A 72,089-nucleotide genomic window follows, 5' to 3' on the forward strand; every position below is an offset into this window, starting at 1 on the left:
TCCTCTACCCCTTCCTCTTTAAGACATAGAAGCAGATCGATCCAACTGTGCATGCTCTTCTGTCCCCCAATGGACAATCTCTCATGAAATATCCTGTTTCCCCGCATAGGAAACAAGATCCAGATTTAACTCTATACGTCCCACCGTGATATCTTCCACAAGTCTGACAATGTCTCTGTTGTGCTCTTCCATCACCAGGCCCTACTGATTGGGTCTGTCTAGTTCTTGTCTGATTTGATTCTCTAAAGGAGGATACCACCGATCCAGTCCTTGCCTGAGACTGAAAACTAGAATCTCTACCTCTCTTGGGTAGTACAGAACTCGATGAAGCCCCTGTTCTTTTAGAGGGTTAGATTCTTTGGTCCCCAAACCTTTCATTCTGAGCTTTCTCTAGAGCTTTAGCATGATTTACTATTTCTTGAAACAAAGACAAGTTCAACACTATTAACATTTCTTTCAACCTCGGGCGCAAACCCTCTACAAACCACTCACACGCATCCCTCTCTGTTGGGACCAACTCAGTCGCAAAACGACTTAACTTATTAAACTCGCACTCGTACTGATACACTGTGCGATTCATCTATTTCAAATTCAAGAATTCTTGCTTCATTTTTCGAATAAACTGGTCTCCTATATACTTGTACTTAAATTCTTCTAAGAATAAAGACCAGGTCACTTGATCACTTGTCAATCTCAGAGTAACATTCGTCCACCAAATTCTAGCTTGCCCACGAAGCAAGGAGTCACTCCATCTAATTTCTCCACATTAGAACAGTGAAGTCCTTCTAACATAACCTTTACATCATTAAGCCAAAGGTCTACGGTAACATAACCTTCTTCGGCTTCACCCCTAAACATTGGAGCTCCTAAACCCTTCAACTCCTTTACAATATTCATTCTTGGAGTTGAAGTAGCAGGAGGTTGGAAACGCGTCAATACAACATCTAATGTTCTAAAGAAAACATCTTGATCAGCTATAGGCACTCCAGAAGGTGCATGTTCTTCACCTTGCTGGGCCAGGGCAGGTGAATTACTACTTTCAGCGGGCCGATCATCTCCCGCTTGACTTTAAGAACTATCATGTCCAGACATCTATAAAAACATACCCATATCATTCTATCAGCAAAACAACACACTTACTATTATATCAGATAAGAAGTTTTCACTCTTTTGTTGGCATGTATACTTTATAAAACACTTTAGACTTCAGTTTATGTCGAGAATCGACTAAACCGTAGCTCTGATACCATTAAATGTAACACCCCTAACCCGTATCCGACCCGGATACAAGTCTGAGGTGTCACATGACTTTTCAAACTTTAACTTTTGACGAAAACCAAGGAAATTTAAAACTTTTATTAAAATACATTTTTACTGTACACGAGTTAACCAAAAGAAGACAAAACTGATCAGAGCATTTGTAACTAACACTTTTCTTACATGCCAAAACTATACAGGACAAAAGACATACTTTATTCGTTACTTCTGATCTGATCTGATCTTCTAGCAGTGTTGTTGTTCTTGCCACTCCTATTTCTGTTCTTCCCGATTCTTGGTACCAACGTGTAAATCACTTACACGCTAAGTCACAGACTTAGTGAGGCAATAAACATATAATGTAACTTTAACTAGCAATCATACATAAACAATTATTACCATTATTTCACACAACTCATATACTTTTACATGTAACAATTACTTACATACATATATATCATTATCATTCATATCTCTTACCTCCTATTCCTATGATCTTTTATATACCTATCATATATCACACATAACATTTCACAAGGAAACAAACATATCATCATATTCAGTTTATTAATATTATCTCTTTATTAGCCCATGGTACACATGTGAGAACTTTAGATACGTGAGTCTATTGAGGTTGTGCACCACTATGTTATCACCACAGCTCGTATAAATGTCCCGAAGGACCTATCCAGAGGTCATAAAGATCATTGGTAACTATCCAGAGGTCATAAAGATCCTCGGTAACTATCCAGAGGTCATAATGATCCTCGGTAAACTGTCCATATATTCCTTAGAACATAGGTAAACCCTCGACTCTTGGCATGCCAACTATACCTCTAGCTCTCAATACACATAACATGGGCATTTTTCATTTATACACTTTCATTGCTCTTATGATCACATATTACTTTTCTTCTGTCACATATCACATGTGCATATAGTCACATGGTTTACTTTCATGTCACTTTTCATGTAAACATATGATTCACTTTCACGTATCACATATACTTTCTCTTTCATATAACTCATGTCTTATGATCATTTAAACACGTATCACATAAAATAACATGTCAAACCTATCATTCCAGTGATACAATATTCTCATAAATTCCTATAGTTCAGTATCATATATTATATGAATAATATAAATCATGTCACATATACTCATGCATACATAGAATTCACAAATCAAATAACATTTGACGAGTTACTTATTATCATAGTAACTCCATCACTAGCTCATCGCAAGCCAATGCTTATTCGATAGCATAAGTACAATAAAATTGCACTCACCTTAGCCTTGCTTGCTTTGGTTTGATTCTAATCCTTCAATTGTTCCGGAACAAGCTTTCATTCTATATCTACATAATAATAACACATTGATAAATATCAATATACTAATTGATATATTCTAAGCTATCACTTCATAGGCTAGAAGAAAGCCATTTTTAACTTTTAATGAAGGCATGCATCGATGCACTACACCATGTATCGATGTATCCCTGGGCAGGTGCATCGATGCACTATCCATGCATCGGTGCATAAATCTTATTTGATGTTTGCATTTTAAGCAGGTGCATCGATGCACTCCTTATGCATCGATGCACTAATTGCATTCGATGTTCATTTATTTGAGAGTGCATCGATGCACATTGAAGATGCATCAATGCACAAAACCCAGAAATAATACTTTGAGCACGAAAATCCCTTCTTTATTCTCTCAACTCTTCATATTTCATCCCTTTTTCTATTCTTAACTCTTATACACCTATTTAAACTAATCTATAATCATGTATTTCATCTTAAACCCCAAAATCTATCCTCCTTATGAGATTCAAGAATTATACCAACTTTGCAACATGATTTAATTCCACTTCTAACACTTCATATGTATTAACTAGATTTATGACAAGTCAAATCCAACTTCCAATTCTAATTATCAACTCTATATCAAAATTTCATTCAAGAACTCCAAATCTTTAATCTTCTCTAACTCTTTTATCTTTTGATTTTAAGATAACTTAAGCTTAGTTATCATCTAACGATCAAAACCCAAACCTTAAATTAACAAATAATTAATAGATCAGAAAGCTTACCTTTGCTTGGCTCTCTTTCACGTATAAAGAAGAAGAAGAAAGAAGAAAGCTCAGGAGAAATCTCTCATTCCCACGTGTATATATCCTTACCATATCCCATTTTTAATTCATTTCTTAGTCAAATAACCCTTTTGCCCTTTAATACCTTTTATAATTTCTAGCATCTTTAACGTAATATTTCCAAATAAATCATTAAACTTTTCAACTATTCCATTTTAATCACCAAATCCTGAAATATTATAATTTGGTCACTAACCCGGTATTAAGGATGTTACATACCTAGATTAGTTTATGGTAGTCTTTTTTGATGACATCCTCGTGTACTCGCGATCTAAGGAAGAGCATGACAAACACCTTCGTATAGTTCTTTAGACCCTCTTAGATCGTCAGTTATTCACTAAGTTTGGAAAGTGTGAATTATGGTTGTCCGAGGTTTCATTTCTATGGCATGTTGTGGAAGCAGATAGTATCTGGGTTGATCCGTAGAAGATTCATATTGTTTTAAAATGGGAACCACCGAAGAACGTGATCAAAGTGTGTAGCTTTTTAGATCTTGCTTGTTACTATCGTTAGTTTGTAAAAGGTTTAACGAAGATAGATGCTCCAATGACTAAAATACTTTATAATGTAGTTCTATTTGAAGACTATCTTAACCCAAGCTCTCATTTTAACACAACCAGATTTAAGAAAAGAATTCATAGTGTTTACCAACGCCTCACAGAATGGTCTTGCGTACATCCTTATGCAAGAATAGAAAGTGGTAGCTTATGCATCCTGTCAACTCAAGTCACACGAGCAAAATTATCCCACCCATGATTGGAGCTTGCAGTGGTAGTATTTGCGCTTAATATCTGGAGACATTAATTGTTTGGCAAGAAGTGTCCTATTTTTACCAAACACAAGAGCCTCAAGTACCTACTTATGTAGAAAGAGTTGAATTTAAGGAAGTATAGATGGGTCGAGTTGTTAAAGGATTATGACAGCGTGATTGACTATCACCTAGGAAAAGTGACTGTGGTTGCTTATGCTTTGAGTAGGAAGTCGATGTTAGAGTTACAAGCCTTGTTAGCACGCTTGAGTTTGTCTTATGATGGCAGGTTATTGGTCGAACTTCATGTTGAACTCCAGTTAATGAGCGAAGTCAAGAGGTTGTAGAGCACCAAAATTCTCCTAAAGGCTTGCTTGGAGCAAGTCCACCAAGGCGAAGCCCTGGGGTTCGAGTTGAGCAAAGTGGGCTCGTTTTACATTAGAGGTCATTTGTGTGTACCCACTGATGAACAGTTGTGTAGTAAGATCCTCTATGAAGCACATTATAGTCCGCTTTCAGTTCATCCTTGTAGTAACAAGATGTATCAAGAGCTTGGACTGCTGTATTAGTGGTCGAATATGAAAAGGGAAGTGTCTAGGTTTATTGTGAAGTGCTTAGTATGTCAGTAGGTTAAGGCGAAAATATCAGGGTCCATCAAGGTCGCTTCAATCGATTCAGATATTACATTGGAAGTAGGATATATTAATGTGGATTTTGTGACCAGATTACAATGACTAGGCAAAGGCACGACATAGTGTGGGTTATAGTAGATCGATTGACTAAATTGATACATTTTCTCCCAGTTCAAATAAATTACACCTTAGAGAGGTTAGCATAACTATACATTCATGAGATAGTGATGTTGCATGGACCTTAAAGGTAGTTAGGAAGATCATATGCCACTAGTGGAGTTCGTGTATAACAATAGCTATCACTCTAGTATTAAGATAGCTCCGTATGAAGCCTTATATGGTCCCAAATATAGGAATCCACTTTGTTGGATGGAACTCAGTGAAGTAAAGTTTGTTAGTCAGGATTTGATTAGAGAAATCAAAGAAAAAGTTTGATTTATTAAAACTTGTTGAAGAAAGCTTCTGACAGGAAAAGATCATATGCAAACTTGAAACACAATGATATCAACTTTTTTGTGGGAGATATGATGTGCTTCAAGGTGTATTTGTGGAAGAAGGTACTTCAGTTTGGATGCAAGGGAAAGTTAACCCCATGCTTCATATAACATACGAGGTACTCGAGAGGGTTGGACCCGTAGCTTATCAATTAGCCTTTCCTTCAGAGTTGGAACACATTCATAACATGTTCCACATGTCCATGCTCAGGAGATATCGTTCGAACCTTTTCAAATCATACCCTTAGAGAATATCAAGGTAAGCCCTAACATTAGCTATAAGGAATAACCGATAAAGGTCCTGGGAATATACATGAAAGAGTTAAGGAGCAAGAGGATTCCCCTAGTAAAGGTTTTATAGAGAAACCAGGAAGCCGAGGAAGTAACCTGTGAAATCGAGAAGAATATACAAATTTAGTATATGTATCTTTTTTATCCAAGTAAATTTCGATGAAAAATTTCTTATTAGAAGGGGAGAGTTTTAACGCCCTGAATTATGGGTTAGTAGTTTTGGGCTAAGCTAAGATCAATAAAACGAGCCCGATAGACTTATATAATACCTTGAACCAAGTTAAGAATGAAAGTGATCTTGTATTAGGCCTAAATGGTAGAAATATATACCATTTTAATATCTAGGTGGAAATTAGAGTACTAAAATGGACATTAAACTGTCTTTTAAACTAAAAGTTGATTGGTTTTAATGATGATGATGTAATATGGCTTACCCACTCTTCTTTCCTCCATTTCTAGCCTCTTTTATCCCCTATATTTGTCTTAGCCATTCTCATAGTTTTTCCTCTTTCAAACATTTTCCAAGGTTGAAGCTTGTAGACTCTCAACCATAATTCTGATTTTCTAAGGTAAGAATCATGATCTCCTCACTTCAAGCTTTTGTTTAACCCTCAATCTCAAAGTTTGGTCATAATAGTCATAGATGGGGGTTTAGGAAACTAGAAATTTCTAGCTCATTTTTAGTTGATTTGAGTTTAAGAAAGTGTTCATATCTTCATTTTAGTCTAATTAACAAGTTAGTAACTCATTTTCCATGTTATATTAGTGAGAGAAGTTTGAGAAGGTTGAAAAACCAAATGAAAAAAAGAAGTTAGCCCTTAGTTGATTTGGTGACTTTTTTCCACAACTGAGCACCAAGGTAACATATTTATAATCTTCCTATGATATTTGTGGGTCATTAAGAGTACTTGCTTAGCTAGCACATGCTTATGAAATATTGAGCATGTTCATGGTAGATTCTAGTTAGAAGTGTCTTTAAGCATGAAAAATGACTCCTTAGAACCTCTATACACTGACATGAGACTTAAACAACAACTAATGGCCTTAAGGGGGTAAATGGGTAAGTTACATTTTCGTGTCCAAAACTGGGCATTTCTAGGCGATTGTATCAGTACTGCAAGAACAATATCGATATTGTTCTTTGTGTAGCTAAAAACAATAAGGTAGACTAGTTAGAAGTATCAATACTTATTAAGGACGTATCAATATTGTCTCGAGGGTATCAATACTTAAAGGGTAGTATCGATACCATTTTAGGATTTAGGATTCCAATAAACTATTTAGGTACCGATACTCAAGGGAGTATCGATACTATGGTGAGATATCCATGCACTAAATATATGTATTTGTACTTAGCTAATTTTTTCAAACATTGAAGCCATTTTTGGTATTGGTACTTGGGGTAATATCAATATTCTTATATAGAAGTATCGATACTCAAAATAAGAGTACTAATATTAAGAAATTTCCCTAAACATCAAAGCTATTTTTAGTATCGATACCATGGAATCGATATCGATAACCCAGAGATCAGTACCAATAATGTAAAGCTAGTAACGATACCCTCATCTTGAGTACGGTAAGGAATCCTTCTCAATTCAAGTATAATAGTTTGAGGATTCAAGGTAATTTAAAACCCATAAATAAGACTCCAAGTGAGAACAACATTATCGACTACAATTACATCTATAAATGTAATTAAATTAGGAACTCATAAAACTAGCCTTGTATGACGCTTGGGTAACAATCAGGACACCCAAGGTATTCTAGTTATAAGATGATCGTTTGTATATTAGAATATCTAGACATGTCTCAGTTAGTGCACAATGTACTTAAATGTTGACTGGGCGTAGATGCCCCAAGTACTCGTACAAAGTTGGTTGGTCAGGTGAATGTTTCCGATATAGAAACTCCATATCTCACCCTAGGTAGGCTAGAGGGTGTGTTTCTCTAAGATGTAGTGAAACCCTTCGATCGTATCATGATTCCTACCTTTGTATGTATGTTAAGCTTAGCATCTTTGTATGCTAATATTTATGTTTACTAGCATGTGGATGAACACATGTAGTATAGTTAGGTTACTAGTTTGGCATTGAGCTTATAAGGTCAGCTTTCGATTTTTTTTTTCTGTGTATAGGTTCTTAGGAGGAGCAATTTGTGGAGCTTATCACGTAGTCTTTTTTCCAGACTGAAAACATCTTTTGAGTAAGTCTTGAGTGTACTGTAAAGGGCATGTATTGTATATGGACCTTTTGTATTTGAGTCGTAACTGTATTTTGAAACATTCCTTTAAATCAGTTTGGATGTATTTTGGGGGCTCCCGATTTGTAAACTTAAACTCTATCATTTCATTTTATTTTGATTGATGTTTTTAAATTGATCTTTATAATTGTTTTAAAAATAAATTTTTTTGGTTAACCACTTTAGTGATCCCGTGTAGCGTACTAATCCTTTATTCTTCATATCATAGTGGATTAGGACGTTACAAGATAAATATTATAAAATAAAATAATAAATTTGAAATATAAAATTAACATTCTTCCATATTCTCTAATACTTGCAAGCTCTCCTCCATCATAGTAAGTTCATGAGAAGAACAAATCCAATCTTGAATACAAATAAGTGCTTCCATTAACCTAAGAGTCTAAGAGGTGTGGAAGGAATCAAGAACACATCCTCCTGTACTAAAAGCGAACTCTGAAGCAATAGTAAAAATTGGAATCACAAGTATATCACATGCCATACTCATAAGAATATGATAGTTATTTGTTTGCACATACCACCAAACTAAGATATCAAAATTATTATTATCATGAACATATTTATCCCCTAAATATCTATATACCTTGATTTTTGTTTCAGAAGTGTCATTTAATTCTATCTCTGTCGCATAATATTTTCTAAAATTTGTACCTTTTAACTTTCTTATTTCTCCCTCACTACCATGATAACTAGAATTAGGACCCAAAGAGCATTATCTCATTTGAGTTGAGGAATGATGCGAAGAAGCATAATAATCAAGCAACGATGTCAAAATATCCTTAATCCCTTGACACAAATATAAAAGTTACTAGGATTATGAGAACGATGAACGATCCACTCAATAAATCTAAACTTATTCCTAGGATCAAGAACTAAAGCAATGGACATCAACACATTCACATTGTTAATATTTGTCCATTATTTAACAAATTTAAACTTCATTTGGTGTGCGATACGCTTAAACCCATCATTCAATTCATAAACATAACCGTTAATTGTATACTCAATATCATATATTTCTTCTACAAAGTATTATCAATTACATAGCTTGATCTAGGGAAGTTTAGTGTAGTCTCATAAAATATTTCAAGATAAGAAAAATGTAACTTTATCCCGATCTTTATCATCAGGAGCACCATCAACCTTTTTTAGCTCCTTTGTGTAAGAAAGGTACTTGTTTTTCATATTTTTGAATATATTTTTAAATATTAAGGTACTTTTAAGCATAGAATATGTGAAATTATATCTTGTTTTAATGTTTAAATAAACAAGAGACTTAAAACTTATATTCTCCTCTTTAAGACAAGCTTTAAACTTCTGAATCCTTATAAGGAAAGATCTTACATATTTCACAGTAGCACGTATCTCACAATAGAAAAATCAACATATTTTAACCATATTTCACAACCAAATTCAAAATATGTGCAGCATATCTCATATGCAAAAATTTAGCATTGAACACACTACTATCCCACAAGTTAAAAGTTTACTTTAAATACTTTATCGCAAGATCATTAGAACTAACATTACCAACTATCATAGTTATGATTCTTTTAGGATCTCATTCTAGTAAACACTTTTCAACAATTCTACCAATAAGCTCCCTAAAATGACCGACAATTGAGTAAAAACTTATGATCGTTTTATGCAATTTCTAATAATCATCTATGAATTGGGCAATAAGACACATATATGACAAGTTTTGACTAGATGTCCATGTATTTGTGGTAAGACATACCTTAGAAGACAAATTCTTGAAATAATTTTTTAAATTCATCCCTTTTCAATAAACAAAACATAACAACCTCTAGTAATAGTAGTACGTGACGAAAGAACAAAATTAGGATTGACAATCTTACATAAATGATGAAATCCTTCACGTTTAACAAAGTTAATGAAAACTCATAAATAATCACCATTTAGCAAGTTCTTTTTAATCTCATTTCAATCAAAATATCATAATTTAAGAACACTAAAATTTCCAATAGTCCCATCAACATTGCACTTTGTTTTAGACTCAAAATTTAAAACTTTTTTTATCTGGGCTTTCTTGAATCAATTAGTGTGGTGATTCATGGCATTAGTTCCATTATTAGATGCATAAGATATATTTTTGAGAACAATGAATTCATTCGACATCAGATTTGTCACCCTCACATATTTTAAAATGATCCCATATAATGGCTTTTTTTCTTTTTAACTTTTTCACTTGTAGTTTCAATATTTTCCTTTTCTTTTGTATTTGTTAGAGTCTCCATCACAATTTCAAGTTCCTTAGATGGCCTAATTGAGGAAGATATCTTCCTTAAATCATCATTTTTCCTATTATCGACATAATCTAAAAAAATGTTCTAATAACATACAAAAGTAAATAGGATGCTGCTAAGATTGTTGTGGTCATGATTCGTGCATAATTTTTATGCTAAAATATGGAGATAGGTTGCTCCTTTGTTTATCCTTCTTTATATCTACTTATATTCATAAATAATAGGTGTAATAGTAAAACATTCTATATGAAACAATTCATGTAAAAAACATTAAAAAAAGTAAATGCCCCATTATAAAACAATATGAAAAAAGACTCCTAAAAAGTAAATGCGTTATAATTTTGATTCTTTTCATTATTAATGAAATCCACAGGTAATTTATCATTAAATAGAACTACAAGTAAATCAACCCACCATTGTTCTCATTTAGGGAAACTTTTTTCATTATATCCTTAATCAATCTAGTAAGAGGTTTAATTAGGTATGTGATTAAACGTAGAATCTACCGAGAATATGTAATATCTTTAAAATTTGTATACAAATAATAATGAATCAAATATTCTATTATATACAAAAATTTTGGGTGACATCTCATAAATTATTTGTTGATATAGAATTTGTAAATAAATTGGACCTACTTTTAGAGTTCATAATCTTAATTATATATCTTTTAGAACGATGCAGTGCTTGAAAGAGTATGCATATTTTTACATAAATTAGGAAAAGGAGAAATGGTTTATCGGCCTATCTCTCGCTAATGTCTGCTTGACGAGTGATGGTGATTGATGAGGGACGATGAAATGGAATCACCGAATGAATGCTTGTCTGATCGGTCTCCTGATTGTCCGACGAGACCATACATGGGTGGTGGCTCTTGAGACTGAGGGTGGAAGGGTTAAGATTGAATTTTTTTAATTTGGAATTGGGAATCGGGGATTCTTTTGCTGTTGTCTAGTGTTTAAATAAAATGTATTAAAACACTAAGGGTCAGTTTAGTGCCGCTTTCAGGAAACGAGTTTTAAAAGTATTATATAAAATTACTGTTTAAAATATAACTTTTTGGAATTGCAATTAAGGGTTTGTTTGTTTAACTGAAAATATTTTTTCGGAAAATATTTTTCGTAAAATAAATTATATTTTTTGAAAAATATTTTCTGGAAAATGTTTTACGATGTTTAAACCCTTTTTCCACTAGTTGATAAATTATTTAAAATTATTTATTACAAATATTAAATACAATAAATAATATTATTTATCATAAAATTTAATATTATTATTTTTAAAATATTAAAATAGTTTATTTATTATTAAAATATTATTTTTATAATTTTATTAATAAAAATTTTAATATTGGTATATTTGATTGAAATAAAAATATTATAAATTATATAAATTATTTATTAAAGTAATAGGTTTATATTATATTTTAAAAATATTAATTATTATATTTTAAATATATTTATTAAAATATTATTATATTATTATATTAATATGAAATATAAAAATAATATAATTCATTATTAATAATTTAATAATATTATTTCTATGAAATTAATAAATAATATAAATTTTATTAATAATTTCTTATATATTATTAAAATAAAAATATAATATATTATATTATTATAATATAATTGATTATTTTATTATAATATTAAAAATATAAAAATATATTATTATAAATATTAATAAATATATTTTAATATTTTAATAATTAATATTTTGATTAAAATGATATTAAAATATCTTATTAATATTAAATTCATAAATTAAATTATTTTGAATATTTATTATTTTAAGTGAAAACTTCGGAAAATGACTTACGGCAAATCAGACCATAAGTCATTTTCCTGAAAACACAAAGGAAATTCTGTTGACCAGGAAAATGTTTTATATTGATCAACCAGTTTTCCTTCAACCAAACATTGGAAAATGAGGAAAATATTTTCTGAAAAACGTTTTACGTGAAACAAACGGACCCTAAAAGTGAATTTAAAAATATATAATATCCATTATAGATATTATATTGTAAATTAAAAATATAACATTTAAATTATATTTACACTTATATATGAATCATATCAATTTAAATTATTATAAATTTTAAAAATATTACTATATATTAATTATATCAATTTAAACTATAGTAAAAATATAATTATAATTATAATGAAAATATATTTTATAATAATTAAAAATTAATATTTTAATATATAAACCATGAATTTTATTTATTTTTAAGTAATTAAAATAAATTATTAAGTAATAAATTATTTCTTAAGATATTAATATTAAATTATTAAAATAAAATGTAAATACATAATTGAGTGAAACGCATGCATTAGTAATAAATTATTAAAATAAATTGCATTTAAAGGTTTGTTTGTTTCACTAAAAACGTTTTTCAGAAAATATTTTCCGTAAAATGAATTACATTTTCTGAAAAACATTTCATGAAAAAAGTTTTACGATGTTTAGAAGATGTTGTTTAAACCATTTTTCCACTAGTTGATAAATTTTTTAAAATTATTTATTACAAATATTAAATAGAATAAATAATATTATTTATCATAAAATTTAATATTATTATTTTTAAAATATTAAAATAGTTTATTTATTATTAAAATATTATTTTTATAATTTTATTAATAAAAATTTTAATATTGGTATATTTGATTGAAATAAAAATATTATAAATTATATAAATTATTTATTAAAGTAATAGGTTTATATTATATTTTAAAAATATTAATTATTATATTTTAAATATATTTATTAAAATATTATTATATTATTATATTAATATGAAATATAAAAATAATATAATTCATTATTAATAATTTAATAATATTATTTCTATGAAATTAATAAATAATATAAATTTTATTAATAATTTCTTATATATTATTAAAATAAAAATATAATATATTATATTATTATAATATAATTGATTATTTTATTATAATATTAAAAATATAAAAATATATTATTATAAATATTAATAAATATATTTTAATATTTTAATAATTAATATTTTGATTAAAATGATATTAAAATATCTTATTAATATTAAATTCATAAATTAAATTATTTTGAATATTTATTATTTTAAGTGAAAACTTCGGAAAATGACTTACGGCAAATCAGACCATAAGTCATTTTCCTGAAAACACAAAGGAAATTCTGTTGACCAGGAAAATGTTTTATATTGATCAACCAGTTTTCCTTCAACCAAACATTGGAAAATGAGGAAAATATTTTCTGAAAAACGTTTTACGTGAAACAAACGGACCCTAAAAGTGAATTTAAAAATATATAATATCCATTATAGATATTATATTGTAAATTAAAAATATAACATTTAAATTATATTTACACTTACATATGAATTATATCAATTTAAATTAACATAAATTTAAAAATATTTACTATATATGAATTATATCAATTTAAACTATAATAAAAATATAAATAAAAAATATAATTATAATAAAAATATATTTTATAATAATTCACTATTAATATTTTAATATATAAACCATGAATTTTATTTATTTTTAAGTAATTAAAATAAATTATTAAGTAATAAATTATTTCTTAAGATATAAATATTAAATTATTAAAATAAAATGTAAATACATAATTGAGTGAAACACATGCATTAGTAAGGTAAAATTATAATTTGTTTTCAAACACAAAGTTAAAAATGAAAAAAAAACTAGAAATCCTAGCTCTAGACACCCATTTTCTTCTGGGGCTTATTTAGTATATATATTAATATAGTACAATTATTGAAAAAATATATAATATATAGTTTTTGAAAACATTTTGAGAACTTATATAATATATAGTTTTTGAAAACATTTTGAGAACACATATATAATATATAGTTTTTGAAAATATTTTGAAAATATATATAATATAGAATTTTTGAAAATATTTTGAATATATATATATAATATAGTTTTTGAAAACATTTATAATATATAGTTTTCGAAAACATTTTGAATATATATATATATAATATATAGTTTTTGAAAATATTTTGAAAATATATATAATATATAGTTTTGAAAACATTATTGAAATGTATATAATATATAGTTTTGAAAATATTTTTGAAAATATATATAATATATAGTTTTAAAACATTTTTTTCGAAAATATTAGTTTTTAAGAAAATAATTTTTAGCACACATTTTATATTATATAGTTTTTATTTACATTATATTTGTTTCTTTTTATTTATTTATTTTGTTTTCTTTTTCAGACCCGAAAAAAGGTCTAAAACCGGGTCCAGCAGAATCCAATCGGGTAAAAGGGCTGAACTAGCCCATACTCGATTAGGGTTTTTAGGTTTAGCAATGGCACCACACATATGGTGCGTGAAAGTTATGCGCGAAGCGTGGAGATCGGAGGCCTAAAATCGATCGAAATCAGACTGAACCGTCCCTAAAATCCTGATCGAACTACGTGCACGAGAAAATCATAACGAGTAACTCAACAAGCAGCCCATGAATCCCGTCCCGTTTGGGACTAAAACGGCCAAAATCGAGGCTATAAAAAGCCCCCAGCGAGGTCAAGCAATAGACACAGTGAACAAATGAAAGGCAACAAACCACCAAAACCACAAGCAAAATACAAAGAAAGGTATAGCAAGCAAAAATCGAAACCAACCATAGTGATACAAACGAAACAACGAAACATTATTCGCAAAATCAAGATACAAGGAGAGAAGATCCGTTTGCGCGAAGGAAAGCACCACCGCGAGGAACGAGAACACCGGAATACATAAGGTTAATAGGTAAAAATGAACCCTTCACCTTAGATCTACATCGTTTAGGGGATTTTTTTTGAGATTTGGGGTTCAGTTTTAACATCAGGATGGTGTAGAGAGCATTTTGGGTAGTGTTTTAAAATTCCGGCCGCCACCACCGGTGGCGAGAGTGGCGGAGCGACGGTGGATTTACGCCGGTGAGGGGCCGACAGTTCGGTCGAATGGGAAAAGGAAGAGAGGATGCAGAGAATGAAGAGCTCGGTTAGGAAGGAAAGAAGTGAGAAATGACAAAATGATATATTTTTTGTGTTTTGGGGTATTTATAGGGAACCTCTATGTAAATATGAAATTCTTAAATTATTTCTACGGTCCCTGCAGTTTTGATGCGTAATTTATTTTGGTCACCTATTGTGAATTTACCCTTGAATTTAGAATTGTTCTGGTTTAATCTCTGTTCATATTTTTACATTTATGCAATTAAGCCCTCTAACTTCTTATTTTTTTGCAGCTCGTAATTAATGTCAATTTTGCCTTTGATGTTTAGTTCCTTTCAATTTAATCCCTTAAATTCGAATTTTCTTTTAAATATTTATTCACTTTTTATTTTATTTCGTTTTTATTATTATTTTATCAGTTTTTTAAATTTTTTATTTTCTAACATCCCTTTTGTTTGTCTTATTTTATTTTGTCATTTAACCTAATTTAGTTTTTAGGGATAATTTCAATCGGTCAAAGGTAAGCAATTCAAATTGAATCTTTAAATTTTAATTTTAATTTTCACGATTAAGACAATCGACAAATTAAAATGGTACCGAAAGGGCAGTCCAAGGGTGTTAATCCTTCCTTGACTGTAACCGTCTCCCAAATCTGACATATTTCTGGTAAAACACAGATCAGATAAGGTGGTGTCCGATCAACCGAAATATTTTTATAATGATCGGTGGCTGCTCTAACGTATTTTATTTAAGTCGAAGCCCAATTTCAGGCCCACCCGAAAGACGGTTACGACAGCTTGGCGACTCCGCTGGGGATAGGTAAGTGACTCAGACTATGGTTAATTTTCGGTTGTCTTCTTAAGTGAAAATTGTAAGTTTAAATTTTAATTTAATTTTTCGATCCTTATTTCTTACATTTGATTATTTTTCAATTAAATAGTTGTACTGACGTTTTATTTAATGGTTTCTGCTTATTAAACATTTTTATCTCAGGCTCTATACCTGAGCTCCAAACCTTTTCTTAAGTGGGGGTGAAATCGACACATTCGTTAGAATTTATTCTCTGTATAGGCCTAGCAAGTAACCTTCGGGATTCATATACCTTATGTCTTCGTGTGAATTTTTCTCCATATAGACATAAGAGAATGTATCCTCTCAAGTTTAACTTGGTCCACATAAGCTTGTAATGGGCTTAGGACTGAGGGTCTAACAAGCCCAAGGGGGAATCAGTGAGGAGAACTCGGGTACCCTTCTTTAGAACTTAAACCGAGAGACTACAGGGAATTAGAGCCCACCCTAAAACCCTATTTCAAAACCTAGGTTGTCTTGAGTTATTTCTTGCTTTACTTTCTGTTCAAACACGTGAACTAGAAAGATATGTGGTTAAGATTTATTCAAAATTAACATGTGGGATAGAGATTATGTCTGGGTAGGAATAATAAACATGTGGGGTAGATATCATGTGGGGTAATACTTTTTATTTTCTTTATCATTTTGATTATTATCTTTATCTCACTAACTTTTTTGTTTTCTTTTACTTTACTTTTATTATTTACATCATTCAAAAGAGATGTTGATCCACAAAAACGTGTTCATTAAAATAAATAATTTGCATTAATGGACAAAGGGGTTGTAATGCAAGACATGAAAAATGCAGAGGTCTGATTATGGTCAGAAAATACTCAGAAGGATCGAGTAGACAAATTAGAAAAAGAACAAAAGGAAGTCTGTTGAGAAAGGGGTATCAAGAACAAGTTCAGAACAATTCCAGCCTGAAAAGATCCTTCGAATACTGAAAAAGTGAAGACTGAAGGACAAGATGAAAAAGAGACCCTGAAAGAACAACTAAAGGCTTTCGAAAGACGTTTGTTAGACAACCAGCACCAGAAAAAAAGTGTAATGACCAAGATAGTTGATATGGAGAAGTATATTCAAAGACAGCAAGAACAAGATGGAAAAACGATAGCTGAATTGAAGGCCATTTGTTGAGTTAATCGATCGATGGAATCAGCCAAGAGGGGGGTGAATTGGCAATTAAAAATTTCAGTGGAAGCTTTAGCAGAAAATTGAAAAGTTTTGCACAGCGATTTAGAGTGGTTCGACTTTCTCAACCAAAGTCTACGTCCACTACCTTAACTATCCACACTAAGGATTTTCCACAAATTCACTAATTTGTCTTTCTTTTGAGGACAAAGAGTAACCTTACAAATCCCTCAAGAATTATACCCCAAATTCTTGAGAACACTCTCTCCCAAAGAGAATAATACAAATTTTGCAAACTTACAAGAAAATCCTCACAAGGCAAGATGTTTGCACAATTCTAGAACAAAGAAAGAACACTCAAGAATAATACAATTGAGCACAATAAGTGTTCTTGAAAGCAAAAATGAATATTGAATGAAATAGGCTTGAAAATGCTTAAACTTGAGGTTTGATGCTTTCTCTTTGATTCTCTCTTGATTTTTGTTTCTTGTTGTTGATCAATGGCTTCTAAGCTTGTTTAAATAGACCTTTAAATGATTCTGAACGTTGGTGATGATTAGTGGAGTCAATAGAGCCGTTTTAGTATGAAATCAATTAATAAAACAGCTTGGAGCGTGGGGGGAATCGGTACCCTCTCATGGGGAATCGGTTCCCTAAGTGTAAAATTCAAATATTTCGACCGTTTAAACAGGGGGAATCAATACCCCCTTGGGGAGGAATCGTTTCCCTCTGAGTATTATGTTTTTCTCGGAGCCAAACCATTCAGGGGGAATCGGTACCCCCTTGGGGGGAATCGGTTCCCTCTGAGCAATATGAAATTTTTGGCTTTGAAATGGTTCGAAATATTTTGTAAAATTGTTTTAAGTTTAAAACTTAATTTTACACTTGAGTAAGGATTAAAAATGACATTTGAAAGATTTGGAGTAATATTTTGATATTCGAATAATTATATCGAATATACTTAGAAAATTTTTTCGAAAATCTTAAAATTCATTTATCTTAATTTGTTATATTGAAATATCAAAATGTTTTCAACAATCTCCCCCTTTTTGATATAACAAAACATTTTAGTAATTTTAAGATTTTGAAATCAAGTTTTGAAATTACTCCCCCTTACTCTAACATTTTTCCCCTTTAAAACACTTTAATATTTCTCCCCCTTTTTGTTAAATCAAAAAGACTTTTAAAAGATTTTAAACAAGGTTTTGAAATCATTTAGCCAATTGATGATAAATATATATAGCTTAAGCTGCTAAGATCACAATCAAGAGAAACATGATGTAAATGATGCAATAATGAATAAATTTAACCAAACCAAATATATATAAGTTCAAACATCCATAATCCATCAAACAAATTCAAACATCCAACAATCTAAATCTAAGTAAAACAATCCAAAGTCATTCAAAATGTTGAAAACAATAAGTTTGAAGTTATGATCTAAATAAAGCTAAGCGAGAACAGGGCCTAATCGTCCATCGGCGCATCAGGAGGAGATAAATGTGTCTAAATATTGGTCACATCACGTGAAAGTGCATCGACCCTTTCGTCCAACGAATCGAAGCGACGATTTATCATTTCAGTGGTAGCGGTCAGATTTGAATCGATGGATGCAAGCCTCAAATTAATGTTCTCCATAAATGATCGGAAGTATGGAGGCACTTGATCTTCTTGTTGTACTTGTTCCTCGTGCTGCTCCGGCTCATCGTCGGAGTTGTCTTCTTCCGGAGGTTGTTCACCGGTACGAACCCAAAGACCAGTTTCTTCATTGATCTTCCATCTCGATTTAGTTAAAGAGAATAGATTGATTTGGTTTTTGAGAGGAAAGGAAGCATCAAGACCAACTCTAAGCCCAGCCTTCTTAAACAGATTACTAAGAATACAACCGTAAACTAAAGAAGAAAATAATTTTTTATTGGGAACAAGATTTACGGTTTCGACAAGTTCAGAAAAGATAATCTGTGGAAGGTTGATTTTGAGATTATTTTGGACACAATGTAGCCAAAATAAATCTAAGGCTCGAAGAGTAGAGTAACGGCCTCCAGATGGTTGAAACCACCAAGAGATCATAAGGTGAAGAAAACGGTCATGAAGATCTAAAACACTCGCACTATTCCTTCATCTTGACTCGAAGGGATCGGATCCCCATGGTTAAGGTTTTCTCTCGGTTTTTAATGCAAACGGAATTAGAGTAGAACATACGAACAAGTTGATGGTAGACAATCGGTTCAAGCTCGAAGAGTTTGTCAAATTTCCACTCTTGAAGAGTAGGAAGATGACGAAAATTTATGTCTAACATGGCTTGAAGAGATGGGATTCGTTCTTCCCGGATTTTGTAGGACTCAAAGTATTGACAAAACCTAAAGTAGAGATTTTGTTTTCGACCGGGTTCATGAAAACAAGAATTGCGAATGGTCATGTTTGGATCATCAGGATTAAGATTAGGAATTTGTTGGATGGGTGGAGGATTTGGAGGTGAGTTTAGAGGTTGGCTAGAACGACTAGAGGAAGCTCTAGAATGTTTATGAGATATGATTTAAGATAATCAGACTGGAAAGAATAACCTGCAATTTTAAAACACATGTATGCAAAATAATCAATCCCAAATCTCAATTGAGTCCTCAATATTTCAAGGTTCTCTATACCAATCCTAATGGCAAAGTTTTTGAAAACTATTGAAAAATAAGGTTTTGAGAATTAATATACATATAGTTTTCATAATAACAACATAATTAAATCAAAACACAACAATTTGAAAATATAATTTTTTTAATTTAGAAAATTTTCAAAATCTTTGAAAATTCTTGTGTTTTTGATGAAATTAGTTATAGAATCTAGTTTCTAATCACTAAACAATCAATGCCGATCTAAAGTTCAACCTAGAACTAATTAAAACTAGTTCTATGTTCAAAAATTGATGAAATATAAGTTTTAGAAAAATACCTTGAAGAATTTCGGATTTGAGTGAGATTAGATAAAGTTTGCACGTTTTTTATGATTCCAACAGGTTTAGGAGATGATATTTGAAGAGAATTCCGATTAAAAACATTGTTTTGAGGCAAAATGGAGATTTGAGAGATGGAGAGTGATATGCGGCAAAGGAAGAAGAAGAAGAAGAGGGTTTGAGCAAGAAAGGGGTTATGCACGTGTTAAAAACAGAACCTCCAAGGGGTATCGATTCCCCTACAGGGGGGAATCGGTTCCCCTTCAAAGGGGGAATCGATTCCCCTTCAAGGGGGTATCGATTCCATCTGTACCAAAACTGATAAAATCTGATTTTAAACACTCAAAATGCTAAATTAATTTTCTCTAGTGGTATTGGCAACTCATATATTTAAAATTAATCATGTTCAATCAATCAAATTTATCATTAAAAATTATTTGAACATAAAGTTAATTTTCACCAAGAATCATAAACTCCCCCTAACTAAAAGCAATGAATGCAATCAAAAATTACTATTATATGCATTTTTTATTTATTCTTAAAAGTGCTAAAATTATTTTAAACACTAAGTGAATATAGGTTAGATAAACCTAATTCTCTCTTAAGTGTCCAAAAACGTTCCTTGTCTAAAGGCTTTGTAAAGATATCCGCTAATTGATACAAAGTATCAACAAATTCTAGAACTACATCTTCCTTAGTGACATGGTCTCTAATGAAGTGATGTCTTATTTCAATGTGCTTAGTTCTAGAGTGTTGGATGTGATTTTTAGTGAGACAAATAGCACTAGTATTGTCACACTTAATAGGAATGGTACCTACTTCAATTCCATAATCAAAAAGTTGTTGTTTCATCCATAAAACTTGTGCACAACAACTACCAGCTGAAATGTATTTGGTTTCAGTGGTAGATAATGCAACACAATTTGTTTCTTTGAAAACCAAGAAATCAACATATTTCCAAGGAATTGGCAAGTACCGGAGGTGCTTTTCCTATCTAATTTGCATCCTCCATAATCTGCATCAGAAAAGGCATGCAAGCTAAATCTAGAGTCTCTAGGATACCAAAGTCCTAAACTAGGAGTGTCCTTAAGGTATCTAAAGATTCTCTTAACAGCTAGTAAATGTGATTCGGGCATGATTGAAATCTAGCACATAAGCAAACACTGAACATAATGTCCGATCTACTTGCAATTAGATAGAGCAAAGAACCAATCATTGACCTATATAATTTAACATCCACATATTTACCTCCTTCATCCAAGTCAAGCTTTGTAGAAGAGCTCATTGGAGTGTCATGAGGTTTTCTATTTTCCAGTCCAAACGTGTTTAGCTTGATTGATGAAGATGTCATCTTTTCTTTGCTTGATTTGGAGTCCCAAGAAAAATGAGAGCTCCCCCATCATGCTCATCTCGAATTCGCTTTGCATTAGCTTAGAAAATTCTTGGTAAAGAACATGATTAGTAGAACCAAATATTATATCATCAACATAAATTTGAACTACTAATAAATCTTTACCTTTATGCTTTAAAAACAATGTAGTGTCAACCTTCCCTTTTGAAAAACCTTTTTCAATTAAAAAGTTTGACAATCTTTCATACCAAGCTCTAGGAGCTTGTTTTAAACCATAAAGTGCTTTTGTCAATTTAAGAACATGATCCGAAAATTTTGAATCGTCAAAACCTGGAGGTTGTTCCACATACACTTCTTCTTTAATAAAACCATTTAAAAATGCACTTTTAACATCCATTTGATATAATTTAAATTCATGAAAACATGCAAATGCCAATAACATTCTAATTGCTTCCATCCTAGCTACGGGAGCGTATGTTTCATCATAGTCTATGCCCTCTTCTTGAGTATACCCTTGAGCAACAAGTCTAGCCTTGTTTCTCACTATATTACCACTCTCATCAAGCTTATTCCTAAATAACCATCTAGTACCTACAGTAGATTTATTACTAGGCCTTTCAACTAATGTCCATACTTTACTTCTCTCAAATTGATTTAACTCTCCTTGCATAGCCATAATCCAATGTTCATCATTTAATGCTTCTTTAATATTCTTAGGTTCTATGCATGAGATAAATGCAACATAATTACAAATATTTCTAACAGAAGATCGAGTTGTTACCCCTTTGGATAGATCACCTATTATTTTACAATCCTTGACATAGTTGTATTCTCTTGGGTAAGAGACTTCCCTTTCTTCAATGGTTGGATTCTCGAGAGTATCTTGAGTTTCCTCATCTTTCGTTTCTTCCTTTGATGATGGTTCTCCAACGTCATTTATGGTTATAATACCTACATCATTGATGCAAGGGGATCCGAGACAGATGATGTTGAGCTGTCAGATTGCACCTTGATGGCGCTGAGATACCATGAGTTGGCAGATCAGCGCAAAGGCGGGAATTGATTGTGATATGTTCCTCATTGGGGCCGTTTTGAGTGTGCTTCAGTCTTTTGGCCATAACTTTGGCTACGGGTGTTAGAATCGCGCATAAGACCCCAATCCAGAAAGCTCTTTTCGACGCGCACGCTGTCCACATTCCATGTGGCCTTTTTTTCGACCTCAAATTCTTCCATTTTCCCCTCCGAATCACTAGATTTATATATTTTTTACTATTTATGGTAATATTTCGATTGTCAATTAGGAAGTCATTTTAAATCCGATTTCGGCTGGATTTTTTGCAGATTGCTTATTTTATTTTGAGTTTCAATTTTGAGTGATTTTCGGGATTTTGCTATTTTTGGTAAAATTCCTATAAACAAGATTTTTGGCTATAACAGTTCGACTTATGGACTGATTTTGGATAGTTTTGATTTTATAATATTTTATTAAACCCTAGAAACTTTTTTCTCTGGTTTTGGGCGAATTTTCTCTTGTGAATCATCTGTTGGAACTAGCCTACAGATAATCGTTATTCTGTCTGGCGTCAATCATCATTCACACAAGAATCCTTCATAAGAAGGAGATTATCATTGAAAACAACATGTATAGACTCTTCTACAACTAAAGTTCTTTTATTAAATACTCGGTAAGCTTTAGAATTTAAGGAATAACCCAGAAAAATTCCTTCATCACTTTTAGCATCAAATTTGCCAAGATTGTCTTTACCGTTGTTTAAAACAAAACATTTACATCCAAAAGGATGAAAATAGATAATGTTAGGATTTTTTTTTTAAAAAGTTCAAATGGAGTTTTCTTTAAAATAGGCATAATCATTACTCGATTAATAACATAACAAGCAGTATTTGTGGCTTCCGCCCAAAAATATTTTGGCAAATTGTTTTCACAAAGCATGGTTCTAGCCATTTCTTCTAAAGTTCGATTTTTCCTTTCAACAACTCCATTTTGTTGAGGGGTTCTAGGTGCTGAAAAATTATGACTAATACCATTTGAATTACAAAATTCAGTAAATCCAAGATTTTCAAATTCAGTTTCATGATCACTCCTAACACTAGTTATAGAGTAACCTTTTTTGTTTTGGATTACTTTTGAAAACATGATTAATTTTTCTAATGCTTCATCTTTAGTACTTAAGAATAGAACCCAAGTATATCTAGAATAGTCATCTACCAAGACAAATGCATATTGTTTTCCACCCAAGCTAGTAGTTATTGATGGCCCAAAAAGATCTAAATGGATCAATTGCAATACTCTACTAGTTGATACATCATTAATGGATTTAAAAGAAACTCGCTTTTGTTTTCCTTTACCACAAGCATCACAGATTTTATCATTATCAAATTTTAGTTTAGGCAGCCCTCGAACCAAATCTCCTTGAATTAACCGTTGCAATACACTCATACTAGCATGTCCTAGTCTCCTATGCCATAACCAACTATCATGATCATCCTTAGCAACTAGGCATAAATTAGTCATATCTATAGAGTCTAAATTCACCATGTATATGTTTCCTATTCTATGACCAACAAGCATAATCTGATTAGATGCAATGTCAATAACTTTTCAACCATTAGTTTCAAATATGACATTGAATCCTTTATCACAAAATTGACTAATGCTCAAAAGATTATGCTTTAATCTATTCACATATAAAACATTTCTAATTTGTATGGAAGAGGTATTACCTATTGTACTTATACCTTCGATGTAACCTTTTGAATTATCACCAAAAGTCACTTCTCCTCCATTTTTGGCGTTAAGCTCTATGAACCGGATTTTGTCTCCGGTCATGTGTCTTGAGCATCTACTATCAAGGTACCATGATTTTGAATTTGTTTCCCGTGCCTTGTAGCAATTCTCATTTTCCTACAAACATATATTAATTTCTAATTTTTGGTACCCAAATTCTTTTGGGTCCATATTCATTAGTTTCCAAAATCCTAGTCCCCTTAGGTATCCATTTTGTAGGATATCCTTATCTTTAGTAGTAATGAGCTCTTTAGGAACCCATATACTTCTAATGATTTTTCCAATAGAGGTTCTTCGGGGACCTCTATGATTGTAGTTTTTAAAACTTTTTCTAACAAAGTTGGATTTTGAATTTTCTCCATTTTCAAAACGTTTTGTTCCAACTTTATCAAAAGAAGTTTTAAGATCATCATTTTTCTTTTGATGATCATCATTAACCTTTGAAAGTAAATTTTGCAAATCCAAATTTTTCTTTTCAAACTCTTCTAGTTTAATTTGCAAATCTTTGATTTTACTTTCAAGATTGTTATTGGTTTTGAATATGAGTTTATTTTCATTTTTTTAATTTTGAAACATCATTTTTATGTTTTAAAAACATCAAAATCAGATGAATTAGAGGTTACCTTAGAATCTTCCCCGAATGCCATTAAGCACAAGTTTGCTACTTCTTATTCCTCTTCATCGGAACCTTCTTCATCACTCCATGTAGCCACATGAGCCTTGTGCTTATTCTTTGATTGACCCTTTCTCTTCAATTGTGGACAATCATATTTGACATGCCTCGGTTTTTTGCATTTATAGCAAATGATCGGGTCCTTCTCTTTTGGTTCATTTTTGAAACCTTCATTTCGTTTGAATTTTCTTCCTCGGTAAGGTCTCATCATTTTTCTGAACCGTTTGGCAGACAATGCCATTTCCTCATCATCGTCATCGTCATCTTCATCCGAATCACTCTCATCTTTTGTGGATTTTAGAGTAATTCCAATGTTTTTCTTCTTCTCCTTCTCCTTTGGTGTCTCGTCAATCTTATCGAGGTCCACCTCATCTTCAAGCATCATTTCATGAGTGAGGAGAGAACCGATTAGCTCTTCAAGAGTTAAGGACTTTAGGTTCTTAGCCTCGATGATTGCCGTCTTCTTGGATTGCCATGATTTTGGAAGTGAGTAAACTAACTTCCTCACAAGCTTTTTGTTTGGAATGATCTCTCCATATGATTTGAGACCATTGACAATCGTTGAGAATCTATCCGTCATAGCTTTGATATCTTCATTTGGTTTCATCTTGAAATTTTCATATCTATATGTTAGAAGACTAATTTTAAATTCTTTTACATCGTCGGTGCCTTCATGAATGACTTGTAGTTTATTCCATATTGCTTTGGCGATTGTACAAGATGAAACTTTTCCATATTCATCTGGTCCAAGAGCACAAAATATGATATGGATGGCTTTGGAGTTGAGCTGGAACATTCTTGTCTCTCCTTCACTCCACAATCATAGATGAGTGAGAGGCTTGATATATCCATCTTCTATAACATTTCATGCTCCCATGTCACTGGATTGAATGAAATACATCATCATATTCTTCCAATAGGCATAGTTAGCTCCATTGAAGAAAGGAGACTTGTTGACGGGCATTGAATCGAGACCAGAGTTGACGTTTGAAGTGGAGGCCATTGATGACTTTGATTATCGATGTATCTCTTCCCGAATCGACTAAAGTGGCGATTAAACCTTCAAATGAGTTAGGATCTGATGCCAATTGTTGAGTTAATCGATCGATGGAATCGACCAAGAGGGGGGTGAATTGGCAATTAAAAATTTCGGTGGAAGCTTTTGCAAAATATTGAAAAGATTTGCACATCAATTTAGAGTGGTTCAAATTTCGTTGGGGATGATTAGTGGAGTCAATAGATCCGTTTTAGTGTAAAATAAATTAATAAAGCAGCTTGGAGCGTGGGGGGAATCGGTACTCCCTCATGGGGAATCGGTTCCTTAAGTGTAAAATTCAAATATTTCGATCGTTTGAATAGGGGGAATCGGTACCCCCTTGGGGGGAATCGGTTCCCTCCGAGCATTCTGTTTTTCTCTGAGCCAAACTATTCAGTGGGAATCAGTTCCCTCTGAGCAATTTGGAATTTTTGGCTTTGAATGGTTCGAAATATTTTGTAAAATTGTTTTAAAATTATTTTAAGTTTAAAACTTAATTTTACACTTGAGCAAGGATTAAAAAATGACATTTGAAAGATTTGGAGTAATATTTTGATATTCGAATAATTATATCGAATATACTTAGAAAATCTTTTGGAAAATCTTAAAATTCATTTATCTTAATTTGTTATGTCGAAATATCAAAATGTTTTCAACACCATTGTTGACAAATTCAAGAAACAAGAACTTCATATAGTCCATTTGATGGAGGATTTCAATGGCATTTTCGTTGGGAACATGCTCAGCAAAGGAGGAACACCATAGATACAGTCATTAGAGACTTCTTGGAACAAGTATAAAAAGCAGCTTGTCACTTGCATGGTTTAGCGAAAGAAGCCAGAGCGGCTCGACATGGTATTCTTCCGGTGACAAATAAAGGAAGAAAACTAATCAATCTGTTAGAAGTTGTTCGGGGTCTAGAGGATTTAGTCAGAATGTACCTTTAAAATATTTTTTATCTCTTAAAAAATAAAACACTTTTGTCTCAATAAAGATTATTTATAATAACAGACATGTTTCTGGATCAATGCCTTTAATTCGCATGCATCATGCATTATTTTTCATACCTTGCATTTTATTTTTATTTTTCATATTTGTATATTCACATTAACTAACAGAAAATGTCTCATCAGAAGAGGAAAAACATCGAGTTTACCTCCACAAGCTTTGGACACGCATCATCCTCACAACACCGCACAAAGAAAAGAAAAATGGAAGCCAAAATCGCTCAAATCGAAGAGAACATGTTGAGGTTGCAAAGGGAGTTAGAAGAAAAGATAAGCCAGAATAATCAAAGTACTCTGGAAATGATCATTAGAAGTCGAGAGTCTTTGGTTGATTAAATTGTTGCCAACTTATCTGACTTGAATTAGGCAAGCGTGACTAGGGCAGGGTCATCTGAAGGGATAGCTATGCCACATACCCCGCAGGTGGTTATCTCACCTAGATTCTTACCAGGACTACAAGAGGACCCGTCCCTTGCAAAAGCGAAGGCCTCGTCTGCTGTAAAGGTATATACTTCTGTATCTAACCCTGAGAATAACCTGGATGATTACCAAATATCAGATTTTGATGAAGAAGACAAGGCAAAGAAAATTGAAGAAAAAATCAAGCTATTGGAAGACCAAATGAAGGTGGCTAAGGGGGACCATGATTACTATGGAGTCGATGCCTTGAAACTAAGCGTAGTCCCGGATTTGGTGCTTCTACCAAAATTCAAAGTCCCTGAATTTGAGAAATTCGATGGGAATAGTTTCCCTTCAACTCACATTACCATTTTCTATCAGAAGATGATGAGATATGTAGGAAAGGACTAACTCTTGATTCATTGCTTCCAGGAGAGTTTGTCTGGTTCAACCATCTGATGGTACAATAAGCTAAACCGATCTCATATCAAGACCTGGAAAGATCTAACCAAGTTTTTCTTGGAACAATACAACCATATAAATGACACGAGACCAGATCGAGTTATGCTATAAAGCATGGAGAAGAAACATAATGAAAGTTTCAGAAAATATGCACAGAGATGAAATGATTTAGATGTGCAAGTTCATCCACTCTTGGATGAGAAGGAAACCAGGAAACTCTTCGTGTAAACCCTGAAGGCTCCTTACTTCGGGCACTTGGTTGCAATCACATCAGGAAATTTTTCTGACTTAGTTATGGTTGGGAGATGATAGAAATGGCCATAAAACAAGGCAAGATCGATGGAGGAGAATCAAGCAAGAAACCTCCTATGAAGAAGGGAAATGGAGAGATTAATAACATCAACAACTACAATGCCAATAAAGGTGTTATAATCTCCAACCCAAAATCAACTGCATCCGTACCGTCAGGTACTTCTAGACAAGATTTAAGGGAACCCAGGAAATAAAGAGAAAGGGAACATTTTGATCATATTCCCATGACTTACAAAGAACTATATCAACAACTTTTTGACACTTACGTAGTTTCACCATACCTGGTGGAACCCATGAAGCCCCATACCCCAAGTAATATGATGTGAATGCTCATTACGAATATCATAGCGGTGTCCAGGGCACACTATTGAGAAATACGTTGCATTTAAGAGAATCGTGCAGAAAATGCGTAACAAGAATTGGATACACTTCAACAACTCAGGAGCACCGAATGTTGCACAGAACCCTTTGCCTAATCACCAAGAAAATGGGGTCAATACAATTGATGAGGAAAGAAACAAGAGAGTCAAAACAAGTGTTGCTGAAATAACATCTCCCCTTGCCTGGGTATGGAAATAGATGGTGAAAGTAGGATTTCTTGTACCCCATTCCGATATATCAGAACGTGAAGATGGTAACCACTGTTATTACCACAATGAAGAAGGGTATAATATGCAAGATTGCTCAGAGTTTAAAGCTTTGATCCAGCTCATGATGGAAATGAAAGAGCTGGAATTTTACGATTAAAGCAAGGATATTCCTGAAGCGGCTGTTTATGCAACTAGAGATGGGTCTGAAAAATGAATGCCAAAATTGAGAAACAAGGTATTTTGAGATGAGACAAGAGGAGGTCATCACTATTACCACAAAGTTGTGTTATCTATGAAATGATGTCTTATTTGAATGATCTTTTGAATGCTTGAACTTTTTTCCCTTTTAATAAAAAATGAAATTTCTTTGAGTAATAGAGAATTGATTGAAATTCAGTGAGTAATGTATATTTTGAGAAATTAGGTTATAGCCTTTTGACATATGTCATGATCAATTTCCGTCAACAAAAAAAACAAGATCCATATCTTTTACCCGAAAAATAAAAATTCCATCTCACACGTACAAGGATGGAAGTAAACAAGATGGGGCATCTCCGATGCATGACATTGCAAGACCAGTTAGTTTACATGTCTATTTCGTGATGATATACAATTTTCACAAAATTAAATAATGGAATAAACAAATTTGGCTTATAAATTGAACTCTAAAAATGAAATTTTCTGAATTCCACTGACACTCAGACTATAACAGATTCTTCTTAATAAACTTAGAAAATCTTGAAATCGAAGAATTAATGGGATATTAATGAATGATAATTTTCACAATGATGGGGGCACTCCGCTAAAAGTAGTAGGCTGTTAATATTTGGAGGTAATGTCTGAAACAACTATGGTTGTAATATCCGAGTTTATGAAGTGAGTTTCGTTTGAGTTTGTCAAGTCGAAGAATTTTTGACACTTGAATCCTTTAACTAAGGGTATTCCGCTAAAATTATGGGCAATGTTAAGTTCCCTAACTTTATGAATACGAGTACATTCAGATCATGACACTAGTCTCTATGTGTCGAGATGAATCTCCCAGCAAAATTTAAAGCAAGGACATCAAGTTTAACAAAGTATAATTTAAAGAAAGGCGATAAAGCCTAAAATAAACGTGGATTTGAAATTAAATTTCGATGAAAGATGGAATAAGAAAGTTAAGAAACATTTGTTGTAGTTGACTACACAAAATCACTCAAAGGTTTTGTTTTTAGATCGATATTTTGACGCTATCTTTATTTAAAGAGTCTGCAAAAATTAAACAAATGGAAGATTTCTGAGAACTAAAATAGAAATGCTCACTAAAGGGTCGTAAAGTGGAATGCATCAGTTGCGCTATTTTGTTTACATCCTATTTGAATATAATGAAAATCAAAACTAAATCGCATTGTTTTCTCATATCACTCATGGATCTTGACACTTGTCAAAGGGCTATAACTTTTGAAAACAACTTGTGTGATTCGTTTATTTGATATTCAGTGAACTGATACTTTGATCCAATTACTCTGACATCATTTTCATATCAACCAAACCTTTTTTTAAAAAAGGGGAGATATATCTCAGACAAGACATAGTTTCTCGAAAGTCGGTTGAAGGACTTGAAACGATGTGAGGCATCTCTAGGTTTCCAATCTCTTCTCTTTCTACCATCTGTGCCTCCTGAGGTGATTCCTATCAAAATAGAGATTGACGTTGCGAAGAAGAAGTGTATATGAGCAATACAGATGATTCCTTTATCCAACACAGTCTCTAAGATGGTCGTCCAGTAAGGTGCAAGATACCTATAGCAGTGCGTTGGTCAGAAAAAGTTTAGCTTCTGATGACGATACATTCATTCACTATCGGGTACCTCTTGAAGCATGAGTTTACTGTTGTACTTGAAGATGCCATATCAAAGAGAAACAACATGAATGCAAGCTCTGATGATAAGGACATCCCAACTAAGCGTTAAATAAAGAAAGCGAGATGCTTAACAACATTTAGAGTAAGACAGGATTTATTGACAAGATTCCCAAAAAAAAAATTCAAAATACTCTGCGAGTACAAGAAGCAAAGAACTCACAAAAAGCACTGAGGTTGCTTAAGGCCTTCTTGTTTGCCTATCTTTTTACAGGACAATCAGAATAATTTTACGAACATTGGAGGAGGTAGCCTTGGCTGAAGGAGTTGCCATTTGAGCCTCTAGGTCACGTAAGGAAGCCTTTCACTGGATATTGATGTGTCAGCCATGATGATGATTCGAACTATTCTAGTGGTTGATCATTCAACTGAAAGCAAAAGAGTCTTACTCCCTCGAGGAAACAAAGGCTAAAAGAAAGCTTAATAACCTTTGGATTAAAATTGATCCATATGACCAAGAGTGCGAGATCACTGGATTGAGACAACAAATGAGTAAATGTCAGATATTTTTCGTAAAACCGTTAGTCCTGGGGCATGAACGATTCCAAGGACAAGACCATGAAACAAAGAATGAGTACTTGTCCAAGAAATAGAACAAGAACTAATTCATTATGCATACATCTTTCGAGTTCAATTCCAAGGACAAGACCATGAAACAAGGAACTATATCTCAGTCGAATTTACAAATAGCTCAAGGCGAGAATGACTAACTGTCAACAAAAACTTTCGAGTTCAATTCCATTCAGCTCGAAGGCATATCAACCGCTTAGTAGCAACGAGGAACTACTTTTCGGTCGAATTTTCAAACTGAGAAGAAGACCAAGGTTGACTACGATTTGGCAACAAGAAGCCATCTTCAATTCAAATTTCGAACTACGATTTCAATTTCATGAAGAATGATATCATTTCAAGACTGACTCAGTTTTGCGACGGAGGAGTCATCCGCAACTCTATTTAACAGAGAGTTATTCCTAATTACAATATCAGAGTCAATTTTCAACTCCACAAGGGAGGATATTAGACTTAGGGACCCCTTCATACCGAACGAAAATTTGTATCATTTTATCTTTGTCATATTTTTCGTTACACGAAAAAAGGACAAAGAGGGGCAACTGTAAACACCCATTTTCGTCTGGGCTTATTTATTATATATATTAACATAGTATACTTTTGAAAATATATATAATATATAATTTTTGAAAACATTTTGAGAACTTATATAATATATAGTTTTTGAAAACACTTTGAGAACATATATATATATATAATATATATAGTTTTTGAAAATATTTTAAAAATATATACAATATATAGTTTTTGAAAATATTTTGAAAATATATATAATATATAGTTTTTGAAAACGTTTTGAAAACATATATAATATATAGTTTTTGAAAACATTTTGAAAAAATATATATAATATATAGTTTTTGAAAATATATATAATATATAGTTTAAAAACATTTTTCAAAAATATTAGTTTTTAAGAAAATATATTTTTAGCACACATTTTATGTTATATAGTTTTTATTTACGTTATATTTGTTTTTTTATTTATTTTGTTTCTTTTATTTTTGTTTATTTTTTCAGGCCCGAAAAAAGGTCTAAAATCGAGTCCAGCAGAATCCAATCTGGTAAAAGGGTCTGACCCAGCCCATACACGATTAGGGTTTTTTGGTTTAGCAATGGAGCAGCACATATGGCACGTGAAAGTCACACGTGAAGCGTAGAGATCGTAAGCCAACAACCGATCGAAATCGGGACTAAATTATCCCTAAAATCCCGGTCAAACGACGTGCACGAGAAAATCGGAACGAGTAACTCAACAAGCATCCCATGGATCCCCCCGTTTGGGACTTAAAACGGCCAAAATCGGGGCTATAAAAAGCCCCCAGCGAGGCCAAGCAATAGACATGGTGAACAAACGAAAGCCAACCAAACCACCAAAACCACAAGCAAAATAGCAAAATACAAGCAAGGTATAACAAGCAAAAATCGAAACCAACCAAAGTTACACAAACAAAACAACGAAGCATCATTCGCAAAATCAAGATACAAGGAGAGGAGATCCGTTTGCACGAAGGAAAGTACCACCGCGAGGAACGAGAACGCTGGAATACGAAAGGTTAATAGGTAAAAATCGAACCCTTCACCTTAGATTTACGTCGTTTAGGGGATTTTTTTTAGATTTGGGGTTTAGTTTTAACATCGGGGTGGTGTGGAGAGCATTTTGGGTAGTGTTTTAAAATTTCGGCCACTGGTGGTGGTGGCTAGAGCGGCAGAGCGACGATGGATTTACGTCGGTGAGGGGCCGACGGTTCGACCGAATGGGAAAATGAGGGGAGGATGTAGAGAAGGTAGAGCTCGGTTGGGAAGGAAGGAAGTGAGAAATGAGAAAATGATATGTTTTTTGTGTTATGGGGAGTATTTATAGGGGGCCTCTGTGTAAATATGAAATTCTTAAATAATTTCCGTAGTCCTTGCAGTTTTGATACGTAATTCATTTTGGTCACCTGCTGTGAATTTACCCTTGAATTTAGAATTGTTCTGATTTAACCCCTGTTAATATTTTTACATTTACGCAATTAAGCCCTCTAACTTCTTATTTTTTTACATCCCGTAATTAATGTCAATTTTGCCTTTGATGTTTAGTTCCTTTCAATTTAATCCCTTTAATTTGAATTTTCTTTTAAATTTTTATTCACTTTTTATTTTATTTCGTTTTCATTATTATTTTATCAGCTTTTTAAATTTTTTTATTTTTTATTTTCTAACATCCTTTTTGTTTGTCTTATTTTATTTTGTCATTTAACCTTAATTTAGTTTTTAGGGATCATTTCAATCGGTCAAAGATAAGCAATTCAAATCGAATCTTTAAATTTTAATTTTCGCTATTAAGACAACTGACAAATTAAAATGGTACCGAAAGGGCAGTTCAAGGGTGTTAATCCTTCCTTGACTGTAACCGGCTCCCCGAATCCGACATATTTCTAGTAAAACGCATATCAGGTAAGATGATGTCCGATCAACCTAAATATTTTTAAAATGATCGGTGGCGGCTCTAACGTATTTTATTTAAGTCAAAGCCCAATTCCGGGCCTACCCGAAAGACGGTTACGACAGTAGCTTTTGCTGTTGGTTTAAAACTACCGTGCCCACCACAACCATTTCTTATTTTTTTAACCCATTTAATATTGATTTTTCAGTCAACACAAGCTTTTTACCTAAAATTTCTTTTAAAAAGCCATACTAAATGAAGCCTAAGTTAAAAAGGTACTAAGTATCGGGTCGACGAGTACCCAATTAAGTAATATTTTCTGACCCGGGCCTAACCTGGAAACCTAAAAAAATTTGGCCAGGCATCCGATTCAGAAATTCAAATATTTTTAACATAAATATCCGATAATTTTCGATCGGGTCGACGGATCAAATCATCATGATCATGTGTTTTTAACACCCCTACACAATCGCACTAGATCCTTTGTTGATATGGTAATGAGACTGCAGTCTGCATATTCTTGATGGAGATTGATGTCTCCTGTATGCATTCACCTTTACATCCAGTGCAATCGAGAGAAACGGGTACCAATGAATTTTCAGTTGAGGATTCAAGTGGATCATGACTTTCTTGTCCCTTGAGCGCCCCTAACTCCACACTATGCCCTTGAACAATGGTATTCAAATCTTCTTCCCTCTAGTGTTTTCTTTTTCTGTAAAATTTATTTTTTAAATTCCAAACTAAACTATAATCATCATCAAAGTATATCTTGCTCTTGGTAAATTGGAGAGGCCCCAATCTAACCAAGTAATAAAATATGCACTATTCATTCAAAAAAATAAAATAAAATATGCACTACAAATATTGATTGGCCAAATGAAATCCAAGAACATGGATTGCGATTTGAGATTTTGGCCTCAGTGCACACCAATATTCACCCATGTCAGAGTGGGATTCGAGCTTAAACGTGTCTACATAAAACTTAAGTTCAAATAGTACCTAGCTCTCAACAGTCTCGTAACTAAAAACCCTGCCGATAGTCAGAGCGACGATCGATGTGGTGGTCGAAATTTGGATTCGTTCTGATTGAAGAGAGAAATGAATGGGAAAATGATGAAAGAAGGAGAAGAAAAAGGAAAGTGAGAAAAATGTAGGGAAAAATAATTTTTATTTTGATCAAAATAACGTCATTTTAGTTTAAAATTATTTTTTATGAGATCTAATATTACATTGCTTTATTGTTTATTATCATCTCATAATATCATTAATTATTTAATGATATAATGATTAAAATAGGAATAATTTTAAAATTTGAGTAATTAAATTTAAAAAATTTAAATTTTAATAATCAAAATAAGAGTTAAAAGATAATTGAATGATGAATTGAGTAATTTACTCTTTTAAAAAATTCCATATTTATTAACCATAAAAAAACCAATTTGTCGTTTTGAATTTCCTGTTCGAATTAAAAAAAAATTCTAATTAAATATTTAAAGGGAGAAAAAAAGTAGTTGGGTGGCGATGGTGGTGGCCAACTATGAATAATAGAATTTGGTAAAAGGGAAAAGAAATGGGTAGGGGAGGGGATGGGAGGGGAGGGTAGCGTTAGATGGAGGCAGAGACAGGAGGGACGGTGGCGAATCTTTAAAAGGAAGTGGACCCTTACCAGGTGTGTACATCTAATCCTTCTGTTCTTTACATACGTACCCTTTGCCTTTGCTTGCTTGTCCTAGGGTATACCAAAAAAAAAAAATTGTGATTGATTGATCTAATTAATTTAATTTAAAGATTTAAATATTTGAATTAATTTTTTAAACAATTCAAATTAAATATTTTAAAAACAGATAATCATATTAAATACATATCACTTAAATTTCAATTTTACATTATCTAAAATTTTGATAAAAATAGAACTTTTACAATTTAAAAACCCTCCAACCCAATAAATGTGTATACTCTATTAATCTATTAACCGGTGGATTTTTTTTTCAAATTAAATTTTATGTTCGAATTTAGATATTCTAATATTTAATTCAAATTTCAAAAAAAAAATTAATAAAAAAATGAAATATTTTATATTTTTCAATCTGATTCAAATCCAATTTTAACGATCCATATTTTTCATATTTAAAATTTTAAATCTTATAATATCTGAAATTCGAAAATACACCCCCATAACTTCTTTACTACACCCGGATAGGCTTAATCTTCAACCTTATTATTTCCAAATTCAAAAATCGGATCGATTTTTTTATTTTCTATAATGACACTTATTTCAACCACATAAATATATATATATGGTTAAGAATATGCCTTTTGAAAGATGTTGTCGCATAGATATACTTTACTTGATAAATCATCTAATAATTTTTTCAAAGCTAACATCAATCGAGTCAAACTGAAAGAAATAAGAAATAACGAGTGTAAAAATATATAAATTTTATTAAAAAATAGCGCGCGTGATATGTATTTTTGATGCGTACTACACACTTTACACTTTTTTTTAATAAAATTCATATAAATTTTTATTCATAATCTTTTATTTCTTTTATTTTGACTCCGAATGAAATTAGTACGTTAAAAAATGATTAAATGATTTATCACGTAAACAAAGACATATTTATATGAAAATGCCTTTTAAAAGATGTATTTTCATTCTACGTAGCCTAAATAAGTGCCACTATGAAAAATAAAATCTTTTGAGGGTTATTTTGATAAAGAAAAGGAAGAATATTATTTAGAAACCGAATGAAAAGTGCCTTCTATAAACTTGACACGACGTGGCAGCACATGATCACACGACATAATATTTCGTAGGATAACTTAATATACATCATAAACACAGTATTTATTCTCAGCTGGGCAGGTCTCACCTTAATAAAAGGACCTTTGCCCACCCCTTCCATTTTTCAACTCTCGTCATCGGAGGAGCTCTCTCTATATTTTCTCCTCCCTTTTCCCCCGCCCTTGATCTCCATCCTTAGTTCTCCTTTCCGAACAACCTGAAACAGGATGGTAATATTTCAGCTGCTTTTTAACTTAATAGTATATCATTGAATTAAATCATACTGTAATTTTTATGTAAGTTCACCGCAATCAGACTGGATCGTTATTTCTTTTTAGTTTTCAATTAATAGTTTATCCTAGAATTAAGTCATATCTCTTCTTTTTTTTTTTGTAATTTATTGGCAATCCGACTGGATCGTGTATATTTTGTTGAAATTTGTTTTAGTTTTGAAACAATTGTTTATCCTAGAATTAAGTCATATCTCTGCTACTTTGTGCAACTTCGTAGCAATCAGAATGGATCGGGTCTTTTTCTGTTGAAATTTGTTTTAGTTTTAAAACAATTGTTTGTCCTTGAATTAAATAACATTTCTACTATTTTGTTTAATTTCTTATCCGTCCGACTGGATCGTCTACTTTTTGTTGATTTTTCATTATTAACTTTGTGGTTCGATCTGTTAGTTGATCTCTTTATCGATGATTGGGAATTCGTGGAATTTTTTAATGCATATACTCTTTTTATTATTTTATAGATCTTAGAATTTTAAATCTGTAGTTTGTGGTTTGGTGATGCCCATTTTTATGATTTTATTTGTATGAAATTAGATGCGCTTAATTTGTGCTGAAACGGAATCCTCGCTGATCTAGATTCTAGCGCCTTTAGCTGCTTGATTTTACTGAATTTTGTGTTAATCTGATACGATTGGATATCTATTTTAGATGACTATTTTTAACTATTTTTTCTTCGCGGCTTACCTGTTTAGATGTCGATCCAATCTGTCTGCATTTGTAATTTGGATCCTTGTATTTTGTTACCATTAGTGAAGCCAAAAAAGGGAAATCTTATTGGATATTGTTTAGAATATTGGCATGTTGATCCAATCTGTCCGCACTTGTAATTTGGGTCCTTGTATTTCCGTTTATTATTAATTCTTTTCTATTACTGAAGTAAAAGAAAGAATCTTATTTTAATTACCCAAACATAAGATTATGATAGTAAAGAATAGCGTTGATGTTAAGCACAAACAGCTGATTTGGGGTGTTCTCAAGGCAGCATAAGATATGATCCTGAATCCTAAGGAGATGTTTTTGACAAGAGATGTTATACTAACGGAGGGGGTAGTTGATAAAGGTCAAGCTAGAATTTAGAGTAAAGAGAATACAAGTGCGGCTTTTGTTTTGTTTACTTATCGTTCATTTTCTTAGGACCAACTCAGGATGATAAGAGTATAGGACTAGATGATGTTTTCTTCATTTTAGTTCCTTGTTTTCTCTTTTATCCCATTCTAGGTTGGTTGCTGATGTTTCATTTGTATCCTATTGATGTTATTAAACATTGGGACTGACTCAGATATTTGTTTTGTCATGTTATATCATTTTAATCCTCAGGCCAATTCTGCATCGGGAATGGCTGTGCACGATGACTGCAAGCTGAAGTTTTTGGAGCTTAAGACAAAAAGAACCCACCGATTCATTGTTTTCAAAATTGAGGAGAAGCAGAAGCAAGTCATTGTTGAGAAGCTTGGTGAGCCAACCGAGAGCTACGAGGATTTTACCAAATGTCTTCCTGCTGATGAGTGCCGATATGCCGTGTATGATTTTGATTTTCTAACGGCTGAGAATGTCCCAAAGAGCAGAATCTTTTTCATTGCATGGTACTGCAATTTTCTTGATCACCTGAATCGTATTTAATACCTCGTGTTTCATTGTTTCCTGTTTTCACTTACTATGTTGTTTTCCTATGAAGGTCTCCCGATACATCGAGGATCAGGAGCAAGATGATATATGCTAGCTCCAAAGACAGATTCAAGAGAGAGCTGGATGGGATTCAGGTGGAATTGCAAGCAACAGATCCAACTGAGATGGGTCTCGATGTTTTTAAAAGCCGTGCTAACTAAATACTTAAATGTTTATAGGTTGTCGAACGGGAACTTGGATAATTACGTTGCTAAATTTCCGAGTTTTGCTGTAGTAGTGTTGATGATAATCCCGTACATTTGGGTATATGTGATTTGTTATCTATAGAACCTATGTGTTGAGAGTGTCTCTGTGTAGTCTTATCTCGTCAAGCTAATATGCAACTGTTTGTGAGGGGTTAGACAACACATTTTTCAAGTTTTTTTCTCTTTTCTTTTTATTTCTTTTGAATATTGACCCTCGTTTATTGGTTTTGAGTGTTTAAGGGCATGCTTTATCATGTTCTCAACTAATATCATTCTCTCTCTTGACTAATTTTTATTGTTTTGTCGGTAGTTTACCTGGTGGAAAGAAAATTAGAAAGAACAAAAGTAGAAAGACAAAAAAAGTTAAATATCTTTTAAGCATAAAGGAAAATTTGAAAGATATAACTTTATTTATCTATTGCTTTTGCTTTGGGCAATATTAATTGGAATGCAACTTGCAAGGGAACAAGGCTATGTTACCATTTATGGTGCAATCAGACTCTAAGGAGGCAGTCAAGCTCCTACAACATCCTGAAGCAAACTCTAGCTCTTTGGCACTTGTCCGCGCGACAGTTAAACTACGTGCAAGGGCGTGGACGACCACATTCCAATGGACCTCAAGACAAGCAAATGAACCAGCCGATGCAATGGTAAAGCTTCCACTCCCGTACACTGGATCCCTGGTCACCTTTGATGACCCCCCACCGTCCCTTTTGCAGCTCTTTGAAAAAGATAGATTAGTTTTATTCCTTTTTAATTTACCAAAAAAAAGTGGTTTTTTTTATTAAAATATCTATTTATGTACATGAGTAGAAAAGGTTAGATTAGTCATCGTCTTTTCAATTGGGAGTGTTAATCGAATGTTATTTGATTATCTATTGTTAAATCTTTGGGACTAAGATCTGACTAAAATATCACAATCTCAATTAATTGATTTTAATCAATTTGAATTCAAAATTTGCATGTAGTTGATCAAGTTAATATAATATAATGGAAATTATTTTTCAAAATAATTATTTGTAACAGTGTGTCACGGTTTAAAATAAAATATGATTAGAATATATATGAGATTTTAATCCTCTAAATATATGTCAATGCCAACTTCTTGAAATATCTTAAAAGGGAAACAAAAGAGAAGAGGATAAGATGTACAACTCAGTATGATCAAACAGTACAGATAAACAGATAAAAAGGGATGGGGTGTGGCTGGTGACCTTTGAGCATGGGGTTGGGTAGTTTTTTGACGGGGGTTAGTTGGGTAAAATATTATTTATCTTATTTTTAATTATTTTTTCTGACCTGTCTTTTAAAGGTTAAAAAACGTTTTTATAATATATGATATAAGACAGTTAAAAAATTAGCGGTTAAGTGATTAAAAAATTAAAAATATAATAAAAAAATGAAAGAGCATAAAATTCATTTAGAAATAGAATAAAATTAAGTTAGAAATGATATAATTTACCTTAAAAAATCAACATAACTTACCTTGGACCACGAGCGGCTTGTCTAATTGGACGAAGAAGGGAATATACATAAGGCTGGGTGCGATGGTATTAATATATTAATATAAAATTTGATTTTAGGAGTATTTTTATAATTTTCTTTAGGTAAAAGGGTATCTGCTATCCTCCTACTTAAAAAAAAATTGTGGTCATTATATATTTTACACCTAATGTTACTCTCAAATTTAGAAAACAAATCTAATATGATCTTTTGACTAAATATTTTTGTCGTTGATTATTACGATGCTTACATGATATTTTATGGTACTAATGTGGAAATGCATAGCGACTTGTGACTTAGTTGATGGCTAAATTGTATTTTTTTATTGAGTTCGAACGTTAAATTGATTTTTTCCCTAAAAGTTAATGGACTTATTTGATTTAAAAAAAATATAAATATTTTTTCTTAAAATAAAAAATTATTCAAAAAATTTAAATATAAAAATTACAAATTAAATTACTAAAAATAAAAAATGTATTATTATATTTTACTTCAAATTTAGTCTGATTTTTATTTATATAAACATTAACTTTTCCATCCTATACAAATTTTATTTTATACATTTACCTTTAATTATCTTAAACTCTATTTTTTTTATTATAAATAAAGGCCACTGACAGATAAGTGAGTTAAACTATTTTACAAGCCAATTCTATCTTCCCTAAGGATAGTCTGGATCTCATCCGGAGGTCGTTGAAGATACGAAAGGCCAAAGGGACTATGCCTTCCCGTATGAGCAAGTGTGCATCCGCTAACTTGTTTGCCTCACTGTTTATGTGAGTGATCTCAACACACCGGCCCTGACTAAGGACGCCGTGTATATATAGTGTTATAGTATCATCGTAAGCTTGCCTTGCGAAGTTATCCTTCGAACAATCTTGCTATTATTATTCTCTAAAATGACATGCCTGATGTCTTGATTCCGAGCAATGTGCAGTTCCCCACTTTCTGCTTCCATGGTCGTTGGATTTACAGAGCCATCCATATTCAGCTTTACAAAATTGTCAACAAGATTTTACCATCTATTCGTCTGAGTTTGAGATCTATATCGTCAAGCCCCATCATTATTACCTCTCCTAATGGCTTTGGCCCAGGTCTAGGTAGACTTTAGCATTTCGGGAACTGACCAAATTTACCCCTAAAAGACAGTTGTTCCTTTACTTCCACAACCTCCAAGCAAGAATTCCAAAGAGATGCCTCCAACGGTAGTCAACATGGTCTCATCCTACGTAATGAAGAAGGTTAGCCTGGAGCTAATAGAAAAGATTAGCAGAAAAGAAACTGATCTTAGCCTAATTTGGTATCAGTTGTTCCCAAACAATACATGTCGTGTAATAATCCCCGAGGACGTGTAATATAGCCTCCTTGCCATTTAACCGGACAAAAGGAGTTCGTTGTTAGCTCTCCTTGCCCTTTCAGAGTTGGTCATAATTCTCTGGTGAAGGATCAACCATATAACATGTTTAACGCATTTAGGGCATCGTAGCTCCAAGCTACATCCTAGTCCCTGTTGGGTGTATTCCACTGCGCACACTCCAAATGATGGTAAGCTGACTTAACAGTGCATTCACTGATTTGATCCTAACGCCAAAGAGGTCGATCCTCGCCTAATTCATCATTGAGAGGTGGAGTGACATCGACCAATTAAAAAGTCTCACCACCATCAAGAGAACGCTCAAGAAGTGAAAGATTCCAATTTCCATCATCCGTGGTATAATCACGTACATAGACCTGGGAACTGATCACGTACGGTTAGGTAGTCGATCACTTAATCGGTTCTCTGCCAGAGATCCGCGCATCCTCCCAAAAAAAAGTGTACTTCGGCCATTATCTGCAGACCAATAGATATTATCATATATGAGTTTTCAAACATGAGATAATGATTTCCAAATGACAGAACCATTTTTTGGTTCAATTTGGGTCGGTATACTTCCTTGTATCTTATACTTGGACCGAATAACCTTAACCCATAAGGCATCCAGATACATGATTAAATTCTAACCCAACTTAATAAAAAAAAAAGCTTCGTTTTGTGCACATAGTGATCGAATGTCAAGTTATCCGTGTTTCAGGGGTTGGCAACAGTTTTTTCCAACTAACAAGAGCAGTCTTAGAGTGGTTATTAGAACCACCCAAAATTAACCGAAGAACTATGCTTTCAATTTGGTCACACACACATTTAGAGATGGTAATTGTTTGCATAAAGGAGCTCGGAATGGCCAACAGAGTAGCTTTGGTGAGCGTCACACGACCTGTCATAGATAATTTGGAAGCCACCCAGTTGCTGAACTTGTTATGCATGATAAGTGTTTTATTCGGTTAATATTTTATTATTAATTAATATGTGTTATCTATTTTACCGTGCTAATTTGGGTTATTTACATTAGATTCTGTGCATGACTCTACTTCCCAAAAAAACAACAATTAAAGAACGAATTAAAGTAAATTTATTCTATTTCTTGGAATAGTCGACGCTAACTCAGATTGAAAGACCAAATTAGGGGCCAACTCTAATTAAATTATCCAATTAGCAAGATCAAAGGAGAAAAGCAAGACGAACCACAATTCTTTAGGAATTAAAAGATGTAATTAAATTCAAACACTTTAGATTTTATTATTTTATTTAGATTTTATTATTTTTTATTAGGAATTTTAGTTTACTATTAATGAAGTATTTTAATGTAATTAAGAGTTAATATTCTATTTTCATTAGGTTATTTCAAAGCTATAAATACCCTCTAGGGGAGAAGCTTGAGAGATGTACAAGTTCAGAATTCAGTATAGAACTGATTTTGACTTTTAGGTTTTTAGTTCAACTATGGACAAAATCTGAGATCTAATCAACCATATAAACTGAGACTGTCTCCACAACAACAGTATCAACCGTCGGAACCATCACTGGAGTTCATCGTCAAATGGTTAGCACTATCTCAAAAAAATTTTCAGAATCACACCGAAGCTCGCTTTCAAGAGATCGAAAAACAAATGACTCAACTGGCTCAAATAGTGGGATGCATGGAATTGCAGGGAAACTACCATCTCAGACCGAGGCAAACCCACGAGAAAACATTAGTGTCATCACCCTTCGGAATGGTACCGTGATCGCACCAATCCCTAAAGAGCATGTCAGAGAGTTCAGTAAAGAAAAAGAAGAACCAATATCCCAGAGAAAACAAGAAGAATGTGACACAGGATAAAAAGAAAGAAAAGAAAATCTTTAGGAGGATAAAAAGAAAATTAACGCACAATCCGAGAGGAAAAAGAAAGATTTGACGCCAGCTCCTCCTACAGTATCTCCCTATGCCACGCCACCTCCCTTTCCCTACAGGTTAGTAAAACATGATAAACAAGCGGAGTAAAAAGAAATTTTAGATGTTTTTCGGAAGGTGGAGATAAATATACCGCTTCTTGAGGTAATCCGAAAAGTACCGAGATATACTAGATTCTTGAAAGATCTTTGCAAAACCAAAAGGAGACTTATCGGCAATGAAAAGGTAAACTTAGGTGAGAACATCTTAGTGGTTTTTCAACGTAAACTTCTGTCAAAGTTAAAGGACCAAGGTATGTTTGCTATACCCTGTAAAATCGATAAAGTAGGAATTAAACGTGCTATGTGTGATCTTGGTGCTTCAATTAACGTTATGCCTCTTTCTATTTACAGCTCACTTTCTGTTAAGCCTTTGAAGGAAACTAGAGTAACGATTCAGCTCACCGACAGATTTGTCATCTATCTCAAAGAACTTCTTGAAAACGTACTGGTTAAGGTAAATGAGTTAATTTTTTTGGTAGATTTCTATGTCATTGACATGGAGAATGATCGAACCAACACTTCTTCTGAAATCCTTCTTGGTCACCCCTTCCTAAGCACGGCTCACACTAAAATCGACGTTAGAAGCGGAAATCTTACCATGGAATTTAATGGTTAAGTGGTAAAATTTGATGTTTACAAATAGATGAAACATCCTGACTCTTTGGCTAATGTTAGCTTTGTTGATATAATTAAACCTTCTGTGAATGAATATGTTGAACATAATGTTTTTTGATAAGTTGTACATGAATTCGAAGGTTGAAACTGATATCGCTTCTAATGTGAACTCGCAGTTATCTAAAGAAGAACTAAGTAAGAATTTAAATTTGTTGTCTTTTTAATCTAAGTTTTTCCATCTATTTTGCATGCATTAAAGTTAGAATTAAAGTCGCTTTCAAAACATTTAAAGAACACATTTTTGAGTGAAGTAGATAATTTATCGATTTTGGACAAACTTTCAAAGATGAAAAAGATCCAAAGAAAGGCTTGTGAGAATGAAAAAATCTATGATTGTAGAATTTCTCATAAGAATTTCTTAGTTGGAAAAAGTGTATGAAGTGGAGGAAGCATCTCTCTCGGAACATGTAGTTTAGACTAGGTCTTCAAGCTAATGACGTTAAACAAAAGCGCTCTAATGGGAGGCAACTCATTTTTATTTATTTCGTTTATTTTTATTTAATTTTAGTATTTGATTTATTTATTTTGATTATTAATTTATTTTTCTTTGATTTTTTAAGGTACCCCATATATTTTTTATCAAACTTGAATGAACGACCATAACATCGAATTTACATGAAAAACAATATGAAATCTATTGCGAGCACAAAACAAAGTTGGCTTGCAATTCTTAAGAATAGTGGAAACTTTAGCATCGATCCATACTTTGATAACTTCACCTGGGTACCTCTCGCCGAGGTCGTGGCTGCGGCTGTCACTAAACACGGGGAGTATCTCTACTCTTTCTCTTATGCTTTAATTTTGCATATTGAGACAATATGCTTTAAGTGAGAGGGGTAAAGAACATAGAGAACACTTGCATTGAATTATCGCTCGCTTATTAACATACTTGAAATTGAGTTGCCATTGTTGATTTATTGAAATCTCTTGTTATTAATCTTGAATCTTACTTTGTTTCACTGATTACCTTAAGTTCGTGATCACACTTTTATCGGATTTAGGGTGCATAATAGTACAAACGGCATGATTAGTATTTTTCCTTAAAATACTTGCTTGATGTTCCGTGAATATATTGATTGATATGTTTCTTGATTCAATACACAATACACCTTTTTGTGAGATTTGAGCCTAAGCGAGCGTACCTTTTCTTTCTTGCTCGTTTGTTTGATTGAGTGTGCCAAATTAATTTTGACATTCTAGAACTTGTGATTAAATGCATAACAAGACCACATGTTGAAACTTGATTATAACATCCGTAATACCGGGTTAGTGACTAAATTGAAAGTTTCAGAATTTGGTGACTAACGTAGAAGAATGAAATAATTTAATGATTATTGGAAATATATGTTGAAGGTTATTTAGTAATTATTAAAGGAAATTAAGGGTAAAATGGTCATTTGACCAAAAAGATTTTTATCTTTCTTTTAAGGTGATAAAAACGTGGAAAGGGTGAGAAGAAAAGAAAGTTCTGGAGCTAGGTCATCTCCTTCCTCCTCTCTTCCCATAAGCTCCATGGCAAAGGTAAGTTTAATTTCAGTTGGTCAATTCTTGAGTTTTAAGCTTAGTTTTGATTCTTTGGGTATTAAATAAGCTTAAGGAAAGCTTATATGGGATTTAAACAATAAGATAAAGGAATTTGTAATATGAGTTTTAAGATAAAATTTTGATATGGTATGGTTGTTGAAGTTTTATAGATGAATTTGACTTGTCATCAATCTAATTAAGAAGTATGAAGTGTTAGAATTGGAATTAGAACACAATGAAAATTTAGTGTGATTCTTGAATGCCATGTAAATGATGGAATTTTGGGTTTAAAAAAGTGATTATGGAATAGAAATGAGTTTAAATATGTGTATGGAAGTTAGGAATATTAAATGAAGTAAAATATGAAGGTTTAAGCTGAAATGAAGTGAATTTCGAGCTCAAAAATGTGATTTCTGGGCAAGGGGAATCGGTACCCATTCAAGGGGAACCGATACCCCCTCAAGCGAACCAGAATTTACAGAATGTCAAGGGGGAACTGATACCCCCACAGGAGGGAACCGATTCCCCCTAAAGGAAAAATGTGAATATTGGTTTAATAAGTTTGTTTAAGTTGCTAGTATCCAATTACAAGGTGTAGGTATCTAATGATTGCCTCAAAATGTACATTTATGTAGATTCTGCGCGTAAAGCAATTCCGGAACATTTGACAAGTAAGATCGATCAAGGGAAAGATAAGATATTGGAATTGACTAGTGACCAAGGTGAGTGCATACTAGTGATATGTAGTGTTTAATGGAAATAAGACTTGCGATGAGTCTATTTCCTAGAGTAATATGCATGAAGTCATGGACATGATTATGTGTTGTTATAATTATATGTGATTATCTGTATTACATTGATTGTATGTATGCATGACTAAAGATAATGATATGCTTTGTATATGTTATGTGATTAGGAATAGGTAGAAAGGAAACAAATGATGATATAAGAATCTATTATAAGATATATGATATGAAAATATGATAGTGAGCTATGTGAAAGAACTATGAGATATATGAGTTATATAGAAAATATATGTGAACAAGATATGACATCTATGTTTATATGAAACAATGCAAGGTGATATGAGCTATGTGAGATATGAATATAAAATCATATGAGAAGTGAAAAGAATTACATGAAAATAGACTAAGTGATTACATGTATATGTGAAAGAAGCTATATGATACGATCTATGTGATTACATGCAATATATAATATTAGATATATGTTTACACATACATGTGGTATGTGGCAGAAGAGAAGGAACATGTGATTATGAGATCAATGATTACACGTACATGTGATACATGACTGAAAAGAAAAGATATGTGTTTATAAGAGAAAGAATATGAATAAGTAATGTGAACTGTTATAAATGATAATGCCCATGTTATGTGATATGAGAGCTAGGGGTATAGTTGGCATGCCAAGGGTCGAGGGTTTACCTATGTTCTTCGGGACATATGGACTGTTTACCTATGTTCTTCGGGACATATGGACTGTTTACCTATGTTCTTCGGGACATATGGACTGATTACCTAGGTTCTTCGGAATCTATGGACTGGTTCTTTGGGACACTGATCGAGCTGTGGTGACAGCATATGTGTGCACAACCTCAATGTACTCACATACCTTAAGTTCTCACTAGTGCACATGGGCTAATAAAGTGATTAAACAAGCATACTGAATGTAATATGTATACGATGGGTTTATAAATGGTTATCAAAGGTAAGTGGTTTGAAATGTGTTACATGAACCATATGATGTTATGTGTGTTTCTTAATGATAATGATGGTATATGTTTATGTATGCTTTATGTTATATGAAATATTATATGTTTTATATGCCTCACTAAGTCATCGACTTAGCGTGTGATTGTTTCACACGTAGGTTTGGAAAGCGAAAAGAAAAGTAAAGAGGAATAAGACAGGTCAGTTACTTCTTACCGAAGATCAGATCAGAAAAGATCTCTTGAATTAGATGTATTCTGTACATTGAAAATAGTTGGCATGTAATTAATGTTTTGAATTATATATGCTCTGATCGGTTTTGTCAAAAACATTTAAGCTCTGAATAGTTCTGGAAATATTTTGAATAAGTTACATGTACAAAAGTTTTAAATTACTCACTATTTTATACGAATAAATTTTGAAAAGTCAATGTGACACTTCGAACTCGTATCCTGGACGGATACAGGTTGGGGGTGTTACATTTAATGGTATCAGAGCTAAGGTTTAGCCGATTCTCGGCATAAACCGAAGTCCAAAGTGTCATAAAAGGTGTACATGCCAACATAGAATGAAAAATTTCTGATCTGATAGTGTAAGGAGTATGTTGTCTTGCTAATAGAATAAGAATAGTTTAATACAGTAGAAATCCGATCGTGATAATTTTGAAGTAAGTGAAAGGTGATATTCTTGATTGTGATAGCTATTCACCTGCCCTGGCCAGGAAGGATGAAGAGCGGACACCTCAGGAAATGCCTAGTAAGATCAAAAGTTGATTTCAGAAAGCTGAAATCATATCTAAATAATGATAGAAAGTTTTCATTATTTTGAATCGGAAACACGATATAGAGTAGTTTTGTTATTATGTGGATAAGATAGAATATGGTGAACAAGTGTCACTATAAGATTGTTAAAAAGATCAAAGGATGTGGTGAGTATTTGTATAAGAATTCAAGAATAGATGCATCAGTGACAAGTGTATAAGAGATATGGAGATAGAGTTTATGAATTTAAGACAAAGGGATAATATTGTGTATAAGCAAGAGTGTGGCTATAATAAGGGTTTGCATTCTAGATGAAAAGAGTTAGCGTTGACTAACCAGATTATGTGATGGAAAAGGTATAGAATTTAATATTTTGAGATGTTGTTATGATAAGACAACCAAATATGAAATGGATCTGGATACAATTGTATATTTGGATCATAGTACTGTTGTATAGTAAAGGGAATAAAGATTTGTATATTTTGATTAAAGCTGAGGATTGATAAGAAGAGTTTATGAATGATTATATCGATGATCAGTTTATAAGACAAAGTAAGTCAGAATGTTTAGTTGAACAACGGAAATTATAGGATGTATGAGAATGGAGGTGAAATTGACAAGTTAAGTAAACGAATTTTGAGATAATTTCGATTGGAAAGGATGTATGTGATTGGTTGATTAGGGTTGTGTTCTAGATTGGACAGATGTTATTGATGAACTGTCAGAGTAAAAGTGATAGAGTTATAAGATTGGAAGAAAAGGTAGAGTTAAGTTAATCAATTATGATGTGAATCTGAATATAGTTCGGTATTCTGATCAGATAGCTATGATGTAGAAAAGGAGATAAGTATTTGCATGAAATTTTAAGAGATGAAAATACAAGTATAAGAAATAAGTTATCAAAGTTATGAGGATGCAATGAAGATTGGTATATAACGATGAATATATGTGATAAGACAATAGTATGTGAACATGAAAGGAAATATATGATTTGTGTATAAGGAATAAATAAAGGAAGAATGGAATAAAGAAATGAAATGGGATTGAGTTAAAGGATCAGACACGATAAAGGTTATATGGAAGTGTAGGTGATAATTTTGGATATACAAGTGAGAAAAGAGTGATTGGTGAAGTGAAAAGATTTTATAAAGTGTATGTTGAATCATATTTAAAGAAGATTTAAGGTCGTGTTCTTGGTTAAATGATGATGGAAAACGAATTTGGTTATTATTATAAGGTAATTAGAGATGGATTTATGATGTTGATTGATGAAAATGGATTGAAGTTTCTAGTTGTTGTTTAAGTGATAAGTGACATGATATGAATGTATAAAGGAAAAAGGTAATTGAAAAGTTAAAGGATTGAAAAGTACGTTTCCTGATGATGACAAGAAAGAGTAAGTAAATGAAGTAACATGAGAATATTAGAAGATATGTTTTATCAAAATGTTCAGTGAAAATTCGAGGGCGAATTTTCTTAAAAAGGAGGGGAGATTTGTAACATCCGCAATACCGGGTTAGTGACTAAATTGAAAAGTTTCAGAATTTGGTGACTAACGTAGAAGAATGAAATAATTTAATGATTATTGGAAATATATGTTGAAGGTTATTTAGTAATTATTAAAGGAAATTAAGGGTAAAATGGTCATTTGACCAGAAAGATTTTTATCTTTCTTTTAAGGTGATAAAAACGTGGAAAGGGTGAGAAGAAAAGAAAGTTCTAGAGCTGAGTCATCTCCTTCCTCCTCTCTTCCCGTATGCTCCATGGCAAAGGTAAATTTAATTTCAGTTGGTCAATTCTTGAGTTTTAAGCTTAGTTTTGATTCTTTGGGTATTAAATAAGCTTAAGGAAAACTTATATGGGATTTAAACAATAAGATAAAGGAATTAAGAAGGAATTTATAATATGAGTTTTAAGATAAAATTTTGATATGGTATGGTTGTTGAAGTTTTATGGATGAATTTGACTTGTCATCAATCTAATTAAGAAGTATGAAGTGTTAAAATTGGAATTAGAACACATTGAAAATTTAGTGTGATTCTTGAATGCCATGTAATTGATGGAATTTTGGGTTTAAAGAAGTGATTATGGAATAGAAATGAGTTTAAATATGTGTATGGAAGTTAGGAATATTAAAGGAAGTAAAATATGAAGGTTTAAGCTGAAATGAAGTGAATTTCGAGCTCACAAATGTGATTTCTGGGCAAGGGGAATCGGTACCCATTCAAGGGGAACCGATACCCCCTCAAGCGAACCAGAATTTACAGAATGTCAAGGGGGAACCGATACCCCCACAGGAGGGAACCGATTCCCCCCTAAAGGAAAAATGTGAATATTGGTTTAATAAGTTTGTTTAAGTTGCTAGTATCCAATTACAAGGTGTAGGTATCTAATGATTGCCTCAAAATGTACATTTATGTAGATTCTGCGCGTAAAGCAATTCCGGAACATTTGACAAGTAAGATCGATCAAGGGAAAGATAAGAGATTGGAATTGACTAGTGAGACCAAGGTGAGTGCATACTAGTGATATGTAGTATTTAATGGAAATAAGACTTGCGATGAGTCTATTTCCTAGAGTAATATGCATGAAGTCATGGACATGATTATGTGTTGTTATAATTATATGTGATTATCTGTATTACATTGATTGTATGTATGCATGACTAAAGATAATGATATGCTTTGTATATGTTATGTGATTAGGAATAGGTAGAAAGGAAACAAATGATGATATAAGAATCTATTATAAGATATATGATATGAAAATATGATAGTGAGTTATGTGAAAGAACTATGAGATATATGAGTTATATAGAAAATATATGTGAACAAGATATGACATCTATGTTTATATGAAACAATGCAAGGTGATATGAGCTATGTGAGATATGAATATAAAATCATATGAGAAGTGAAAAGAATTACATGAAAATAGACTAAGTGATTACATGTATATGTGAAAGAAGCTATATGATACGATCTATGTGATTACATGCAACATATGATATTAGATATATGTTTACACATACATGTGGTATGTGGCAGAAGAGAAGGAACATGTGATTATGATATCAATGATTACACGTACATGTGATACGTGACTGAAAAGAAAAGATATGTGTTTATAAGAGAAAGAATATGAATAAGTAATGTGAATTGTTATAAATGATAATGCCCATGTTATGTGATATGAGAGCTAGGGGTATAGTTGGCATGCCAAGGGTCGAGGGTTTACCTATGTTCTTCGGGACATATGGACTGTTTACCTATGTTCTTCGGGACATATGGACTGTTTACCTATGTTCTTCGGGACATATGGACTGTTTACCTATGTTCTTCGGGACATATGGACCGATTACCTAGGTTCTTCGGAATCTATGGACTGGTCCTTCGGGACACTGATCGAACTGTGGTGACAGCATATGTGTGCACAACCTCAATGTACTCACATACCTTAAGTTCTCACTAGTGTACATGGGCTAATAAAGTGATTAAACAAGCATACTGAATGTGATATGTATACGATGGGTTTATAAATGGTTATCAAAGGTAAGTGGTTTGAAATGTGTTACATGAACCATATGATGTTATGTGTGTTTCTTAATGATAATGATGGTATATGTTTATGTATGCTTTATGTTATATGAAATATTATATATTTTATATGCCTCACTAAGTCATCGACTTAGCGTGTGATTGTTTCACACGTAGGTTTGGAAAGCGAAAAGAAAAGTAAAGAGGAATAAGACAGGTCAGTTACTTCTTACCGAAGATCAGATCAGAAAAGATCTCTTGAATTAGATGTATTCTGTACATTGAAAATAGTTGGCATGTAATTAATGTTTTGAATTGTATATGCTCTGATCGGTTTTGTCAAAAACATTTAAGCTCTGAATAGTTCTGGAAATATTTTGAATAAGTTACATGTACAAAAGTTTTAAATTACTCACTATTTTATACGAATAAATTTTGAAAAGTCAATGTGACACTTCGGACTCGTATCGTGGTCGGATACGGGTTGGGGGTGTTATATTGATTCTTTAAGATGATTAGGGAACCTAGGATTAACCCACTTCTCTACCCAAATTGCCTACTCATTTATATCCATTGGTGAACCAACTTTGAGCCTTCACCCATTTCTTTGATTTTACCATATAAAAACCTAAAGCCTTTCATTTTTTTAATTTTTACCCTCTTTTGTTAACCTCTTCGAGACAAGAGATAGAGTTGTTCCACAAAAGAAAAATCAAGAGAAAAAAAGCTTTTTTTTTCAAGAAAAAATTAGATTGAACAAAGTGTTTGAATAGAACAAAAAAAGTAGCAAAATAAAGTTGAAAAACAACAAGAAGAATCAAAAAAGAAAAGGGAGGAAAAAGAAAATTTTCCATTATTCAATTCGGTTCTTCGAGTGCATTTACATTGTTGAAATTGTGGCTTGAACTCATATATTTTGCATCTCTTGTCTTGACACTTAAACCCATTTTTCGGCCTTATCCCTACCCTAAACTAAGCCTTGTTACAACCTGATTAAAGACCTTTTGATTAAATGCATCTTGTTCGAACGAGTGGGAGACTTGATTTTCTTACAAGCCTGTGGTAATGTCTTTATTAATCTTGGCTTTGAGCAATTTCTTTTACCCTAAACACTTTGAGTGATAATAAGTGAATCCTTGTGAGGTATTAAGTCTTGTTACATGAAAATTAATTGATAATTGGAATATCTTGGCTTTTACTTAAACTTGTTGCTAGTTGTGTCTATTTGCTTAGTTGTCACCTTGTTTCCGATGATTGATGTGATTATTTACTTATTTGATTTTCCTTGATATATTATGAGATGAAAGATTGATAATTTGATATTTTTATAATTGATTAATGCATGTTTGAGGACAAGCATTGAATAAGTGAGGGGGAATTTGATAAGTGTTCTACTTTGTTAATATTTTATTATTAATTAATTTGTGTTATCTCTTTTATAGTGCTAATTTGAGTTATTTACGTTAGATTTTGTGCAGGATTCTACTTCCCAGAAAACAAAAATTAAAGAATGAATTAAAGCAGATTTATTTTATTTCTAGGAATAGTCGACACCAACTCAGATTGAAAGACCAAGTTAGGCGCCAACTCTAATTAAATAATCCAATCAACAAGATCAAACGAGAAAAGCAGAGCGAACCACAATTCTTTAGGAATTAAAAGATGTAATTAAATTCAAACACTTTAGATTTTATTATTTTATTTATATTTTATTATTTTTATTAGGAATTTTAGTTTACTATTAATTAAGTATTTTAATGTAATTAAAAGTTAGTATTCTATTTTCATTAGGTTAACTCAAAGCTATAAATACCCTCTAGAGAAGAAGCTTGAGAGATGTACATGTTCAGAATTCATTATAGAACTGATTTTGGCTTTCAGGTTTTTAGTTCAATAAAATTATTTCTTTTTCATCTTTTCTCTCTTCCACACGCCAAATATGAATTCTATCATACTTGCTAAATTTTTTCTTAGCCAATAGCTGAGCTAAAATTCAATCTGATCTCAATAGAATTGCAAAAGCGCTTCATATCTTTAGATTCTTTCTTGATTTTCGGCAGAAAAGAAGAGGCAATCGACTTCTTCTTTAAATATCACAATACATTCAATCCAAAGAGTGCACGTTGGTTTGATCGAAGTTGTGATCTACATTTGGGGAGAAGAATCGGCTTGTAGCAAATTTAATTCCCTAAGAACAAACTTAGTGGCGATCCGCTAAGGGTTTGATTTTCATCAAGATACCATAATCTGAGCATGGGCTTTTCCAGCACTAAAGAAAGAATTGGTGTTAACATCGATAGCCGTTTTTAATCCAAGCAATGATTAAATTTCAAAGATTATCTTTGGGAATTAATTCACATAGAAGTGTAAGTTACAAGGGTTGAACCTCGTAGACTGTAACTGACAAGCATCCAAAGTAAAACTTATTTCAGTGATCGAGACGGATTGATGCAAAGAAAAGTTGGAGGCTATATCTCATCATAATTAATTTTTCTTATTTTTATTGCTTTCGTTACTTTAATTTAATTTTATTTAGTTTACTTGATTATTTTAAACCCTTTCTTTTTAATTATTTGTTTTACAACTTTCTTGGTTCAAAATCACATCAAATTAGAATCAGAAATTCCTGAATCCCTATGAACCGACACCTTTTTTTTTTCCTATTCTTCGTTTGTAGCATAATTTTATGAGAAAAAAGATTAATTATTTGATAATTATGACGCTTTTCAACGCATTTTGTCAATTATAAATTGGAAAGTACTTTTAGTGACCTACTATGGAAAAGAGGCATTCCCAAGTACTTACAGGGGTCATTACAGCGTTGGAATCCTAACTCATTACAAACGTTATTAGCCAGAATATCATATGTATTGGTCAAAAAGAACACTTTGGTTTTTCTAGAATTAACCTTGTGGCTAGAGAACCTGCTGAATTGGTCAAGGATGACACCTAGAAGATTAAGTTGGTTATCTGACGCTTTACATAGAAGGATGAGGTCATTCGCAAAAAACAAGTGTGAGAGACGAGGGCCTCCAAGAGAGAGGACAATCGATTCTCATATATCCAGCTCGAAGGCGTACTGTATGCTATGAGCTAAGAATTCCATTCAAAGGAAAAAGAGGTAAGGCGAGAGGGGCAAACCTTGACGAATACCTCGGGAAGGTTTAAACTCTTTAATCAAAGTTTTTAACTCTTTGAGTAGTGGTTGAGGAAACCGCCTCCATAATAATCTGGTGGATGTTATCAGGACATCTCATGTTTTTAAGAGAATCAGAGAGAAAATTCCATTTAATCCAGTCATAAGTCTTCTTTAAATTAACTTTAATGACCATCCACTGAGTTTCCCTTTTTTTCTTTTTCATAGAATGGATAATCTTTTACGCCATAGTGATATAATCAGTAATGTTTCGACCTGCTATGAAGCTAGCCTATTTTAGAGCAATAATCTTCGAAAAATAAACTTAAATCTGTTTGTGATAATTTTCATTACCAGCTCGTACACCACTGAACACAGACTAATCGGAAGAAACTTCGCAGAAGTCTTGGGATTACCCACTTTGGGAATAAATACCAAAAGAGTCTTGTTCAAGTTCCAATCAATAGAATTTCCTTCAAAGATGCCTTCGATCCAGGAACAAACCGAAGGACCCACGAAATTCCACTGACTTTGGAAGAAGAGTACATATCGAACAAGGTTTTCTTTATCTCCTCATCTGAGATTGTCTTATTCAAGATGCTGTAGTTCATTTAAGAAACCCAGGGAAAGACTCCTTTAATATGGAAGACACCAGATTCTCCACCCTCATTCCGATAAAGAAATTCGAAAAAGATTATAGCTTCCTTGCGAAGGGTGGCATCATTATAACACCACTCACCATTGGTGATTTTTAGGGCTTGGATCCAGTTACTTTTTTGTCGACTAATTTCCCGATTGTGGAAGAACTTCGTATTATGATCATCGTCTAGGAGCCAAGTGGTTCTCGATTTTTGTTGCCAAAGAAATTCTTCATGATCAAGGACTTCCTTCAAGCTCGCTCGAACATCTAGCTCATCGGAAAGAAGCCTATCATCCCTGATATTATCAAACATCTTATTGATCTAGGCTAATCGCTTCTTAAGAATCTTGTTTTGAAAAATGTTCCCATAAACGTTATTGTTCCATGAGTTTAAAGCATTAGTAATAGAATTAATGGAATGAAGGATATTACCATTATGAGGTCATTGAGAACTCAAGTGGGTAGGCTTTTTCGTATGCAAAAAGATTGGTCGGTGGTCAAACTTAAGCCCAGGCTATTAGCGAGCATTCGATCAAGTCTCTCAAAGACTCTACCTCTTGTCTAATCAAAGGGAGGTCCCTTGAAATTAAGATCAAAGAGGTTATGGTGCTCCAATAATTCTTGGAAAAGATGCACCCAATGCCTCGTCTATTCCCTCCTCTTTTCTCATTACAATTCAAGATGACGTTTGTCGTAACCGTTTTTCGTCCGGGCACGAAATTTTAAATTTGGCGGGAAAATTGATGTGAATAAATGGTTTTGTAAATAATTTGGGAGTCGCCATCAGCCTTTTGGGTCAGGTAGGTCGAATACCTAAAAATTATTTTTTAAAAGAGTTTTAAGAAAACACCAATAAAAAATGAACTGATCTGCGTTTATAACCAAAAATTCGTTCTTTTTAATAATAAAAAGGGATTCGTGGTCGATTACGTTTAGGGAAGGATTAGCACCCCTACAACGCCCAAAATTGGTACTTTTTTAATTATAAATTGTCTCTAATAATAAAAATTTAAAAATTCAAATATATATTTAATTTATAATCCTATTATTTCAAAATTATATAAAAAAATATTTTAAAATATCGAAAAATGACTTCTAGGTGCCTTAAGATAGCTCTTTTCTTTGATATTGATAAATATTAATCTGAATAAAAATAATAAATTTTTTTATAATATTTAATTTTAAAATACCAGAATAGGACATCCAGTTGTATTAAGACTGCCCTTTTCTTCGATATTGAAGAATGTTAAAAATAATTTATTTCAAAAAATAAATATGTATTTATTATATATATATTTATGACTACATAATAATAATAAAAATATTTAGACAAGTAAAATTACAATAATAAATACAATTAGAAATATGTATTTAAAAGCAATAAAAGAAATAAAAAAACATTTAAAATAAGTGACTAAATTATAGTAAAATTAAAATTAAAAACCTAATTCATAATTAATCAAAATTATAGTGATTAAACATGCTATTTTCTTATTTTATTAATTTAGTGACTAAAATAAAATTATATAAAATTCGGATATCAGATTAAAATAAATTAAAAATATAAACTCGGGATTAAAATATTAATTATTAAAATTAACGGACTAAATCTGTTATTTACCCTAAATATATTATTTTAATATAAAGGACTAAAATAAATAAACTTAAAATTAAAGATCTGAATTAAAAGGATTATAAATTCAATTTAGTGACTAAAATGTAAAGATTACAAGTTAGGATGGCTGCGGAAAGGGTTTAACCTTTACCAAATTACACAAGTACCCCTCATCAAAACGGCGTCGTTTTGATGAGGGTATTAATACCCAAACGGCCGGCCTCCCTTGGGCTATTGTTTCATTTGTCTGGTTTTGCTTCTCTCTCTACAGAGAGAGAAGCTCTCATTTTCCTTCACCGGAGAAGAGAACCAGTCTCCGTTTCCGGCGGCGATCGCCGCCGCCGTCCACCGTTAACGGTGGCCGGAAATTACAAAACCCACACCAAATCGAAGCACATTTTTTTTCTATACCCGAATCTAAGGTTGTTTTAGCTTAAAACCTTACCAATCGTCGTAGATCTAGGATAATTCTCTTCGACGTTTCGGTTCTCCGGTGGCTCGTAGAGGCTCCTCTTTGGTAAGTTGCTTTCCCGTTTCTTCTTTATTTCTTTTCTGGTTGTTGTTGTGATTGTTTTGCTCTCTTTCGTTTGTTTTCTTTGGTTGTTATCGCCTCTGTTTCCTGCCGTGGCGTTTTGTTGTGTGTCCTTTTCTTCTTGCAGGTAACGGTGGCTTTTATAGCCACCTTGGTGCTCCTCTTCGAACTGGTTAAAGAATGTAAGCCTCGGTGAGTCACCAAAGCTAGGCTGGTGACTCACCGTAGGGATGGTCGTGGGATGCCATCTGGTGTTCTGGAATTCTCGTTTGGTGTCGTGGCAACGATGGAGCAGAGTGGAGGTTTCTGGCGAGGCGGCTGGAAGCTAGGGTTTGGCCCGGTTTGTAATTATTATTATTATATTATTTTTTTATAATAATAATAATAATATATATAATAATATATATAATAATTATAATTATAATAATAATAATAATAAATAAATAAATAAAATGGGTAAAAAAATTAGTATCTTCAGCTGCCCCTCTTTGCTCATTCTTGTGTTAATAAGAATAGGGCAAAGATGAAAAGATAATAAAATTTTTTATCCATTTGACTTCACTTGACTTTGATGGTAACATTGAATAATTTCTTCATTGTGAACTTCTTCTTCTTCATATGAGTTCTTCTCATTGTGAACTCCTTCTAGAAATGCTGATGATGATATATCTCTTTCTGTGATAGAGTCATGCAAAAGGTCGAACAAGCTCTTCTCATTATGAACTTTTTCTTCTTTCTTCAGATGAGTTCTTCTCATGATGAACTCTCTCTGGAAAAGTTGATCCATCGAGTGATAAATTCGAGCGAAAAGTTGAACAAGTTCTTCTTATTATGAACTTCTTCTTCTTTCTTCAGATGACGAGTTCTTCTCATTATGAACTCTACCTGGCAATGTTGATCCATCAAATGATGAAAAAAGGTTGAATAAATTCTTCTCATTATGAATTTCTTCTTCCTTCTTCAGATGAGTTCTTCTCATTATGAACTTTTTCTGGAAAAGCTGATCCATCAAGAGATGGATTTGAGCAAAAGGTTGAACAAATTCTTCTCATTATGAATTTCTTCTTCCTTCTTCAGATGAGTTCTTCTCATTATGAACTCGAACTGGTAATGTTGAATCATCGAATGATGAATTCAAGCGAAAAGTTGAACAAGTTCTTCTCATTATGAACTTTTTCTTCTTTCTTCAGATGAGTTCTTCTCATTATGAACTCGAACTGGTAATGTTGAATCATCGAATGATGAATTCAAGCGAAAAGTTGAACAAGTTCTTCTCATTATGAACTTCTTCTTCTTTCTTCAGATGAGTTCTTCTCATTATGAACTCGAACTGGTAATGCTGATCCATCGAATGATGGATTTGAATCTTTGCTAAAATCTTTGGAATTCCTGTCAAATTTTAACATGGATGAGAATGAATGAAAATGCACCTATTTTTGCAAATGCCTAAATATGATGCATGAATGTTTATGCAATCTTCATTTAACTTTAAAATGGCGAACTTGGTTTTCTTCCACTTCATCATTTATTGCCAGGGTCACCTCTGGATATCAGTGTAGCAACTTATGCTATCAAGCTTGCATTTCTGAAGAACCATCTGATCAACTTGTATCTTTATGTATTCTTTGCTTCATGAAAGTCTCAGAAGAATTGTTTCATTTGTGGAACTCTTGTCGTAGTCAGAATTATGACCTTAATGCCCCATTTTGTCTTGGATAAAACCAACTTTATTTGTTTGGACTTGTGTAGAAATCTGATAAAGCTTTCATCTTTGAAAAGAGAATCTGTCATCTTTAAAAAGGGAATCTATCATCTTTGAAGAGTGTAGATGTAGATATGTCTGACTCAGCAGGGATTAATTAAGAGAGTAGAGTCTGTTCTGATTTGACTCTTGAAACATATCACAAGGAGGATTTATTCCAATTCCTTTCATGTCTCCACATCTAATTGGATCTCGAACAAAGCAACTCAAACCATATCATGTAAAGATGTTTAACAACAACCTATTGTTTGATCTTAGTTGGCTCCAATAGTTTCTTGTTGTTAAAATTTCAGCTCTTCTTCTGTGGAAAGAAATCTTCATCATATCTCAACTTCTAATCTTGGGGTTGAAGAAGACAGACTTCATCTTGGATCAAAGATGGAAACCATATGATCACAACATTGGTTCAGCACCATAATCACTGGTTCATAAAACCTTTGACAACACATTCATCATCTCATGTGGCTTCTGCTTGGATTGCTGGTCAAGAAAATTCTTTGCACAATGTTTAAAACTTTTGTATGATGTCACAAGACCATTTGAGAACAAAACTCCATGGGGATTCAAGTGTGATGTTGGTATGACCAAAAAGTTGGTCAATTTCTCAAGATATGGTAGTGTTGAATTGAATAGGAGACACTAACTGATCTTGATATCATCTCGGGCAAAGACAAATGTGATACTGATCACGTTTTCTTCTATAATGATCTTTGTAGGAAGTAGAAACACATCAACTGTAGGATCCATGTACAAAAAGTGGTTCATGAAATTCTTGCTGCTGGGGATGAGACGCTCATGATAAAACCCAAAATAGATGAAAACTCAGTTCACCCTGGCTAGCAATGATGATCCCAATAACAACAGGAATAACAGTAATATAAGGGAGAGTCAAGTCTCCCTTTTCAATGTCATCAAGTAAGCAAAAAAAACTGATGTGAAAAACAGCTTCATAATCTCAACATTATGGTTGAAACTAACTGCTAGGAATCTCAAAGAAATATTTCCAATCACCGACACACAAAAGGCCAAATTCAGATTTCGAGGTCTCGAGGAACTGATCCTTGGATCGAATGGTCTACAAAGGGACCATCTTTATTCATGCGATTGTGGTGTAGCTTAATAAGGAACACGCTATCATGTGACACATGGTTAAGAAGATTGGGTATTTGAAAACATATTTGCTGAGTAGATATTTTTTTCAACAACATGATCATAATGTAACTGCCTGATGAACGAAGAAATTATGTATAGTCAGCTTCATTGTCATTGTTTCACCATTTTCATTCTTCATACCTTTTTGTCTCATTGGAAATATCTGTTCAAATCAATGATCTTGACAGATGATGATGTGGGCCTTCAGCATGCCCCAACAGTTGCTGATACGATCGTTCGAAAATGCATCAACAGTCCTAATTCTGATTGAAATGGGCTTTCAACATGCCTCGATATTTGCTTCTTGTTAATCTGAGCCTTCAAAATGCCCACATGGATCTGTCTGAAGGAACTTTTAAAATGCCCCAACATTTGCTGATACAGATGTTAAAAGTGTGCTCAACATTACTTCTTGTTGAGATGAGCCTCCAAAAATGCCCAAATATTCATATTGCTGTGAGCCTTCAAAATGCCCCAATATTCTATTTCTGGTAGAAATTGGCCTTCAATATGTCCCTCTAGATCTGTCTAAATTGAGCTTTCTAGATGCCTCAATTTTCTATTTCTGGTTTACTCTCGACGTCTGTTTGACTTGAATATCATGATCCCTACAAGGTTCAATTTTGACAATACACTGTGGTGGATACTTGTGGCTTTATTCGTGCTCCAAATATGTTTATCCTGAATACTCTCATTCTGGTGTCACTAATCAATAATATTGTCAAGTAACTGGAGAAATTCTCTTGATATTGTCACAAACTTAAGAAGTACTCAATCATTCTAACAGAAACGTCTGAGATATGTGTCTTTTGAATGAGGTGACCATTTTCTGTATCTGGAGGGATTTAGTCGGACAGAGCAGTAAAAATAGCTTGGTAATCCGTTCCAGGCTGGCACAATGGCTTATCATCTTTCAGTGAAGGTCATATCTGAAATATACTTTTATGTGGGAGAGAAACCAATTTATGCAAACAATAATCTGATGCAATGGCAAGACTACATATACAATGGTACAAGCTTATCAAAAATCCGCACCCATGCAACATGTTGATTCTGATAACAACTCATCTGATTATGAAGCGATCTTTCAGGATGATTTCACAGATATTGATAGTTTTTCTGATATCGAGGAAATCATGAATTCTGATTCTGATGAGGAGAGTAACTGTTATACTTGACAAAAATGGGATTCTCAGAGGCTGAGTTTTCAATAACTATGGAGAGATGTGGTTCAGATTCATCAATTGCAGAATTGACAGATTTTATATGTGCTGATCAAATGGCTAAGGTTACTGATGCACTTCTTATGGTAAAAGATAGGAAGCCATTATGCAATGATCCCAATTACAAACAAAGGCGAAACTTGGGATATGATTTGTGGAAAAGGAAGAAGAAGAGGAAGCTTGAAAAAAAAGCTTCTTAATGAAGATGATCATGCAGTTCATCTTTCAATTCCAATGATCGGTTTTGGGGTTCCTACCGAATCAGATCAGATAACTCAAAGAACACTTCCAGAAGATACTATCGAGTCTTCTTATTTCTACTATGAGCACATGGCACTTGCTCCAATTAATGTTTGGACTGGAATATCACAGTACTTATTCGATGTAGAGCCAACATTTGTGGATTCGAAGCATTTTCATGCTACTACACTGAAAAGGACTATATTCATAATTCTGCCAATTGAGAACAAATTTTCTCTTATTCTGCTTCCTCCATGTGCTGATGCTTTTCCATTGACAAAGAAATGATGGCCTTCATGGGATCCAAGAACAAAGTTGAACTGTTTATAAACATGTACAGGAAGTGCCAAATTGACAGAAAGGATCTGTAAGGCTCTTGAAGCTTATGACAATGAGCCATCTTCGAGTGTCCAGAAGTATGTTCTTGATAAGTGCTGAAAATGGAATCTGGTATGAGTTGAAAAGAATAAAATTGTTCCACTTGAATCTGATGAGGTGGAAATGCTTCTAGGTTTCCCTAAAAACCATACACAAGGATCTGTATAGAGACATGTTCCATGGTGGTATCAATGTCCTGTATCTTTTCTCTAGGATCAATGATGCAGAAGTTTCCTTTTACTGTCTTGGCATACTTTTGAAAACAGATGTGCAAGAACTGAATGATGGTCGGTTTGAGCAATTGATGAGTAGTTTTGTCGAATTCGACCTTGTTGTAAGTGGCATCCAGCGTAACAACCTTACTGGAAGAAATAAACATCATTGTAATGGGCTTGAAGATTTTTGTTGGTGCATTTACTTGCAATGATTGCTACAACAAACTGTCTCTTCTGTTGCTTCAATATATCCCACTCTTTTCGAATTATGGAACGGTTTAGTTGACAGTAAAATTTGTCATCTTCAACTTTTGGAATCCTGTAACCAATGTTACCCTATATAAAAGGCCTATAAGGGTAGATTCTGTTCCAATGTCTTATTCTGTGCCATAAGTCCTCAAATTCAAATTCAGCAATCTTCTGAAGGACATAATGAATATCATCTTGACAAAGAAAATGATCAGCATAGAAGAAGTAGCAATAATGTATCAAGACTTGAGCCAGCATCACGGTATAACCAGAGTGCAGGTAGTGACTTGTTCATGGCTTTATGATGTAATCTTCTAGAGAACATGAATTGATGGTTGGGGAAAATAATCTTTCTGGTGATGCTTATTGCCCTCAGCATGAGATAAACGATAATCTTTCTTGATGAATTGCTAATGTCATAGGAGAGTGTCACAAGTTCAATTCTCCAGACTTTCTGGCTTCTTGGACCACTTGCCTTCAAAAATATGAAGCGCTTCATTCTTCTGGCTTCGTTCATTCTTTTTCTACAACAGAGGTAGAATAAGCAACAATTGCTTTAAGGACCTTCCTCATTTGAGACTGTACTGTTTGAAAATGTTTTTTCTCCTTTCTTTATTGAATAATGAAAGAATTTTGCAAAGTATTACCCCTTTCAGGTTCACAATATAATCGAATCATAAACAATGAGTTTAATGAATATCAAATAAATCAACTACACTTTTAAATCATTCAAAAATAATAGTCCTATGGCAAGTGTCAAAATTATTGACTGATTTGAAGTATAGGTTGATTTTGGTAAAGTAGGTTCTTTCAAGTTGGTTCAGTATGTCGCTTCGGGATTCCACTAACTTGAAGAAATGGTTGTTATGCTCATCTTGTAGAGATGCTTCTCATTTCCAGAATCTCAGGAACGTTTTTGAGATGTGTGGTGCTTCATTAAGAGCTTAAGATCGTCTCTTATGTCGTTGTTGCACCATTCAATATTCGAGCCGCCTTTTCAGGTTTTCAACTCGAATCCTCCTTTGGTTTCAAAGATGTTTTTTTTTAAAAAAAAAAAAATTATATCTTGAACCCTCCTTTTATCATTTTTCATATCATGCATTAAAGATTTTAAAAACCAATTTTTGCAAATAAAAATCAATCTTGAGAGGCGGAATGAATTATGAAGATATTCTCTTTTACTTAGAAATCCATGTACGATTAAAATGGACTTTTCAGGTACGTAACGTAGGCCATGGCTTATGGTTATGAAAAAAAAGGATAAAAAGGCCCAAATAAGTGTTTAAGGGTCATCAAACCAAGGATCAATTCGTTCTGATGCCATCAATCTTGTTTTGTTTGACTTGGATCTTCCTTGCTGGGGAATTTTCCATCAACTGGATCCCTCAAGACTGCCAAATTTTGGATTCATTTCCATTTTCTCATATCTCCAGCATTTCTTGCTCTTCTTGTTTGTACTTGATCAACCTTGTAAATTGAGGCTCAATAAATCACCCATCTTGATTCAATTTTCCTTTTTCTTCTTCTTTTTTTTTCTTTTTTTTTTCTTCTTCTTTCTTTGTTGGATGAGTATAATACTTCAATTGCTTTGAGCACCTCCTTTTCCTTTTGCATTTTTGAGGTTTTCCATTATTCTTGATTGGATTGATCTTCAAGCACTCTTTATTTGACATACTTTGTAGTTCAAAACTTTCATGATTTCATGGAAACTTGTCTTCGTAATAAAACTGTATTGACAATCTTTATTCTTGTGAGCCAATATCCTTTATCTTGCCCCCCAATGTAGAGGGTGATCCTTGGTTAGGGTTGAATTAGAAGAAAAATTATTCAGGCTCAAATGGTGACAACAAAGGATATATATATATATATTAAAGGATAAATGAAACAATGATGTTCATCATCTCATACACAGAAACCTTTGTAAAAAGAAGTATCCACAGGGGGATGAATATTCAAGATTAACTTTATTTACATGAAAAAATGTAATTAATGCATGATATATTTATTTCTATCAATCACTTTCCTCTTCTTCTTTGAGTATGCCCTAATCACTCGAAATTATCATCAATGAGTTGGTCCATGATGCCTCATCTCGTCTCTTATTGCAGTAAAATTCATGAATAGTTGAAAGTTTGGTTCTTTTGAGGTCTTTTGGTTTATGATGGTTTTGTATTTGGAAGGACAAATGTGTGACTTATAAAGTCATGTATATGGTGGAAGGTAGTATCATCAATCAATCGACTCTACCCGAGAAGGTAAACATCTAGAGTTTGTGTCTCAAAAACAGGTAGATACATTTCTTCAGAGTCTCAGATAAATGTAGTGTCAGGATTTGGTTTTGGTAAAGGTCGAGTAATTGGTGTTGGATGGGATATGGAAGATATAATTTTATCACTTGCCAATAGATCTATAACTCTTGCAAATTTAAAAGAATATTTAATCTACTTGATACTCAATAATCTCAAGATTAAAACTTGATTCTTTGCTCATAACCATAAAAGCAACACAATTTTTTTTTTTGCACAAAAGGCGGAGAAAGAAACAAAAAAACAAGTTCAAACAAGATGCTGAAAATAGAAAAGTACTATAGTGGTAGATAACACTTCCACTTATTTATTTATCATGACTCATCACTCCTCTATTGTTGGGTATGTAATAAGATTAGAGTCATTGTCTTTATTTGCCCCCCATTTCTTGATCATTTTTTTTTCAAGACTCTTTTGTCAACAAGCATCTCTATTTCTTTTAACAGTTGCCTACAATTGCCCGTGGAATGCCCAAATACTCCCAAGTGAAAATCACAAACACTACTTTGATCATAGCTATGAGCAGAAGGCCTTGGTGACACCTTCACCAATCTTGGTGTAATGTATTGAGCTAAAATGAGGGTACAGGTCTGAGATAGATTCTTGAAACACCTTTAGAGTTTTTCTTGCTCGCGAGGCTATCACTTTCTTTGATCGTTCTGAACGAATGAATGCTCTCATGTTATTGAGGGGGTTCTGAATGCTCATTTCAGCTATAACTGGGGTAGTATTAACCAGACTCCTTAAGTTTCCCCTTGCCTTACTGGTTTTCGGAAAATCTGATATAGGTATCTAAGGTGTCTTCTGGGTTATATCTTCCTCATTCTTTCTTAGACCTATAGGCCAATCTCGAATTACATCCATGGGAGCCTTTTGATTTCTTTTCCCATTTTCTTGTGCCTGATATTCTTCGTAGGATTTGGTTATATTAGTTTTTGTTGCAACAATGGTTTCTGAACATTGAACCTTAACCCCTTCTTTTATCTTGCATTTTTGAATTGCTTGCTCTAAAGGGTCTTGGAAATTTCCCTTAAGGTTAGCAGGAACCTTAGCTGAACAATTTGGAATTCTAGTCTGATTTATCCAAGGAACTTCCTTATAGGTCCAATTCTCATTTGGAGGCCATTGTGATTGATCAAGTTGTGGAGTAATTGATCTGGCTGAGAGCATTTTTGGATGCAATTTTTCACTCGAACAGTGGAAGAGAGGAAATTGAAATCCCTGCACATTCTTTTTCTTCTTGATCACTCTATAAGGTTTGGCACCATGTTTAACTGAATAAGACCTCATTGTATTAACCCCACCTTCTTTCTTGACTTTAGTATTGTCAGAGCCTCTTATCTTGCCATTCTTGATAGCCATTTCGATGATTTCTCCACTTATAATGATGTCAGAGAAATTATTAGGGACAACCCCTATCATGTGATTAACATAAGGAAATTTTAATGTGCTGATGAACAAAGTAGTGAACTCTTTTTCAGTCAATAGTGGATGTACTTGAGAAGCAACGTCTTTCCATCGTTGTGAATATTGTCGAAAGCTTTCATTGCACTTCATATTCATGCTTTGCAACATTGTTCGATCAGGGGCCATATCAGTCATGTGCTTGTATTGACCCAAAAAAGCTTGAGCTAAATCCCTCCAAGAACGTATTTGAGTACGTTTTAGCTGATTATACCATCTGGATGCAGATCCAGATAAACTGTCTTAGAAACAGTGGATCAACAACTTTTCATTCTCTACATAGCCAGTCATACGATGACAATACATAGTGATATGATATGAAGGGCATGTGGTCCCATTATACTTCTCAAAATCTGGAACCTTGAACTTTGGTGGAATAATCAGGCCAGGGACCAAACTTAGTTCTTTGGTATCAAACCCATAAAATGACTCAACTGTCTCAATAGATTTTATCACCTCTTCTATATTTTCCAGTCGTTGAGTGAATTTTTCCTTCTCAACTGATTTGTTTAGGTCAAGGACCTCATTACTAATACAAAATTCATCAGGCTTCAACTCAGAAGTAGTAAGACAATCAGTGGGGAATGATGCTCCAGCTTGATATGGTAAATTCTTAACAGCGAAGTAAATCGGTGATTGAATTTCATGGGGTACAGAGGTGAACTCAGAAATATGAATAGGTATAACGCACAAACAATTTGTGGGGTTTTCAACAAAACTCTTTCCAGCAGTCAAATGCTTATCAATCATTTCTTTCATATTGTTCAGTAGATCGATATGAGAATTAGCTTCGATTTGTGCCAACTTGCTCCTCAATTCCACTTGTATTTCTCTCTGCTTTATCTCAAATTTGGCTAGCCTATCTTCAGTTTCTTTAGACATTTTTCTTGTGTCGTGCTGAGCGTTCTTGCTTCAAGGAAAAACCAAGATCACTTCGTTTGAAATCCTTATTTTAATGAATGAATGTTTTAATGTATTATGACAAAAAAAATGCAAAGATGTCAAATGCAAATGTAAATATGTGAATGTAATAACAAGAATACAAATTGTGCAATACAAATGCAAAGATGCCAAATGTAAATATGCAAATGTAAAAATGTAAATGTAAATACAAACGTAAAAATGTACAAATGCAAAATACAAATGCAAGTATGAAAAGGTGTTACTCAAGAGTGATCATCTTAGAACAGATTTCATTGAACATAAAAGTTTCCGTGCATCAAACAAAACTTTACATATAGGGGACATCTTTCAGTCCTAACTTCAACAAAACTTTACATATAGGGGATAACTTTCCCTCTTAACTTCTCTAAAGCCAAGTTAGTTTCCATTCATGCTCAACAGTTGAATTATCAGTCTATTTCAATTCTTTGTAAAGTTAGGTTGATTTATCCGCTTATGGGTCATATTGTTTGTCTGGATTGTAGCTTCTTCTATGACATTTTTTTTCTTCATCTTCTGTGTCACTTCTCGGAGTTGCTCATTTTCCCTTGTAAGAGAACATTTTTGTCCAAGAAGTTCTTGAACAAGATTTTCATATAAGTTGCAGTTCTTTTTCAGCTTGGTGACCCCTGTTATCCACTCTTCCGGGGTACTTCCTAGGCCAGCATTTTGAAAGGCTTGACCGACCTTCTGAAAATCTTCATGCATGGTTTTCATTTCTGTGCTCAATTTCTTGTTTTGGTCGTTCAAGTCCTTCAAATAACATGCTTGAACTTCATAAAAACCACCTCCACTCTGAATGCCCTGACTGATGCTCTTACCATAGACTGCTTTTGGTATAAATCTGGCAGAATCTTTGTGGAGTACTTTTGGTATTAGTATAACCGGTTCTTTGTGTGCAGAACTTCCCTCGATCCTCGTAGTTTCTTCAGGATGTCTTTCCTTGGCCGCATCATATTTTGTTTGATCATAAAACTTTTTGTCCATTTACGATATCTTTCCAATATGATGAACAGTCTTTCCAGTAAACACCTTTTGATTATGCCATGATCATGCAATGTAAACAAAAGAAAATAAACAAATTAGAGCAATGTAACATGCATGGAAAAATAAAAAACAAAAATAGAATAATTAGTACCAACTAATGGAAAAAATATATCTATCAAGGTATAAATCTTAACCTCATGCTTTCTAGTTCCATGCTTTGTTTGGAAATTTTAACCTAACCGCATGATTTCTAGTTCGCATGCACTTATTCAGGAAAAATAAATAAATTAAAAGCTAGAGTTTATTTCTCCTTTGTGTATACCTACTGACAAAATTTTGGCATGGTTTCAGATCGGGAGAGTTTCTAGGGTTTATTATATGCAGGTTTTCAGTTCTAGGAGTAAAGGTACTCGAACTGTCCTTATTGATGCCCCCTTGGGCTGTCAAACCCTCAATCCTAGTCCATTACAGACTTAAGCGGATCGAGTTCAATTCGAGGGGACACATTTCTTTATGACTGACACGGAGAATAAATTCTCACGAAGACATAGAGCATATGAACCCCGAAAGTTACTTGCTAGGTCTGACACGGAGAATAAATTCTCACGAAGACGTCGCTTTCACTCCCACTTAAAAGGGACAAACTCAATTATAGAGCTTTATGTTATGCAATGCAAGTGTTGTGTGTGAGGAGAAATGTTCAAACCTCTAACAAATAAATAATAAAATTTAATATTTGAAAATAAAGCATTAAATAACATATAAATATTATGAAAATAATAAGTATATATATAAAAATTTTGAAAAGAAAGAATTAAAAATTAAATATATGAATTTTAATTTTCTAATTGATAGAGGCAATTAATAATTGGTTTTAAAGATTGACCAGGTCCCCAGCGGAGTCGCCAAGCTGTCGTAACCGTTTTTCGTCCGGGCACGAAATTTTAAATTTGGCGGGAAAATTGGTGTGAATAAATGGTTTTGAAAATAATTTGGGAGTCGCCATCAGCCTTTTGGGTCAGGTAGGTCGAATACCTAAAAATTATTTTTTAAAAGAGTTTTAAGAAAACACCAATAAAAAATGAACTGATCTGCGTTTATAACCAAAAATTCGTTCTTTTTAATAATAAAAGGGATTCGTGGTCGATTACGTTTAGGGAAGGATTAGCACCCCTACAACGCCCAAAATTGGTACTTTTTTAATTATAAATTGTCTCTAATAATAAAAATTTAAAAATTCAAATATATATTTAATTTATAATCCTATTATTTCAAAATTATATAAAAAAAATATTTAAAAATATCGGAAAAGGACTTCTAGGTGCCTTAAGACAGCTCTTTTCTTTGATATTGATAAATATTAATCTGAATAAAAATAATAATTTTTTTTATAATATTTAATTTTAAAATACCAGAATAGGACATCCAGTTGTATTAAGACTGCCCTTTTCTTCGATATTGAAGAATGTTAAAAATAATTTATTTAAAAAAATAAATATGTATTTATTATATATATATTTATGACTACATAATAATAATAAAAATATTTAGACAAGTAAAATTACAATAATAAATACAATTAGAAATATGTATTTAAAAGCAATAAAAGAAATAAAAAAACATTTAAAATAAGTGACTAATTTATAGTAAAATTAAAATTAAAAACCTAATTCATAATTAATCAAAATTATAGTGATTAAACATGCTATTTTCTTATTTTATTAATTTAGTGACTAAAATAAAATTATATAAAATTCGGATATCAGATTAAAATAAATTAAAAATATAAACTTGGGATTAAAATATTAATTATTAAAATTAACGGACTAAATCTGTTATTTACCCTAAATATATTATTTTAATATAAAGGACTAAAATAAATAAAATTAAAATTAAAGATCTGAATTAAAAGGATTATAAATTCAATTTAGTGACTAAAATGTAAAGATTACAAGTTAGGATGGTTGCGGAAAGGGTTTAACCTTTACCAAATTACACAAGTACCCCTCATCAAAACGGCGCCGTTTTGATGAGGGTATTAATACCCAAACGGCCGGCCTCCCTTGGGCTATTGTTTCATTTGTCTAGTTTTGCTTCTCTCTCTACAGAGAGAGAAGCTCTCATTTTCCTTCACCGGAGAAGAGAACCAGTCTCCGTTTCTGGCGACGATCGCCGCCGCCGGCCACTGTTAACGGTGGCCGGAAATTACAAAACCCACACCAAATCGAAGCCCATTTTTTTCTATACCCGAATCTAAGGTTGTTTTAGCTTAAAACCTTACCAATCGTCGTAGATCTAGGATAATTCTCTTCGACGTTTCGGTTCTCCGGTGGCTCGTAGAGGCTCCTCTTTGGTAAGTTGCTTTCCCGTTTCTTCTTTATTTCTTTTCTGGTTGTTGTTGTGATTGTTTTGCTCTCTTTCGTTTGTTTTCTTTGGTTGTTATCGCCTCTGTTTCTTGCCGTGGCGTTTTGTTGTGTGTCCTTTTCTTCTTGCAGGTAACGGTGGCTTTTATAGCCACCTTGGTGCTCCTCTTCGAACTGGTTAAAGAATGTAAGCCTCGGTGAGTCACCAAAGCTAGGCTGGTGACTCACCGTAGGGATGGTCGTGGGATGCCATCTGGTGTTCTGGAATTCTCGTTTGGTGTCGTGGCAACGATGGAGCAGAGTGGAGGTTTCTGGCGAGGCGGCTGGAAGCTAGGGTTTGGGCCGGTTTGTAATTATTATTATTATATTATTTTTTTATAATAATAATAATATATATAATAATATATATAATAATTATAATTATAATAATAATAATAATAAATAAATAAATAAAATGGGTAAAAAAATTAGTATCTTCAACGTTGAAATCGCTTGCAAGAATCCACGGAGTTTTAGGACTAATTTAAAGGTTGTTTATGTCTCTCCGCAAAGCTCGGCGTTTGCAAGAATCCACGGAGTTATAGACTGCAATAACGAGGAATGGAGGATACGGATCAAAGTTTACTTTCGAAATGATAAATTGAGTATGAGCCGCGAGAATCTCAACCGTGATCGAGGAATTCCAGTGAGCCAGATGTCCCCAAAAAGGCCAGTTGCCTCGATCCTATAAGATTTTTTGAACCCAAGTTTATCAATAATCCGGGCAGCTTTACCACCATTGATCCGGGGCTCTAGCAAAGCAACCATATCCAGCTTATGCTCTATTGTGAACTCCTTAAGCATCTTCGAAAATCTAACATCTCCACAGCTCTAACAGTTCCACGAAAATAATTTAAAATCCATAGATAATATAGGGATAGAAACTACAAAACTCAACTGGTTGCCACCAGTTAAATTGATGTTCGGGGAAGTTCTTTCAGGTTGCATCTCGAGTTGGTTGTCAATGTTTTGGAAAACCTTCTGTATAGCCTCCTATATGGACAATCTTGAGTTTGTGTTTGCTTTTAGTTTAACAGCTCTGTTACGCATAACGTAGGGTGTTGCATGACCTCTTGAGCTTGGATGTTTACGAAGAATGGCCTGAGTTCCTCTGCTACTAGAGTTGGGACCACCACCTTGGGCCTCCTTATTAAAAGCCTCCGCCGCTTTGAAGAGTTCAGGGAAGTAGCCACATGTATGCCATGAACACCTATGGAGTTTTCGAACATTGGGTTAGTGTTGGACAGAGAACTAGTACCGTTAACCTTGATCACTTTGGCATTTCTAGCAAATTAT

At 33.0% G+C, this 72,089-nt stretch overlaps 1 protein-coding gene across 1 annotated transcript; it reads left to right on the forward strand.

The window, feature by feature from the left end:
- Window positions 1–18,767: 18,767 nt before the first annotated feature.
- Window positions 18,768–38,731, forward strand: LOC120215435 (actin-depolymerizing factor 2-like). Its single transcript, XM_039213130.1, has 5 exons — window positions 18,768–18,771; window positions 28,599–28,607; window positions 36,571–36,574; window positions 37,955–38,220; window positions 38,313–38,731. The coding sequence occupies exons 3-5, from the start codon at window positions 36,572–36,574 to the stop codon at window positions 38,461–38,463; spliced, it is 420 nt and encodes a 139-aa protein (XP_039069061.1). The 5' UTR covers window positions 18,768–18,771; window positions 28,599–28,607; window position 36,571; the 3' UTR covers window positions 38,464–38,731.
- The last annotated feature ends 33,358 nt before the right edge of the window (window positions 38,732–72,089 follow it).

Source organism: Hibiscus syriacus, unplaced genomic scaffold (assembly GCF_006381635.1).
Source record: "Hibiscus syriacus cultivar Baekdansim isolate YM2019G1 unplaced genomic scaffold, ASM638163v2 tig00110118_pilon, whole genome shotgun sequence".
In the NCBI taxonomy this organism is placed as follows: domain Eukaryota; kingdom Viridiplantae; phylum Streptophyta; class Magnoliopsida; order Malvales; family Malvaceae; genus Hibiscus; species Hibiscus syriacus.

Bases quoted from the DNA above. Each gene is read 5' to 3' on its own strand.
- LOC120215435 (XM_039213130.1), top strand. The intron at 38,221-38,312 runs GTACTGCAATTT...TTTCCTATGAAG, and splicing joins AGAATCTTTTTCATTGCATG to GTCTCCCGATACATCGAGGA.